The 72,089-nt window shown below is 37.9% G+C and overlaps 2 protein-coding genes across 7 annotated transcripts in view; both read left to right on the top strand.

Annotated features, from left to right (window-relative positions):
* The window catches only part of dlg4a (discs, large homolog 4a (Drosophila)), a 205,046-nt gene extending 192,547 nt beyond the window's left edge, over positions 1 to 12,499 (top strand). For all 5 annotated transcript variants that reach the window (XM_077206714.1, XM_077206713.1, XM_077206712.1 and 2 more), the window contains 7 exons: positions 405 to 435; positions 567 to 614; positions 4,248 to 4,349; positions 5,084 to 5,256; positions 6,145 to 6,257; positions 6,379 to 6,470; positions 8,554 to 12,499. In XM_077206714.1, coding sequence (XP_077062829.1) covers positions 405 to 435; positions 567 to 614; positions 4,248 to 4,349; positions 5,084 to 5,256; positions 6,145 to 6,257; positions 6,379 to 6,470; positions 8,554 to 8,660 — 666 coding nt within the window. In that variant the 3' untranslated portion in view covers positions 8,661 to 12,499. The remainder of the gene's footprint in view (positions 1 to 404; positions 436 to 566; positions 615 to 4,247; positions 4,350 to 5,083; positions 5,257 to 6,144; positions 6,258 to 6,378; positions 6,471 to 8,553) is intronic.
* A 10,198-nt stretch (positions 12,500 to 22,697) lies between these two features.
* Positions 22,698 to 68,481, top strand: ephb4a (eph receptor B4a). 2 transcript variants are annotated; one of them, XM_077206705.1, is made up of 17 exons: positions 22,698 to 23,740; positions 43,988 to 44,058; positions 44,151 to 44,432; positions 45,523 to 45,913; positions 52,291 to 52,446; positions 53,720 to 54,055; positions 55,114 to 55,238; positions 56,335 to 56,503; positions 56,727 to 56,826; positions 60,972 to 61,036; positions 61,135 to 61,248; positions 61,800 to 62,047; positions 62,550 to 62,765; positions 63,618 to 63,767; positions 64,559 to 64,752; positions 66,343 to 66,501; positions 67,248 to 68,481. In XM_077206705.1, the coding sequence occupies exons 1-17, from the start codon at positions 23,659 to 23,661 to the stop codon at positions 67,354 to 67,356; spliced, it is 2,967 nt and encodes a 988-aa protein (XP_077062820.1). In that variant the 5' UTR covers positions 22,698 to 23,658; the 3' UTR covers positions 67,357 to 68,481. The 2 variants fall into 2 exon arrangements, with proteins under 2 accessions (XP_077062820.1, XP_077062821.1); XM_077206706.1 differs by having other exon boundaries at positions 22,703 to 23,740; positions 56,730 to 56,826.
* Positions 68,482 to 72,089: the final 3,608 nt, after the last annotated feature.

Raw genomic sequence — 72,089 nt, 5'->3', positions numbered from 1 at the left:
ATAGAAATGATGAAACGACATATAAAGATGGAATTAAGTCCAAATTGTGTGGGTCAAAAAATCACTCTAATGTTCAGCTAATTGCAGTTAATGTAAATTTAAACTATAATAAATTTTCATCTAAAACATTACATTTAATTCACACTTACTGTAAGTATATATTTTTTAAAGTATATTGTTTCCATAAAAAGTACTCTTTTTAAAAGTATGCTAAAGTGTACTTCTGCTCATCTCATTAATCCGATATTTCCGACAGGACTTGAAGCAGCATCACATATACTTGTGCACTGTTATTACCTCTTCAAGCCAGGACAAATTATGCAATAACTGGATGTTACAACTGATGTGGGAAACAGTCTATTACAATTTGATAAGCATTGTACCTTATATTTTCCCTTTGACAGGACCGAAGTCGAGACAGTATAGGCTCACAGGGTGAGTTACAACCTTCTTTTTCCTCATAGACAGCACAGTATAGCCCAGAATATACATACATATATATATATGTTTTGTTGCTGAATGCATTGCAAACAGAAACTGATGTGTGTCTATTTGTTTTCCCTCAGGAAGGGAAGAGGCAGTACGGAGTTACGAGACAGTTGCACAAGTGGAAGGTTGGATAACTCAACTGAGACATTTATACGTTGGCTCTGATACAAACCCCAGTGAGATACCTTGCTTTCTACGGTCTACGCAGGCAGCATTAAATCTAAATTGAATAAAAACTTCATTCTGTACGTGACTCAATTCAAACGCTGCATATACAGTGGATAGCATAAGTGAATACACCCATGCTAAAGTTGACTAAAAAGAGGAATAAAAAATCATCTTTTGGAAATTTATCTTAATGCCTTAATTTTAAAAAATGTGGAAAATCCAACCTTTAAGAACACCAATTTTCTTTGTGAATGAATAATATATCGTAAATAAATAAATGCTGTTCCTTAAAATACAGGTTGCATAAGTCAGTGCACCCCTATGTTAAATTCCCATAGAGACGGCAGATTTTTATTTTTAAAGGCCAGTTATTTCATGGATCCAGGATAATATGCATCCTGATGAAGTTCCCTTGGCCTTTGGGATTAAAATATCCCACATTATCACATTCCCTTCATCATACCTAGAGATTGGCATGGTGTTATTTCAGTTAGCCTAATAGCTGGTGTGATTTGCATTGAGAGATGATCTTATGGAAAGTTCCCCATGCCAATCTCTAGATATGGTGAAGGGAATGTGATAATGTGGGATATTTTAATCCCAAAGGCCAAGGGAATTTTATCAGGATGCATAGTATCCTGGATCCATGAAATAACCGGCCTTTAAAAATAAAAATCTGCCGTCTCTATGGGAATTTAACATAGGGGTGCACTGACTTATGCAACCTGTATTTTAAGGAAGAAAAATTATTTATTTACGATTCATTATTCCTTAACCAAGAAAATTGGTGTTCTTAAAGGTTGGATCTTTCCTCATTTTTTAAATGAAGGCATTAAAATAAATTTCCAAAAGATGATTTTTTATTCCTCTTTTTAGTCAACTTTAGCATGGGTGTGTTCACTTATAATAGGCACTGTATAGACAACAGCAACCACACAAATAGCGCTCCTCATGTAAAGTGCACTAACCCTCAGAGTTCATTTGAATAGAGTACTGTTGATGTGAAATCAGATATTTCTAGATGTAACTATTGTTATAGATACTTTTCAGCAGTGGTGTCAAGTATTTGAGTAGATGTAATTAGTTACTGTACTGTATCTTTTTGGCTACTCTGTACTTGGATTATCAGCATCTTTTTATCAGTCTCTACTTAACTACATTTTTTATTATGTACTCCAGTACATTTGTAATGAGTAATGCAATTACTCATTACATTTTGCATGGCACCAAACTTTTTCTGCAGCAATTTCTGCTACTAAAGAAGCGATATCGCCATCTACAGGACATTGAAGGTACTATATCTTGTGCGTTTTGCCCTTATTCACCTAAACTTGTCAACAAGGCTTTTTTACACGAATGTGAGTGCATTAGCAGGCAGTTGTGAATCGCAGGTGTTTCATATATGAGATGAGGACATGTGACGAGTTCACGCCATGTAGTAATACACCTCAGTCTGGCTAGACGCCATATTCAAATTATCGCCAATGAAAACGAGGCTGTGAGGGATAGACAGTCTTTTCAATGGCATAAACTGTATAAAGGTCCTAGTTCACAACTTTTTAAACTGTCTTATGGAGTTTCGGTTTACTAAAAGAAAGACGTTTCATCAGCTGAACAATCAGTTTGTTGTTAAACAACAGTAAATCGACTGAACACTGCTTTCTATCCCTCAGCCTCGTTTTCATTCCCATCTCAAATTAAATATGGCACTACCCTGACTAAGGTCTATAACCATAATTACGAGATGACAATACGTGACGTTCTACTCTGAGCTGTTCATGTCCTCGGTCTCTGAATTATGCATTTCTATGGCAACACTAACAACGCTTTGATTAATTTGCAGCGATCACATGCTACTAGTCGGAGCTCTCAAAATAATTCCAAGTTAACTGAGACTTTTGAGTATCTGTAGATATTTAAGAGGCTGTTGTGTCGACTTTGATTAATTGCAATATTGAGTTGTACAGTTTTATTTTGATTCACTGGCATTTCTTGTTGAGGACTAGTGCATATTTGAGCCTACATTCAGTATGAGTACAAAATCATTAAAATTAGATACTCTAATCCATGGTTTCACAGACGAGGTTTAAGTCTAGTCTCAGACTAAAATGCATGTTTGAGTTGTTTTAACTGAAAGCAACTCGCACTGATATATCTTAAAATATGTCAGTGCTATTGTTTTGTCTCAAGATGCACACCATGTTTTGTTGTAAGGCACGTTCATAAAAACTTCTTTAATGTCTTAACTGAATTTAGGCCTAATCCTGGCTTAATCTAAACCCTGTCTGTGAACCCAGGCCTAAGACTTTTACTCAAGTCGTATTGGAATTGGTGACTTGTAACTTTCAATGAAGTCATTTTCATATTAAGGTATCGCCACGTTTACTTAAGTATGGTTTTCTGTTACTCTTTACACTTCTGCTTTTCAATACTGAATAATAATATATATTTTTTGAAACTTGTCAGCCTTATCCACAAAGCAAGCGTGCAAGTATACTTTGTTTTTAGGTTATTTAGGTTATCGTATGCGAACAGTGAGCTTGACATACAGTTCTTTATCATCATCACAGTGTGCCACATTCAGTATGAACCTTATTGATGATGCATACTATCAAGGCCGTCGCTAGAGGGAAGATTGAGTGACGATTCTAGGAGCCCCTGTGATTTCAACCGAGGGAGTCCCTCCTGAAAACCAGACTTATTCCTGACTTGAAACTGATGGGGAATTGATGGGCCTGTGCTGCAGTTCTATGGATGTTTTGCTTTAGAAGTTGAGTAAAATTAAAGGGATAGTTCACCCAAAAATGAAAATTATGTCGTTCCAAACCCGTAAAACTTTGGTTCATCTTCGGAAAACAAATGAAGATATGTTTGATGGAATCTGAGAGCTTTCTGGCGCTCCATTGACAGCTACGCAACTTCCACTTTGATGCTTTAAAAAGCTCAAAGCAATTGAGCGGTTTAGTCCACATTTCCTAAAGAGACTTTATATGATGAACAGATTGAATTTAGGCTTTTATTCACGTATAAACATTCAACTCACACATCAGTTGTGGTAAACAGAAGCTCAAGCTTGTTTGCTTGATGTTCGAGAACCAATGAGGTTCATTATCGTGCGTCAACCAAGTTCGGTTGAGCTTCTGTTAATGTTCACTGATCAATGTTTAGATGTGAATAAAAGCCAAAATTAAATCTGTTCATCATATAAAGCGACCGCTTCTCTTCAGAAAATTTTAGACTAAAACACTCAATTTATATGGATTAGTTTTACGATCTCTTTATGAACTTTTCGAAGCATCAAAGTGGTAGTTGTGTAGCTGTCAATGGAGGGACAGAAATCTCTCAGATTTCATCAAAAAGATCTGAACGAAAGTCTTACAGGTTTGGAACAACATGAGGGCGAGTAATTAATCATTTTCATTTTTGGGTGAACTATCCCTTTAGGCATTTTCTAAGCTCACTAGGGTTGGGAACTGAGCCACTGAGTGTCTAGCTTATGTCATATTGTTCTTTCTCCTCACATCCATTTTTGCTTTGTCTACTAGTGTATGTATTCGTACAGTCTCTGTCTCATCTCTCATCCAATTTAGTTCACTACGCGAGGCCGATCATTATTCTGGGCCCGGTGAAGGACAGAGTGAATGATGACCTGCTGTCTGAGTTCCCAGACAAGTTTGGCTCTTGTGTCCCTCGTAAGTATTCCTCAACTCTGTCGTCACGCTCAGATGCGTATTGCTCTCAAAAGCACCAAGAGCGTTTCTCAACAATGGTCTGATTTGGCTTCATGCGATTTCCGTATTAAGAAATCATTCTTATATGCTGATTTGGTGCTCAACAAACATTTTTTATTATTTATCAAAAACAGTTGTGCCGCTTCATATTTTTGTGGAAACTATAATACAATTTTTTTCAGGATTCTTTGATGAATATAAACTTCGAAAGAACAGCATTTATTTAAAATAGAAATCTTCTGTAACATTATAAATATATTTACTGTCACTTTTGATCAATTTAATGCATCCTTGCTGAATAAAAGTGTGTGTCACTTTTTTAAATCATATCCCAACCTATTAAATGCTAGTGTATCACAGTCTCTACAAACATATTAAACGGTACAGCTGTTTTCAACATTGATAATAATCAGAAATGTTTCAGAAATGTTTCTTGATTATCAAATCAGCATATCGGAATGATATCTGAAGGATCATGTGACACTGAAGACTGGAGTAATGATGCTGAAAATTTAGCTTTGTCATCACAAGAAATAAATAATATTTTGCTGTCACAGTTCTCATTTCATAAAAAAACTATTTTGAAGCTTGCCCAAAATGTCTTCACTTACTATAAGCACAACACAATTGTCCTGCACTGCCAATAAGTGTAACTGATATCATAGTCATGAGATGATGTCATCGCTCTTTCTCAGATACGACACGACCCAAGCGGGAATATGAGGTGGATGGACGGGACTACCATTTTGTGTCGTCGCGGGAACAGATGGAGAAAGACATTCAGAACCATCGTTTCATTGAGGCGGGCCAGTACAACAGTCACCTGTACGGGACCAGCGTTCAGAGCGTGCGAGAGGTGGCAGAACAGGTACGTTTTAAATAAAACAATGAACTCGTGTATCACTTTTGCAAATCTTAAAGGACAATTCCGGCCAAAAATGAACCTAGAGCAAAATAACACATGGGTCCCGAGTCGACCGTTCTCTGGGATGCGTTTTCATGATAATCGAATGTACCCAGTTTTAACGTTAGTTTTAGTTTAACCACAGATCAGCTTATAACGCTAGTGTATGCGGCATCGAATAATAAACCACGAACGCCATGCTACGTGCTGGTCGATAGTCACAGTTCAGCTCACGTAGCACGGCGTTCGTGGTTCGACTGGTCGAGACTGTTTTCCAAAGATGGCTCCTGCTTGTATACGCGAAGTGTACTGTCTTTATAAATTATCTCCTTATTAAACTGTCTGTACACTTACAAAGTTCTCAATGCTTCGGTTTGCAGGTAGAGACCCTCATTATGCTACCGTGTTAGTGTGGGGCTATTTTGAGCCTTGTTAGTGGTATTAACTAGCGATTTTTACTTATTTGATGCCCAATACACTAGCGCAGTGGTTCTCAACTCCAGTCCTCGGGACCCACTGCTCTGCACATTTTATATGTCTCTCTTATCTGACACACTCAGTTCAGATCAAGGAGTCTCTCCTAACGAGCTGGTGATCTGAATCAGGTGTTAAATAAGGAGACATAAAAATGTGCAGAGCAGTGGGTCCCGACGACTGGAGTTGAGAACCACTGAACTAGCGTTATAAGCTAATTTGTGGTTAAACTAAAACTAACGTTAAAACTGGGTACATTCGATTATCATGAAAACGCATCCCAGAGAACGGTCGACTCGGTACCCATGTGTTATTTACCCCTAGGTTCATTTTTGGCTGGAACTGTCCTTTAATATGCGTGTCTATTTTTGTGAGCAGCAAGGAAAGCACTGTATTCTGGATGTGTCCGCAAACGCAGTTCGTAGACTACAGGCTGCACAGCTTCACCCAATCGCCATCTTCGTACGGCCCAAATCACTGGAGAACGTCCTGTACGTAACTGCAAACAACTACACACATACTTCAGCATCAACTTCAAATTGAGCCTGTGTATGTTTAGCTGTAAATGTTGCCGAAACTGACAACTGATGGGGTCTGTGCTGTATTATCCAGAGAGATCAACACACGTTTAACTGAGGAACAAGCCAGGAAAGGTATGGACCGCGCTATTAAACTGGAGCAAGATTTCCTGGAGTGCTTCTCTGGTAAGACAGTTTCATGCAACTAATTACTCATTACTAGGCCACACTAAGGGCCAGATTTACTAACAGCTTGCTCCAGCGCAAACTCTCTTTTGGCGTTAGAAAATACTCAGGATTTACTAAAGACACGCAGTGACAAATTAGTGCTGAATAGGCATGGACAGCGTTATTTTTGTGGCTGAACTTATTGCATATGCATTTGTAGGAGTTTCCCTTTCAGACGCAACATTTATGGGAGGAGAATAATTAAATGAATCACGCAAGGTGATTTACTAAGGTTTGCACGAGTCAATGTACTGGTGTTTGGGCAATTATTTACCAATGTCTTAAACCAGACGCTAATTTAAGCTGCTCTGTGTAGATTGTGTTGGACATTATAGAAATGATCCGGCTGAGTCTGTGTTCTTTCATTGAATTGCACTCTCATGCTAATTTGCCCTGTTTAGTAAATCTGGCCCAGAATCTGCTGGCTTTTCATTGAATTGTGAAGAGAATTGTAAGGGAATGGGAATGCTACAACCTGAAAGCTTGATTGAATTAGCCAAAATATTTAATAAAGGAACGTGTGTAGAATTTTGAAAAGGATGGGTGTTACTTATTTGTACAATGAGCCAGATTTACTAACAGCTTGTTCCAGCGCAAACCCTCTGTTGGCAATAAAAATACTGTCAGGATTTACTAAAGTCACGCTTTGAGAAATTAGCAATAAAAAGGCATGGACAGTTATTTTTGCTCCTGACCTTATTTGTAGGAGTTTCCCTGTCATAAATTTATGGACAGAGTATTAAATGAATCATGCAACATGATTCACTAGAGTATGAGGTAGTCAGTTAACTGGTATTTGTGCCATTATTTACCACCCCCAGAAAGCTGGTATGTCTTAAAACCGAGTTTCCGTTGAATTTGCACATTGTCAAAAGATCAGCCGCAGAACTTCCCACTGCCATCTGCACTTTTATTAGATTGCGGCCGCACACTAATTTGCGCTGTTTAGTAAATCTGACCCAATATATTTTGGGCCTCATTAATGTGCAGAATTAATCTATATTTAAATCATTCTGGTAATGCTTTCTTTTACAGTACGTTAACTTACGTGTACTTACAGTGTACTTGTCTAAGAAAGTACTGGGTAATAATGCTTAATTTTACAGTGTGTTAACTTACGTGTACTTACAGTGTACTTGCCTAAGAACGTACTGGGTAATATAAGGTAAGTACATGGGTTAAGGTTAGGTTTAGGGGTAGGTTCAGGGTTAATACTCAGTTATTACCCAGTTATTGTAATCACTATAATAAGTACATAGTATGTACATGGGGAACAGGAATGTAAAAGGAAGCGTTACCATCATTCTTGTGTAAATTACTGCATTTGCAAATTAGAAATATGACCATTTACATACATGGTTTTTATTAACAATACACACACGCAACAGTTTATATAAGTATAGTTTTACATATGATTTAGATTAAAATATTGCATGAAAATTACCATTTTTATATTAACTATATATATCACTATAAAAGCAAGAGTGGTAATACAAATTATTTATACGTCTTAATGCAGCAAATTATTCTAAAGTTGCAGTTTATGAACGCATGTTTTAGTTCAGGCAGTGAATCACATGACATGACTATGACCAATTACCAGAGGTGTAAAGTCCAGGGGTCAGTCGCATAAACTGCTAAGACTGGTCTTAAAAGTTAGTCATCCCATTTTTTTCTTATAAACTGTTCATAACTGTTTTAAGTCAGTTATATATAAACATAGATTGGTCTAATTTGACACTAAAAAGTAAGACTAATTTCCCTTTGACTAACCGTTAGTTGGTCACACTAGAACTTAAGACACAGACTTAACATATTGGCTATGTTTATGCAACTGGCCCAAGGGGTCAGAAAGTAAAAGCCATATATTTATTCACCCATAAACTCATGATCTCCTGACTGAAAAACTGTGCTAATGAGCAAATCCAGGTGATTGGAACAAAATACTAAGGACTTTTACTTTCTGAACCTGGACTTTACACCTCTGACAATTACATAATAAAAGACACGGAAAGATCAATGTGAACGCTCTGTTTCGCAGCGATCGTGGAGGGCGACAGCTTCGAGGAGGTTTATCACAAGGTGAAAACTGTGATCGAGGAGCAGTCAGGGCCTTACATCTGGATTCCCACCAGAGAGCGTCTGTGAGAGTCCATCCAGAGCCACATCACCTCTCCCAGTCACCATTCAGCCTGGACCGAGCACTCGACTCGCAGAGCTCACGAGAAACAGACAGAGAGAGGGAGAAGTCACAGAGACACCAGGAAAAATGCACAGGAGCTGCCTCTCTTTTCCTCCTTTCCTTAGCCTCCTTCTTCTGCTTTTATCTTCCTTTCTCCGTCTTTCTCTCAGTCCTTCTCTGTTTCTTTCTGGCTTTCTCTCTGAATAACAGGACTGGGGAGCTGTTTTTACTCTGTCACGAACTGGGATGCTACAAAGAAATTTTGTATATTGTCAGATTCCCTCTCGCTCTCTCCGAACAGGAAGACAGGAAGAGGAGAGAGATGAGCGACCGCCTTGGCTTTTACTGGAATGAGACTTTCAAGAGCGATTCCTGATTAAAGGAGCTCGTTTTACAGTACTAAAGGTGAATCGAACTGAATTATCAAAGTATATTTATCAGTATCAATAATGCGCTGAAATCTTCAATATCAAAGATATTACGACTACTCAGAGACTGGCGTTCACCCACAGTTATCAGCATCAAGGGCGTTTAATTCCTTTTACAAAATTTGAAGTGCTTGATGTGTGCTTTCTGAAATCCAGGAAGTTCCGTCCTTCGAATGTTCCCCTTAAACCGTTTGCAGCTAGTTCATCACATTGACTGGATAAGAAGAAAGGGTTGGAAGAAAAAAGAAAAGAGGAAAAGGCGCAGACCGTGACTCTCATTCTGCACATCATCATAGAAAGACACATGCTTGATATTCTGTTTCCTTTGATTTTCTTGCGCTTACATGTAAACATGCACATTTCGACACGTGCCGCCTTCTGTCTGGATCTTCTTGCAATAGCCTGATTGATGTTTTCCTTTGAGCTGAAGGATCATTTCCCTGTCAAACACACAGACTCCAGGCTGCTCTTTAATGTGCAATATCGGGCTCTTCCTTAATCTTCTCATAATGTAACGAATTTCAGCCATGCTTGGATCTCGAAGTCATCGGTAAATTATCAAACGTAATTCTTTAGTCATTTTAACATCCGATCACACTTGTGCTGAAAGGCTACGTTCACACCGCAACACCAATTCCTTCCTCCTGCTCAAATTCGTTTCTTGTGTTTAAGGTTGATCTTTTAAATCTGAGGGATACCTTGACGTTTTTATGTATTATTTAAATGATGGTAATATAATATAATTTTTCGTTTATACGGCCAGTAGTTGTTCAGTCTTTTTCACAGGCATTTAATGACGAATTTCAAGTTAAATTGTTGTAAACTCTCCTGATTGAACACAAGGTTTGCCCGGTGAACATGATAATTACACAATTTTCTGGGCATCCTTCTCCTTTAAAAGCCATTCTTAAGTAGTAGCTTATTTTGATCAAATAGAATTTAAAGGGATAATTCACCCAAAAATGAAAATTCTGTCATCATTTACTCACCCTCAAGTTGTTTCAAACCTGTCTGAGTTTCCTGCTTGTAGACCATTTGAAGCATGTTGGTAACAGTTGATGGACCTCATTGACTTCCATAGAGAAAATACTATGGAAGTCAGTGGGGACCATCAGCAGAAGAAAGAAATTCATACAGGTTTGGAATAACTTGATGAGTAAATGATGACAGAATTTTCATTTTTACATGAACCATTCCTTTAAATCTAAAAAAAAAAAAAAAAAAATTAATCATGTTTTTCCAGTGCCCCTTTTTTGGGGAACACTGACATCCCAGCTCAGGATAGTTGTTAGCTTTGGGACTGTGCATGTACGGTCATCACACAAATCAGCACAATCTCACGGCAATTCAGAACGATTTTATGTTTTGGTGAATTTGTGGTGAATTTGTACAAACCTGTTTTCATACGATCTGCCTACTGCCAACTGACTGTTAGGTTTAGGGGCGGAGCTTCACCACCCCTTAAAAAATATATAAATAAAATAATCATGCATTTTCATACAAACCATCATATGAATTTATACGAAATCGCCACCTCGTAAAATAAATTGTATAAATTTAAATAAATTTACAAAAAAATTGTAAATTCAGCATCGTCAAGATTCGTCAAGAGCATCGTTTTTCTGTGACACCAGAGTAATTAGTCACATTATGTTTTTTACGGCTCAGTCGATTGGCTCAGAGTTTAATTCAATACGATTTTTACGTCAGCTGCCATGTGAACGTAGCCTTAATGGCCATTCATTCAGCCCATCTATAAACTCTCTGTATACACACACACACACACACACACACACACACACACACACACACACACACACACACAAATACTATCAGGAAAATGGATTATTGTACAATGTTTTAATGCTGTGTATCAAATTATAAATAACTCTTGTAATCAAACCAATGAGGCTATACTTTGATGCATCTCAATGGCCAGTCAGTGGACATCATCACACTGGTTAATCGGTGGTCGATTATGTTGTGAAGAGGAGCGGGTCTTAATGGCGCTGGGTTTTATTGGAATACGATCGTGGGTTCATTATGTTTGATGAGATAAATGAATGGCTGTAATGCCAGGGAATAATCAGCTTAGCTAGCCAAGTTTAACACACTAAAGCCTGCCTCCAACTATTACCCTCCTCACTCATTTGTAAACCGTTTTACCCATAATTCTGAGAGGGTTGACAAAGCGCCCACTTCCACCCTGGCCGACACGAGAATGGCAGAATGATAAATTGGCTTTTTTACCCTTTTGTGCCGTGACAGCGATGCGGTAAAAATCGATACGGTGCTTTGAGCTCAGAGGGCATCATATTCAAGGTCTAACGTGAGGACGAAACCGTGGTGCGTACACAACACTTCTTCGGATTTATTGAGATTTCATTAAATCAATGCCATGAACTTTACCACAGTGATTTATGGAAACGCAGACTTCGAGGGGAAAACGGACAGTTTTTGTAGGTGATAATAAGAAGATGAAGTGAAACACATTTGCACTTATTAAAGGCAAGGTTTGATCAGACGTGATGAACAACAGAAAGCAGAGGAACGAACGCAGAGTAATCTGCAGGCGCGTTTACTTTCACTTATTTTCCTTTGACCTTTTTGCGTTTGGATTTCGATATTTAAGTGTGTTTGGAGTGCAGTGACTGTTTCTTTCTTGCCGGTATTTTAATTTATAGATTTTATATGATTGTTTATTTAATTGTTTACCGCTTTGTTTACATGGGGGTTTTGTGTGAAGACTGAGACGCTTTTGCTGTGCTTTCCAAAGTGGAGATGCACACAATCAAATGTGAAAACTGAAAGTAAAAATTCAACTTTACTGTGAAATTTTCAATTATTTTTTAAAAAGATTTGCACGCATTACACATACCACATACGGATTCTTTTCTAAACGTAGCCCATAAATACATTTCCCAAATCATATTATTAGCTACATAAATAATAAAAAATATGAACGTATATTGCTGTCTGAATGAGCTGCACAAAACACACAAACACACACATACACACACACACACACACACACACACACAATGTATTACCAAGAGAAATATATGACTTCACTCTTACTAGAATGAAATATGAGTTGAATTTATTAATTTATTTGAAAGAATCAAATGTATTTTATCGATTTGTATTTGCCATATTCTAATTATCCTGAACAGATTGAACATATTGCTTTTATTTTAAAAAAGAAGAAGAATTATGAAAATACAACAATGCCATCTGATGCAAAAGTATATTTAAATGATTTATCTTAAAAGAGAGATTTACCAATGACAGTATGGGATTATAAAAATGTTTCATTTCAGTGAGATGCTTGTTGTAAATTAGCTACAGAAATAATAAAACTAATTATGTTAACAAGTGTCCTGTAGAAGATTCTTTGTTATGGAGTGGATGGTAATGATGCTGTGGCTGTATTCTGAATTGCATACTACCATACTACACTTCGAGTATGCATACTGTGCACCATTTTTTTTTATAGCCCTTTTATAGCCCTAATCAGCATGTTTAATTGCGAATGTCATTAAAAAAACTTATTTTACTTTACTTATTTTTTAAATGTAAAGTTGGCATGAGACTGAAGTTGCAATAGTCTTTTGTTACCTATTGTTACCTTTTGTTACCTATTGGTTTTGTCCATGGGGAATTGATTGGATGGTTGTGGCTTGTTGTTTATGGATCTCGTGTGAGTGACAGGTTGCCCCGCCCTCGTGCCAGATCACATGTCATCAGAGAAGAGAGATGTGGAGTCAGGGGAAGATGTTCGGATTAAAGACTGAGGGAACATTTATGTAAAAAAAAATAAGAACTGCACATGGTGACTTAAATTATCGAACGATAAATCAAGAAAGTGGCTACAAATGAACAATATTAAAGGTGGGGTATGTGATTGACCGTTTGATTGACAAACTTACTGTCCAATGATTCCAGGTGGTCTTGGAAATGATTGGCTGGAGTTTTTCAAGGCCTGCCCGTTCCACAGATGATTAAATAGCTTAATTTTCATTTTAGTGCTTCTAACTTAGTGGCTGTACGTGGGTTAGGAATAGGATTTCAAAGTTATTTTGAAAAAATGGACAAAAAAGAGAATCACATACCCCACCTTTAAGAGCAATGGTGAGACTAGTTTGTTAGTGTGTTACTCTGAACAGGCCATGTATCGTAACATCACTGAGTCTCACCAGCCAGCAGGGGGAGCTGTCGAGACACTTGTCTACAATTGAGCACAGAATTTTCCAAGCCACTTTTATGGCGGAAAAACTGAATAGAACCTATATTTATTTATTTCCATTTACTCTTAACAAAGGCCTGAACACACACACACACAAAAAAAACTGTATCTGTGCTATATTCACCTCAAACACAACATGCTCAGCAATGTTCAACTTGAATGTGTATATATATTCTCCATCAACTAAGTGAGTTGCACCCTCTTCCTGTGAGGAAGTCAAACAACAAAGATGCTTCCTTACCGCCCTGATATACAGTAACCTGTGTGAGGGATTTATGCTAACCTTCAGACCATGAACGAGAAATTATTGGACAAAATGGCTTTCATCCAACAGTGCGGTCAAACTTGATTAGCCGTGATACACACACACAAACTGTATTTTGTGGTATACGGATATCATCTAATCAAATCAAGCAAGATCTCTAGGTGTGTGTGTGTGTGTGTGCATGCAGCTGTACAGTAGATGGAATTAAATGGTGAGATTCCATCCAGTAAAACTGTGAAGGACGAATTGGACGCGTGTGTGTGTGTGTGTGTGTGTCGAGTCTCACCTGAGGGAAGCATTCAGACTGTCAATTGCTTTATTTATCAGCAATGGCTGTCAGAAAGCATTCAGTCACGCCTCTCAGACTAAATGTGAATGAAACAGAGAGAAAGAGAGATGAGTGGAGTATAAAAGGAGAAAGACTGGGAAAAGGGGTCAAGGAGAAACATAAAGAGTGAGGGATGTGAAATGGTGTTCTCTAAGAAAGCTGTGCAGAGATATGAATGAAAACACTGATTTGGTATTGATCTTAGACCAGCAGTGACCAATTATACATGGAAATCTAATAATGCAAAAGTAGTTCACTCCAAAAAATGAGTATTTATTCACCGTCATGTTCTTCCAAAGCTGCATTAATTTCCTATCTTAAATAGAACACAAAATACTTTGGGCAGAAAATGAGGGTGAGTAAATGATTTTAATAAATCAAATTGTCATTTTTGGGAGAATCATTAATTTGAGATGCAAAGAATAGAAGAAATTACATTTTAAAATGATTCAACATAGCCTATGTATTAAAGCAGATTTGCCAAAAATGAAGCAAATTGTGCAGTTGCTCAAATAAATAAGTAAACAAGAGCTGGTAATAAACTATTACTATTGCTATCCTTATTACAAACAATTTTTATTTATTTAAATAGCCTATTATTTTTTACAATTCATTATAATTCAAACTGTATTTTGTTCAATTATATTATTAAAATTATATAAATCTTAACTTTTTGATAAAAACGTATAATATTGATTTATATTTTAGTGCTGTCGGGACAGATTGCGCGGGAAATTGCACTAGCACGTCATTCGCCCGTGCGTGCCACGTCATGTCCGCACACAGAGAAAAGTAGCGCTGGCTGTGGGAAGCGTGAACCGTGAAGTTGAATGCAAGTTGTTACAACGAATGAGAAAAATTGACTATGGATAATTCAAAATGGCAAAACTCACCGGGGTAAAAACAAAGAAACTGTTGAAGCCTAACGTTACGTGTCCATCCGCTCTGATAAGATCATGTTTGCATGTTTCCAACTGTCACGATTAGCCACGCACTTCCTGGGTTTACTTGGACTACATTTCCCATCATACACCTCCCTGGACTGATTACACCAAACACCATACACCTGTACTGCACTGATTGCACACACACCTGCACTTCATTTACACACACATAAAAGCTACTTCTCTGCGAAGTATTGCATTGCCCTGGCTTTCAATTCCAAGCATTTTCCTCTGTCTGCTGATTACTGACCTAGGACTTTGTACCCCGACCTCTGATCGTTCTCTGCCTGTCTTGATCCGGATTGCTCTTTGGACTTTGTCTTTTGCTGGTTGCCTTTCGTTGAGTCTGTCTGCTGTTGATTTACCAAGCCTGTTGACCATTCTCTATAAAGCTGCAAGTGGATTCCTCTGCGTCTGCGCCATCATTACACCAACGGTGTCTCTAACCACAAAACTCCGCGCAGACTGGAGGAGAGTACAAACAAAACAATGTTCTTCGGCAAGACACATGCAGATTTATTTTTTAACCGCTAGATGGCCAAAAGTTAGTCTTTAACTCTTTCCCACTATTGACGGAATTTTCCAGTTTCCCTCTTTTCCAGTTTCCCTCTTTTCCAGCTATATGGTAGAGGGTGCTATTACACATCTTCTGTCTTCTGAAACAGGCAAAGAAGCAGAAACAAGGGACAAATGCATTGCTTGTGCACATTGTCTTTGAAAAGAAAAGAGCAATTTTCTCAGCTTTTTTTTCAAAATGTTACTTTTTTTATTAAACTTTCCCACATTCAAGTGTTGATTTTAAAAAAGAATGCATGAAGCTTGTTTAAAAGCAGAGGTTCTGTTCTTTTGATATATTTGCAATGTTCATGGGGCGCAACTTTAAAAAAAAACACTGGCCAGGAAAGCGTTAAGAACAACACAAATTATTTAGGGCATATGCATTTGAATTGCTTAAAAATTTCCATACATTTTGAGTACACCGTTTTTACATAAATTAATAAACCTAAAATTATACGTACTTGTCAGTCATATACTAAAAAATTAAACAAATACGCAATAACCAGGTTTATATATTTATCATCAATACCAATTATTAAACCATTATCGAACCATGTTCATACTTCTTAACTGAATGGTTTTAAATGTTTTCATAATTAACAGATTAATGTGGATCATAAGGAATCTGAATATAAGTTATACATTTTGAAAATATGATTTAAATAATTAAACCTATGATAAAACAGGTTATTAAACCTATGATGTGATTTTTTTTTTTTTTTTTAACGGCAAAGTTGGCATTATTGTATGGGAAAAGTGAGTGGTATCACCTAGTAATTCCTAATGGTCATTGAGTTTGAGGGAAACTTCCCACACACACATTCTCACAAACACAGTTTCCAGTGCCTTCTGATTGGGTCATCTGCCCATTGTTTGAAACAGGAAATAGGTCATGCAGTGTGAACAACAGGGGGTAAATGGTGGTAAACCTGTGTGTGTGTGTGTGTGTGTGTGTGTGTGTGTGTGTGTGTGTGTGTGTGTGTGTGTGTGTGTGTGTGTGTGTGTGTGTGTGTGTGTGTGTGTGTGTGTGTGTGTGTGTGTGTGTGTGTGTGTGTGTGTGTGTGTGTGTGTGTGTGTGTGTGTGTGTGTGTGTGTGTGTGTGTGTGTGTGTGTGTGTGTGTGTGTGTGTGTGTGTGTGTGTGTGTGTGTGTGTGTGTGTGTGTGTGTGTGTGTGTGTGTGTGTGTGTGTGTGTGTGTGTGTGTGTGTGTGTGTGTGTGTGTGTGTGTGTGTGTGTGTGAAGGAGCTGCTCCATTTTTTAGGCTTGTAAAAAACAAAAGTTTCTTCTATGGTTCTTTGCTGTTCAAGAACCATGATCTTTTATCGAGAACCATCTTATATTGTTCTTTAGTTGGCTATTTGATTCTTTAAAGATGAAAAAAAAGTTCTTATAGTGGGGAAATATGCATTCTTTCCAATGTTAAAAAATACAATCTCCGTTTGAGGACCAGTTGAACCTAACATTTCTCAGGTTTCAGGTTGTTCTTTCTGCTCTTGAGATGTTATAGTCAGAATGGGGTCAGTCTAGCGCAGCAGTGTGTTCTGGGTAACCCTGCAGGGAGAGAGAAACACACACACACTTTTTTTCCCCGGTATGCCATCAAACAGGTGATACTGATACCTGTCACCAGATCAGGTTGAAACACGGGTTTTGAGAATGTGTGTGTATGTATGCATGCATGTATGTATGTATGTATGTGTGTTTGTGCCACACACACACAGAGAGAGAGAGAAAATTCCCCTCACTACACCTCTCCATCCTGGCTGGTCACCATGGCAACAGAGCATTTCATGTGTCGTCTCCATTCTAACGTCCCTGATTAAACGGGTCTGGTTGGGTGTAATCCGTGTGTATGTTTCACGCCTGGGTATGCAGATGTTTAAAGGCCACTAAGGAAAAGTATGTGTGTCAAGTTTGCTGCAGTAAAACTGAATATTCAAACAGACAGAAACATTTACATAGCATTCCTGAGGACTGTTACTGGTGTAAAGACTCCCTTAGGACATCAACACCTTTAGTGTGTGCAATCCAGCCATTTAAAATAAATAAATAATCACACAGATTAATGCACTTTAATTGTATTTAAAATCTGATTGAAAACACATTCAAATTTGTAATCATAAATATGTTTTCACATTGAATCGCAATTCCTTACCTGCACATTTTAGTTTTTGTTTACAAACTAATAACAGCAAATTTTGTAACATTTGCAATGTTCTCTATGGGTATAGTCTTGTTGTTCCAGTGTTTACCCCTAAATATTAGTGATCTTAAGAGAAAGCTCAGAGACTTTGGATGAGAGATAATTAAGTGACTAATTATTGAAGCAATTCCCCTGCAGTAATCAAGGGAAAGTGGTGATGTCATGGTTTGTTCCTCAATATCCCACATCTGATGTCACTGCAGATTTTCAGACATGATGTGAATCTCTCGTTCCTCCACATGCCAAAACTGCTCTGTTGGATTGAGATCCAGTGACTGGAGGCCGTTTGAGTTTAGTGAACTTATCGTCATGTTCAAGAAACCAGTTTGAGATGATTTGCGACCGCGTGTTATCCTGCTGGAAGTGTCCATCAGAAGATGGTCATAAAGTGCTGGACATGGGCAGTAACACACTTCAGGTCGGCTGTTGTGTTTAAGGCTCAAAAGTGTGCCAAGAAAATATCCCACACACCATTCCACCACCAGCAGAAGTCTGAACCGCTGATACAAGGCCGGATGATCCACGCTTTCATGCTGTTTACACTGAATCCTGACCCGACCATCTGAATGTTGCAGCAGAAATGGAGACTCATCAGAGCAGTCGATGTTTCTCCAATCTTTTATTGTCCAGTTTTAGTGAGTCCGTGTGAATTGTAGCCTCAGTTTTCTGCTCTCAGCTGACAGGAGTGACATCAACACGGCATTTTCTCCCACAGAACTGACGCTCACTGGATATTTGCTCTTTTTGGGATCATTCTCTGTAAACCCTAGAGATGGTTGTGTAAGAAAGTCTCAGTAGATCAGATGAAATACTGAAAAACAGCCCGTCTGGCACCAACAAACATTTCACGTTCAAAGTGACTTAAATCACTTTCTTCCTCATTATGATGCTCAGTTTGAACTTTAGCAGATCGTCTTGATCATCTCTTAATACATTGAGTTGCTGCATGTGATTTGCTCATTAGATGTGTGTGTTATTGAGCAGTTGAACAGATGTACTTAAAGTGGCCGGTGAGTGAAAATCATGACAATGTTCACTTTTGCATTTTTTAATTATCCTTTAAAAATGCAGTTCTGCCATTTAGAACAAAATGTCATCAAAGCATTTGCATATATTAAAATTAATGATATGATGTTTATCATATCAATCAAAAACATTCTGTCAAAACTCAGTAGCCTAAAGTCAGAGTGAGGGTAGTTTCATCAGATCTGATGGGAATTGCTCTGAAAGTAGCAAGCACTGATACGATTGGCTGGCGATTTAGGCTCTTGACTATTGTTTCAAAATTTTATCATTGAAACAGGTTGTGTTGAAGATACCTGCTACGGTTTGCAAAAGCTTGTGCCATTAAACATGGAAGAAATAGTTTTGTTTAAGACACTATATATACGTATCTGTGGCTGTATATTCCATAATGATATCCGATTTCATATTCCCTTTCCTCTAAACATTCCATAAAATCAACAAACTGTGGTTGTCGGTTGAAAAGACTAGTCTTCCTGTCAGCGTGGGCTGTTCTTGATTAGAAAAAACTGCAATGTGGACCAGACTTTATGTGAGATGTGAATGAGATGAACATCCGCTGTTAGTATAAGGCAGAGCCGTCATATGAGATGAAACTGTAGCCTCATCCTATAGAGGAAACAGTAGCTGCAAGCTGAATTAAAGGGTGTGAGCTGTGCTAACAGGAATAACTCGTCATTTCACTTAAACTGTAGTTGAGAGTTGGCGGGGTGCGATTATATCATATATTTATGATATAATCGCACAAGTCCTCATGTAGAATATCACTCCTGGAATCTGTAAAGTAAACTATAACAATGCTGGTTTCTCTCCGTCTTGTCTCTTTGCCTCACACACACACACACACACACTGTAGTTGAACTGGTCCATTCACGCTTTTCTCTCGCACCTCTTTCCTTGAGACTCCCAAGACTTCACACTGGGTTTCTCCTCACACACGTTTGTCACTATCCCACTTTTCACACTTACTGGAGTCCACCAAACACTCCAGAGAGACAGAGAAGCTTCCATTGAGAATTGACTCAAGAGCTGACCACAGACTGATACTACTTTGATGTTTATGATCGGTGCTCTGTTTGCATTGATATTAAAGTCATTGGGAAACAAAGCTGCTTGTTGGTGCAATGCAATGGTTTGAGGCAATGTCAGACATGAGAAGGCAGTTCAGAGGCTTATTCCCAACTATTTTACGTTTTGGCAAAATGGTGGCTGAATTGTACCCCATTCATACGATCTGCCTTTGTACTTATGAGTCATGCACAATAAAATAAAATACAAAAATGAAACAGGATTCATTTTGATTCCATGTTGACTTTAAGGGCAGAGCTCTAGTAAACCTCAAATTTTGGAGATGTCTCAGTCACGATGATTTCAGTTCTCCTCCCCCGTAATATTTGCGTAACCACGCTAGTTTTATGTGGTGGTCACACCAGATAAAGTGAATGGAGGGAAGTGGTTAAAACCAGTTTGGATATGCTGCATGCTGTCATGATGAGGTCAGCCGAAATGGAAAGTCAGAATAAGTTATTTTCATTAAAGATTAAGACAATGGAATAACATACACCAATGAATTAGAAAATTGTATACATATGTTTTGTTTTACATGTTGACTTAGTTTTGTGAAAGTATATGCAACTCTTATGTTTGCATGTGTGTATCTGGGAATGGGTCTGGATTCATATACCTGTATACTGACCCATATAATCACCAAAAGTATAATTATAAACTGTTTTGAAGGAGGACAAGAAAGCTCAGACACACTGAGTTTTTCCAATCATAGTGAGACAAATTAGCTACTATGTCAGCCAAAGACGGCGCTTAAAGAAGAGCCACATTTAAATGAGATTCTGTTATTATACAAACTTCATTCTAGGGATACATATCAGACCATACTATATATATATATATCCAAACATGGTATTCAACCCTGTCATGCTCCAATCAAAAATTCCCTGCACATTGTCCTTTCCCACAATCTTTCAAATGTACCGTAACGGTCATTTCTGTTTTGTATCATCACATAAGAATTTCATTGCCTCAAAAGAAGAAGCTCATACACATCACATGAGGTAGCCTCAAATTTCTGACACTTGATAGTATCGTCCTCATCTGCATTTAAAACTTGTCAAACATAAAATAAAACAAGTCACGGCATGATTCCGCTTCCTTTTCCAGTAGCTCTTCTCTCAACGGCCCTCACACTTTCTCTCTCCAAGCTTTTTAAGTCTCACACGTTTCCTCTATGCCCTTCCTGCAGAAGCTAATGATTTACAGCGAGAAGACAAGCGCTTGAATTAACATGACAAGAACCCGAGTCAATGTGCAATCTTTGAGCCAAATAACACGCCAATCCACATAGGTGCGATGAAGAGGGCTCCAGAGATACATTAGCATCGGAATTAAAAGGGGGGGAAGCTCCTTATGTGTGGTTTCATCTTACTTTGTAAAGAAAAAAGGTTGTGACAGTTTATTTGAAGATGTTCAGTGGTTGCTGTGCTGGGTTTTCAACAGAAGAGCTAATCTAAGTGCTGATAAGAGTTACAGGGTTTGGCATTAACTTTTTTGCTGACCAGTCACTGTGGCTAGTAGTTTTCCAAAGATATGCCATTCAACATTTTCACTGGCCACAATTTTGACTTCAATACCATAGGGAAAAAATTGCCATATGGATATTTTTAACATTATCTCATAACTTGGCAGCAGGTATATTAGGCTTCTGTCACTTTAAGACCTATAACGCACAGATCCATTATACTGTTACACATGCATTTTCTTTCTCAACTGTTTTTACGTGACTGTTTTACTTGCTATAAGATTTTGACATTATTTTGTATGTATTTGACTGTTTAAGCGCAATAAGCAGAGAAAAATAAATCAATTTAGTACTCAGAGGCAGCTTTATGTGCAGCACTTTGGGTGTGAGCACAAAATCTGCGGGAAAGAGTAAAATTATGTGAAAATGCGAAAAAATTCAAATTCAAGCCCTGTAACACCAACAATATTCATCCGGAGCAAATGAAACGAGTGAGTGAGGAGAGGCGGGTTTGTGTGTAACTCGCTGTCGGTGAGATAAGAGAGTGAGAAAGAGCAGCTGTTATCATGTATGATAAAATGATTATTGGAAGAGTTTCAGATATTTCAGTATGTAGCGAAAAATCTGTATTTTTGACAACACTACATTGCACTTAGTTAATTTTTTCAGATGCCTTTTTAAAAGACTAAATCAAAAATGAATATATTATATATAAAATTCAAACCGCCAAAGTGGCCAGTAGGAGTGACTGTGTTACACGCCACTGCTGAAATACACACGCATTTAGCAGGTTGGAGGGGGTTAATGTCAAGCCCTGGTTACTACTACTTTACTAAAAGTTCAGTATAGTGTTCGTACAATGATATCAGATAGTGATAGTCTGATATGATTATTTACAGTACAATGCTATTTACTCCAAAGGTAGCTACTTATAGACTGGACTTTTCCATATTGTTTCCACTAATAATGAACCCAGAGAATGATTTTTGTATTGATATATTCCATAATTTCCATGACTTTTCCAGCTTTAGACAATGGATTTTTTTGTTTGTTTGTTTGTTTAGGCTAAATTTCCCGATATTTATGTTCTATGCAGGGGGACCCTGCTGTAAGTACTTCAAAGAATACAATAGTAGGCAACATGTCAAAAAGCTGTAACTAGATCAGTAAAGGTAGCAATCGATTTCAATATTGGAGTTTTTCTTAAAAACACTATTCATTTTGTCAAAAGGGAAAAGTCCATTTAAAGTCCATTTGTCTAAACAGTTCGCTATTTATCACAGAGCATAACTTCAAGAGGAAAAAAATGTGCAACATTTCACAACCTACAATGACCTAACTAACTGACCAGCGAAGACGGACAAAATATGATCGTAAATGTATAGGGTAATTGTTGTTTTTTTGTCCCAAATATGTTTGTTTTTTTGACCGGCGTGGTGAATTGTCCTATAGTGGAGGGGTGCTTGAGGAGGAGGTGCTCTGAGAGGAGGAGACTGTTCCTCCAGTCGCATTGACCACCTCACATCTGCTGCCTGCGATCGGCTGAGGACTGAACACCTCGTAACAACTTCTTGGATTTGCCGAGATTTTTTTCTCCTCTCGAACGCGCTCGCCGCGGGTTTCGCGATTATTCTGACGAACTACTCCGCGATTTTCATGCATTCGCCATCGGATAAGCAGCACCATGTTCGCTCGTTGAGTTGGCACATGATTGCATTCAACCATTGCTCTTATTTCACAGGATTTTTATGGTTTTAAAGATAGGCTACAAAGGTCGTGGTGGATTGATTGACTGTCGGAGATCAGAATTCGGTGGTTGGATGAGGACATCGATGTGATTTAAACCCAAGCCGAATACGAACATTTATTTCTCACTGCTCGTGAACGAAGTGGCCTAATGGATTTGTTTTAATAGATGGATTTTAAAAAGCCATCCCATTTCAGAGGGGAAAATTAGGACAAGTCGACCGACACCCCTCACAAAGGGGTTCCGCACAGCCGAGCGAAAGGCATGTTGTTACTCCGTATGTTTTTGGCAAAACCGGCACATGTTTGCGTGTAAAGAGGTCGTTTGGGAGATTTTGTGGTATTTGAATACATGGACATTATTTTGCCATTCGATTAGCAAGTTATAAGCGATTTTTAAACTACTTTTTGAAACCTATCGCTTTAAATGTTGATCAGCTGAATTTGTATTTCTATAACAAACTTCATTGATACAGAATTTCGTTTTCTCCATAGGATAGTCTAAAGTTAAAAGTTTTTTCCCCCCTCTCGTGACTTGGTGGCTTTTCTCTGTAGGCTACTGTGAAGAATCCCACCGTGCATGCGATTGTTCATTCCTGATGGGTACAAGACCCAGCTGACGATTCTTGAACCTTCACACTGTTTGCCCATCTTTGTTAACATTCCCCAGTAAAACACTCGTGATTCCACGATGGAGCTCTTTTTCTCCAGGAATGTGTCCGTGCTCTGGATTATCCTGCTGGAGTTCCTGCTCAAATCAGTGGCGGAGGAAGGTAACTCAATCATTTTATTAAACGCAACTACCTGTTGGCTCCTTAAAGATGAAGACCGATTTCTCTATATTTAAAGTGTTATAACATTGGATGTTAACCAATGAATATAGCCCTATAAAACAAGAGAAATTTTATTTTATTCACTATGCATGCATTGTTTTGTCTGGCCATCTTTGGTAGCACACATAGCCTATGTCTATTTGATGTGCGTATGTATTTTTTTAGTGTTTGCACATCTGCAATACGTCTATAAGATGTTTCCTGTCAGATGATATATAGACATTTGGAAGATGTTTATGATTAAAATGTGTAAAACGGCTTTTAAAAATATGTTTATCAGATGTTAGTATACAACAGAATTTTCCAGATAAAGCGCTCTTTAAAAGACATCTAGGAGATGTATGTGTGCTATCTGAGATTAAGACCTGATGTTTTACAAGCTCAAGAGTCAGTTCTGAGGAAGCATTCACGAGTGTATTCGACGGCTAGTTTGCAGTACTGGGTTATGTATAGGCCTACTAAATAGCTACTGAATTTATTACACGGCTGTTTCATTACTTGATTAGAGGCACTGTGAGATTTCGGAGTTATTAAACGCTTTTGTTTGTTGTAGTTGGCGTGTTTGTTTAGCTTTATTGATGCAAGGAACAATTGAATAGACTGGTTTTGTTATTGTTTTATTTCTCCTTAAATTAATCCGTTTTTTTATACAAAGGGACTCATCCAAACAAGTTGGTTTGGGGTGTCACTTAGTAAAAAAAAGTAATAATTATCTCCGAGCGAATCAGAGCGAATTTAAAGAGGAGACAACGTAGAAGTGCACTTATAATGGTCGCTACACCCCTGCATTCACATCTTCCCGTTTAAAGTGCTCTTTAATAATCAATATAATTACTATGCTCCTGTAATCACTATAGACTATGCACTTAATAACATTGATTTCATTCTTAAGCCATTCCTTTGTCTTCTTATGTCCTTTGAAAATTACTAGTGGGTGGATCAAACAGGAGGCACAATAAGTGCAGCTCAAGTAACACGCAAATGTTAAATTACAAAGAGGATGGGCGATATATGGACGTCTTGGGTCGATTGAAATTTGAGTCCTTTAATTGTCAGGGGACATTCCATCCAGTAACCTCAATAAGTAGTTATTCTGGTCAATAGAATGATGAATGGTCGTTCATGGAGGTTTCAGCCTGCAATGTAAAAAAGACAGAGAAAGTTGGGTTGGAGGAGATGTGGTAAAGGTGACTGCACGCATAGGCTACCTGTTGCAAGTCTATCGGTTTGCCGCAGGTTGCTTAATCGATGGCGGATGGACGTTTCGGATTAGTTCCGCATTACATGGCGCTGTGCACACACCTGCTCCCCGCTTGCCGAAATCAATTAACCGTCCTGTGTGACAGACACGCACAGGTGATGCTCCTCGAACAGCAACGCTTTCCAATTAATGAGTTATTGACGCATTTCTGTCGCGGTAATTAGCAGATGAGTGTGTTGGAAAACCCGCCGCTTGCGCTCTCAAGTGAGCAACGCGTTCAATCCGCAACGGAGACGCTGTCTGGATCTGCAGAAGAGATCTCAAATACTTTTTTAATTTAATAAATTTAATGTAGGCTACTGTACACGAAGCAGTATTTTGCATTAGGCTACTTAACTAAATATAGGCTGGCTGTATTTTCAAGTAGGGCCTAACAAAGAGAACTTTTCCCCTTCCTTTTTGTGTCGTAGCGCCTGCGTAAGGCCTTTTTCGCGGTAAACTGAAACTTCTTTAGTTATTCGAATATCTGTCTTGGTGTCTCTGCTTAGAATTATGACTGAAAGAAGCTTGTTTTTACCACAGAATAATGCAATTTAAAAGATAATCGTGACTTTTATCTCACAATTCAGATTTGTTTCTTTCACAAATGTGAGTTTAATTCAATTTTGAGAAAAAGCTAAAAATTGTGAGATAAAAATGCGCAATGACTTTTTTAATATTCAGTGGCAGAAACAATCTAACATTGGAAACAGTTGGCTTCCAAGGAAAAACATGTCTGTTATTAACTTTAAAAAGCAACTCTAATGTACTCTCTTTACTTGTTTTATTGGTGATTGTTCATAGTTCTCACAATTTCTGTTGTTGTTGTTTTATTAACACATTGAGCTTCCCTCGAAAATTCTCTTTTACAGTTGTAGATGGGTTTTTTTTGTGTGTGGAATTAACTGTTCTTGGAAAATGATGAAAAAAGTTAAAAACCTCTAAAAGTAGTTTGAAGATGAGCATGTTTTAAAGCAACTTATGTTGTGGTCGTTTGTAGGCCCTCTCTGTAATTTGATTAGTTTATGTCATAAAGAAAAATTTAATTTTTCTTTTTTTTACGTGTCGTTTTATTCTCATTTGGCTAGTCATTTGCAATTTTGGCCCCGGTTTCACACCAGAATTTTGCTCAAATGAATGTCCAGCTCTCTAACTGTACTCAATAATTGGCTGAGGTTTGGCAGGGGTTGCTTTGGCAGTTGTAAAGACTAATATGGTGAAGTCAGTAACAGAAGCAGCAGGGGGGAGATTGGATTTGATTCTGTAGTAACTCAAACCCCTGCGTGAGATTAAACTAATGCCAGATCTGTGAGGATCACTGCACTGATCTCTAATTCCCTTTGTGAGGAAATATCAGCTAAAAAGAGAGAGAGGTAACAATGGCTTTCATGTGAGGTCAGAGCTCAGGAACTCTTCTGTCTTCCGTCTTCTGTTACCCTGGAGCAAAAAAGAGCTTATCCATTTCACCTTCTGTCACTTATTCACATATTTCTCACTCATCTCATCTGTGTATCTCTCTCTCTGTTATACGCACATGTATTCAGTCTCATGGATTTGCTATGTTTGGAATGGAATACTAGTGTACTACGCAGTGTCTACTGTCTTCTGTTTTTGTTAAACGGCATGTGAAGTGCGGTATACAATGAACTTCTCATGCAGTATCTACACTCTTATCACATGGCCACACTACAAGCAACAGTTGATTTCCTTTTTTAATCCAATTTTGGCAGTCCAATTATGTGATTTAGTTTCAGTTTTACAAGTAAAAGGTCAACTATGTATTAAATGCATACCAGAAACTTGCTTACTGTGCACAGTGATAGTAAGAATAGTTGTCATGTGCCCTTCTCAACATACATGTTAAAGGGATAGTTCACCTAAAATTTTAAATTCATTTTAAATCAAAAAGTCAAAAGTCATTTACTTGCTCTCAAGTTGCTCCAAAGCTGAATGATTTTTTCTTCTTCTGTTGAACACAAAAGAAGATATTTTGAAGAATGTTGTAGCAGTTGACTGTAGCCATTGACTTCCCATTCTTTAAAAAAATCTTATTTGTGTTCAACAGAAGAAAGAAACAGGTTTGGAACAACTTGAGAGTGAGCAAATGATGACAGGATTTTCATTTTTGGGTGAACTATCCCTTTAAGTGGTATTTCTGTGGTTGTTGCAATTGTGAGATTGAGATGCGCATGAAACTCACGGCCAGGAAGATACGGTCAAACTCATTTTAGAAAGAAGATTTTCAAAGTAGTAAATAAAACTAAGATTATGGGAGTGCGTTTTATTTAGTTTCTAATTTAGAATTCAATGTTTAATTCAGCAACGCCTTACTGTCTGTTTCTTTGTGATTGTCTATTAAATTTATCAGCAATTTCTGAGTAGAAATTGTTTCCACACCAATTTATTTAAATGTAGGGATGCAAAAAAATTCTTCTCTTCTTTTTGTGGTTCACCCGTTCTTTTTGGCCGTGGTGAAGTTTCCTCTACTCCTCTCCCGCTGCAGAAATGCACATCCCTCCCCAGGAATCCTATTAAATGGAACTGATTTTTATAAGACAGGGATTTGCATTTAAAGCAGCGCTCTCCTCTCTCTCTCTCTCTTTTTGGTTGTTAATCCTGTGATTAGCCGCTTGAAGATTTAAACTGCAGCTCTGAGTCTCATCTCTAATCATCAATCCTGCACCTTTACTCTCTACAGAGTTTCAACAGTATGTTAGTCTCAAACCCAGAGAGTTGCTGTGTGTGTGTGTGTGTGTGTGTGTGTGTGTGTGTGTGTGTGTGTGTGTGTGTATGGCGGATCTCATGTGGAAGGAATCCTTTTTCAACTTTTTCAAATGTGTGTTTTTGTGTTTGAGTGTGTGGTTGCTGATCCAAACACTGCAGATTAATAGGATGATAACAGAGCTCAAGCAGCTCTTGTTGGGATTGGACTCTCTCTCTCTCTCTCTATTGCTTTCATGTCTCTTCAGCCAGTGCATCAGTGTCAATACCGCCCTGATGGATGAGGGGCTGACAGCATAAGAGTCTCTCTTTTTATCCTTTTTCTCTCTGTCACCATCATTGAATCCCTCCTACACGCGGTTGAGAATCACCATTTAGGACGAGAGGAGACCTTTAACCCTTCACAATCAGTGCAAAAGGAAGAGAACCGATCAGGTGTTGGAGGAACTCTAATAATGTAGTGGGTCATTTCTGTAAGTGGGCAGGCATTTGTGTGGTGACATTTCATTGTATAGAGTTGCATAGAAAGGTTTGGATCATGGTCATGTAATCCAACCAATTACGGCTTGCCTCACTCTTCCAACAGTTGTCCAGGATTGATTCAAACCATCCTATAGAGCCGATTAGAGACACTTTACAGCCCTGATTGGATTCTGGCAACCCTGACACACTGCAAAAAATATGTCCTGAAATATTTTTTCCAGTCTTGTTTAATGTAAAAATGACTAAATATCCTTGAAGCACAATAACTTTAGCCGAGGAGCAAAATTATGTAACAATCAAGTTTGCTTTCAGAGAATTTTGAATTAAGTTTTTCTGACCTCACTGGTTTTATGGACGTCTGTAAAAAGTGACTTTAGAAAAAAAGACTTAACTTAAAAAAGTAAGGAAACCTGTTGCCTTAAAATGATTAAGTAATAAACTTATTGCGTAATTGAAAAAAACGAATTTATGTGAACTTAACAATTCCACATAACCTATTTTTTTCAACTACGCATGGTTTATTTACTTAATAATTTTAAGGCAATTGGATTCCTCACTTTTTTAAGTTAAGTCAACTAATCGGTTTTCACAGTGAATAGATATTTATGAAAAAATAATATTGCAGTTAGGTGTGCCGCTGCCGATTACTTTTCCCTCTAGTCAACATGTCAGGTCTGTTTCAACTTGTGTGAACCGAATCAACTTGTGCCAGACATAAAATGTTACTTCACTCAAAAAGTTTCAGTATTCTCTAATCATTTACTCAGCATGATGTCATTTCAAACCTATAAGAGTTTTGTTTATTTTTGAAATGCAAATGAAGACATTTGAATGAAATCTGAGAGATTTCTGTCCCTCCATTGAAAGTCCATTCCACCAAATCTTTGATATTTCCAAAAGTTCATAGAGAGATTGTAAAATAAATCTGTATATATGGAGCAGTTTAATCCATTGATCGAGCCACATACTGTACACAGAGATCATTAAATATGGTTCATACACCGTATTTTGATGTGCCCTATGTGTGTGTGTCGATCAATATTTATATGTGAATAAAAGCCTAAATAAAAATCTGTTCACATGGATTACTTCTACAATCTCTTTATGAACTTTTTAAAGTGTGAAAGTTTTGGGAGAATAGACTTCAAGTGGATGGACCGAATCTCAGGTTACATTAAAAATATATGAATGTGTTTTGAAGATGAATGAAAGTCTTATGGGTTTGGAACAACAATAGTGAGAAATCGATGACAGAATTTTCACTTTAACACCATTTAGTCGAGTATAACATGTGATTGTCAATCCTGGAACATCTTTCTTATCATCCAGGAACAGCTGGAACATCTACCTAAGGTTTGTGGTATGGCTAGGGTCACGATTAGGGTTGAAACTACGATTATTTGATAGTATTGTTGTTCCTGTACCCTTTGCCAGGGAGTCAGATGAACGGTTTGTCTTCTTCACCCTTTGGAGTGCCGTTATGCCCATCTGAAGTAATCCCACCATTTCCCATTTTCAGTCTGTCAGATAGACTTAATGGAAATGAACTGTTGGTTCTGGTATTAGTTAATTGAGTGGCTCATTGAGTGGTTAATCTGCAGATTTGCTAGACACTTTTAGTATCCGTTAAACACTGGTCATGTCCTTTTGCAAGAGCTCTTTCAACCTGTTTCAATTCGTCATTACAACTCTATTTATCTCTTAGTTACCCATGGGATGAACAAATGACTTGACCAATTTTTCCTCTTAAAATTGTATCACATAAAGGTCCTTCTCAAAAAATTAGCATATTGTGATAAAGATCATTATTTTCCATAATGTAATGATAAAAAATTTAACTTTCATATATTTTAGATTCATTGCACACCAACTGAAAATTCAGGTCTTTTATTGTTTTAATACTGATGATTTTGGCATACAGCTCACGAAAACCCAAATTTCCTATCTAAAAAAAGTAGCATATTTCATCCGACCAATAAAAGAAGTGTTTTCAATACAAAAAAGTCAACCTTCAAATAATTATGTTCAGTTATGCACTCAATGGTCGGGAATCCTTTTGCAGAAATGACTGCTTCAATGCGGCGTGGCATGGAGGCAATCAGCCTGTGGCACTGCTGAGGTGTTATGGAGGCCCAGGATGCTTCGATAGCGGCCTTAAGCTCATCCAGAGTGTTGGGTCTTGCGTCTCTCAACTTTCTCTTCACAATATCCCACAGATTCTCTATGGGGTTCAGGTCAGGAGAGTTGGCAGGCCAATTGAGCACAGTAATACCATGGTCAGTAAACCATTTACCAGTGGTTTTGGCACTGTGAGCAGGTGCCAGGTCGTGCAGAAAAATGAAATCTTCATCTCCATAAAGCTTTTCAGCAGATGGAAGCATGAAGTGCTCCAAAATCTCCTGATAGCTAGCTGCATTGACCCTGCCCTTGATAAAACACAGTGGACCAACACCAGCAGCTGACATGGCACCCCAGACCATCACTGACTGTGGGTACTTGACACTGGACTTCAGGCATTTTGGCATTTCCTTCTCCCCAGTCTTCCTCCAGACTCTGGCACCTTGATTTCCGAATGACATGCAAAATTTGCTTTCATCTGAAAAAAGTACTTTGGACCACTGAGCAACAGTCCAGTGCTGCTTCTCTGTAGCCCAGGTCAGGCGCTTCTGCCGCTGTTTCTGGTTCAAAAGTGGCTTGACCTGGGGAATGCGGCACCTGTAGCCCATTTCCTGCACACGCCTGTGCACGGTGGCTCTGGATGTTTCTACTCCAGACTCAGTCCACTGCTTCCGCAGGTCCCCAAGGTCTGGAATCGGTCCTTCTCCACAATCTTCCTCAGGGTCCGGTCACCTCTTCTTGTTGTGCAGCGTTTTTTGCCACACTTTTTCCTTCCCACAGACTTCCCACTGAGGTGCCTTGATACAGCACTCTGGGAACAGCCTATTTGTTCAGAAATTTCTTTCTGTGTCTTACCCTCTTGCTTGAGGGTGTCAATGATGGCCTTCTGGACAGCAGTCAGGTCGGCAGTCTTACCCATGATTGCGGTTTTGAGTAATGAAACAGGCTGGGAGTTTTTAAAAGCCTCAGGAATCTTTTGCAGGTGTTTAGAGTTAATTAGTTGATTCAGATGATTAGGTTAATAGCTCGTTTAGAGACCCTTTTCATGATATGCTATTTCAGTTGGTGTGCAATGAATCTAAAATATATGAAAGTTTAATTTTTATCATTACATTATGGAAAATAATGAACTTTATCACAATATGCAAATTTTTTGAGGATGACCTGTACATCTACACATCTGCAAACCATTTGCAAGTTTCATAAGGAAATAAACAAAGTAAGGAATATGAACCTTTCCATCTAATCTTTTCAAACACAACACAGGCTTTCTTGTCTGAAGCATGTGTTAGTTCTCCCATTACAGCCCAGTGTGGGATCTCTGTTATCCCCCCAAAAATGCGGCTCGTTCTGTGCTTCTCCTGAGCTTGCCCCTCCGTCGGGGACTGCACATTCAAAGCTATTCATCTTCTCTGCAGTTCGCAGCACGTTCCTCCTGTTTCTGCTCTCCTTCTCTCTCTCTCTCCTGTATACCTGTGTGACCCCCTCCCTTTTCTTTCCCGATCCATCTTTTCTCGTTGTGTTTAGTGATTTATGTATGATACGAATGCTAATTAAGGCAAGACACTACAAGCAAAGCCATTGTTTTTTTTCATGCACTGGTCAAATTTGTGCAAATTTGGGCTATATTGCTTCCATAACTTGTCTTCTTTTAGACTAGTGGAAAGAAAACATCCAAAATAGTAGAAAAATACACATTTAAGTGTTTATTTTATTACACGTTATCTATTTGCATCTGCAGATTCAATTACAATACCCATAAAAAAGCCCATTTGAGTTTTTTTCTCCTGCACTGAGCCAGAAATCTCCACTTCAGCAGCGCTTTACAATTCACACCAAACTTTACAGTTTTATTCCTCTCTCTCGCTCTCTCTCTCTCTCTATATATATATATATATAAATTTTTTTTTCTCATATTTACACTCATCTGATTCCTAAAAACATGGTGATTTTTTTCCCCTGGCTGTTGACAGTATTTTCTGATTTATGAAGTGATGATAATTTATCTAAAATCCTCCTTCTAAAAACCTTTAACTGTAATATGTCGTCAACCTGGCTTTATCCAATGTTCATATTTCTGTTTTGGAAGTTCATGCAAATTAGTGTTTCCCCGACAGTGTTTTAAAAAAAAAGTTGCCAGCCACCCGCAGCATTTTTGAATAATTTTCAAAAGCTTTCATGGCCCCCAGAATATTTTGTTGCATGATAGAATATCTGAACATGCAATACATCAAAAGAAAGATCAAAGTCTCTGCTTAAACAAACAAACAATAAAAACTTTTTATTCTGGCTTGAAGCTTCATGCTTTCTTCAACACATGAACGTGGCTTAATTTAAGTTTGAATAAAAGTTAAATTTAAAAAAGCAACATTTTAAACAAACAAGTTTTTTTCTGTCAAAGACTACAACGTGCAATGCTTTTATTGCTTGTTTCTGCTCCTTCTTCACCTGTGTTTTAAACAAAAGACGCAGTACTCTTTCAGAAGATGCGTAATAGCGCCCCCTACACTATAACTGTGAAAACATGGAAGGCCAGGAAATTCTGTCAATGGCCGGGAAAGAGTTAATTAGAAATCCGTAATTGGCATATTTAAACAACATTTCAGAAAACTTGTATCACAAAGAATTGCCTTAAGTTACCGTGATTAATCGACTAGAGTAAATATGGTGATATCTATTAGTTTTTTTTTAAACCACATGTTTTGTCTTGCCTTAAATCCACAAGCAGCCCTAAACGTAATGTAAAAAAAAAGATTGGTTGATGTGAATATTGCACACGTCCTATTTTGGTAAATCACATTAAACACTATGAATATAGGCCCTTGTGAATTAATTACACTGATTAATGCGTTGACAGATAAACCGCAGGCATAATTTAATCATGAAGACCCTTTGTTTAGACAGATAATGAAAAACAGAGACACATTACTAAATGTTCCTCACTAAGGTCTCCCGGTGCTCTTAAAACAGGTGTGTGTGTGTGTGTGTGTGTGTGTGTGTGTGTGTGTGTGTGTGTGTGTGTGTGTGTGTGTGTGTGTGTGAGCAGATGAAATGTGGGCATTGACAAAAGCATGGAGGCTTGTGTTTCCATACACAATTGTTGAGAGAACACAAAAATTCAACGCAACATGATTCATTCATATTTTTAGGTTCTCTCAACTTCTGTCTTAAAAAACACTACTTTTTGTCAATATAAATGTGTTTGTTAAAATGCCTCATTCATCAAATTAATTAATCAAGGCAGCTACAGATTTCTTGTTCAGGAAATTTTCAATTGTAACAACCATTGTTGGTCTAACAGTGGTTTTTATGTAGTTTAAAGTAATTCATATTTCTTAATATTTGTGACTCATATGGTCCCATAAACAACAAAAATATGTTGTTGCTTTATTGTACTTCAGAAAAGCTACGACGTGGACTTGTATACACATTTATTTAGCTCAATGAGGGCATGTCAGAATTGTTTTTAATTTAAAGTTAATTATAAATTCTACAGAATAACTCACACCCTAAGTAAATCCCATTTCCATTTAATTAAAACAAAAACGTTGTTTTAATAAATTAGGAAGTCCCCAAAGGGGGAGGTTTAGTCATATTTAGATCACTTCTGGGTACAAATTTGTCCCCGAAGAATAGCTAAAATAAACATACACATGACATGACTTGAAGAGGTCAATATGCGAAGTCATAATGCATAATGTGTTTTTATGAGTGTGAGATTTTTGATTTGTTCTGGGTAATCACACAAGTTGCCTTCACTCTCTGATCTTCAGTGAAAGCTGGGCAAGAAATTGAGGGATCAGGAAAGAAAGGAGATGGAGGAAACAAAAGATTGAAAGAGTAGAGTCATGCAGAGAGTGTATTATGTATCAGATATCTGCTGGGGTTAAACTGGGTCAGTGTGTGTGTGTGTGTGTGTGTGTGTGTGTGTGTGCGTGTGCGCGTGCAACAGACAGGAACAATCTGCTTTCTCTATTCACACACCAATCAAACCAGCACGGCTTCTGGCTCCAACTGACACTTACTCAGTGTGTGTGTGTGTTGGAGTGGATATGATTAAGGGTCAGTTTGTGTGTGTGTGTGTGTGTGTGTGTGTTCGTGATGTACCGTGTGAGCAGCCATATGGGTATATAATGATAATAAAAGCTGTGATGTTGCTGATGGCCTGCACATCAATAGAGCTCAAGAGTTCAACAGATTGCAAAGGAAGTCCTTGGCTGTGCTGGGAATGAAATATTAGTTTACAGCATACTGTGCACTCAGTATACACTGCATACTGCCTGGTATATATTTGAACAGTTTTGTGTGTAGAATCTTTAACTTTTACCAGATTACTGATTAATAAATCAAGGTGTTGGTTCCTCACACAGGAAATGTAAGGTCAAGGCCAGTGCATTGCATTTTGGGATACATTAGTACTGTATATGTGCACATTTAGCTGAATGTAGATGGTTATACAGATACTTTAAGCCAACAGATGCTGTGCATAGTACATATATGCTACAATATGAGCAGTATTATGATCTAGTTTTGGATAAGAAAATCATTTAAGGCCCAACACATACTTTATTTAGGTCTGTGAACTGTAACGATTCTAAGCTTGATTTCAAGCATCATAATGAAATTCTTAATGCAATGGAAGTGAACGCAACACACACACAATAGCAGAGCTTCTTCTTCAACAATCAGTTTACTGTTTCAGGTCATATACTATCATACAAACATTTGAAGCAAACTCATATGTAGGGCTCCGGAGATGACGTATTTTTGTAAGACAAAACCCGAGTTTTAGCACTTCCTGGAGTCAATGGGTGTTGGTTAAATGCTTGCAATAAGGCCTGTGGTGAACACAAGCTCAAGATATTTTCACGTTTTATTCTACATCATAAAATGCATCAGTAACCTTTTACTTGTCTTGAAAAAGGCGGTTGCTTACAAATATCTTAATGGGACTAAAGAGGTTGTCGGACATTAAACTTCATCACTAACTTCCGGGTTGGCCTACAAAAATATGTCATCTCTGTTGGGTTGTTTTGGCCCGTAAGTACTGATGTTTGCCACAGTAACGCAACAACACGAGTTAAATTTGAACAACAGGGACATACGCTTTCAATGCACTTGGCAAACATTTGCATACACACATAGAGAATGCTTCAGGCTTTACTATTTTTTGTGCGTCAAGTCAAACAATTTCTCTCTCTCTCTCTCTCTCTCTCTCTCTCTCTCTCTCTCTCTCTCTCTCTCTCTCTCTCTCTCTCTCTCTCTCTCTCTCTCTCTCTCTCTCTCTCTCTCTCTCTCATTTTCTCCCAACAGCAATACAAGTGCAAACACTGTCTAGTGTGTATTTGTTCATAGGCTGAATGCTAGGAAACGAAAACCCACTCAAAGATGCGTCAGCCAATTGAAGTATGTAAACGAGTTGAGACGAGAGAAGTATTGTTCATTTGTTTAGCGTGGACTTAGGAGCAGTCCACTTTCCTTTCACATGTCCCTGTCCAATGACGCTATAGAAAAAACCCAGAAGCAAATTATTATTTCTCATGGTGGTCTATTTCAGAGACAAAGCCTTGTTTTCATAAGATAGCTTGAGAAGTTGATTTTGTCTGTACAAGTTGCAGATGTTTCATCGCTTTCAGTGAGTTAGGCAGGTCGGCTTATATGCTTATAGTGAAAGGTTGTTTGTTTTGGTAAGTTTTTTTTGTAAATGCTCACAGGTTGCTTTTTCATAGCTCAGTAAGCCAAATAAAATATTAAAATTTTGTTCTCTCTATTTCTTATGGGTATAGAAGTGAATAATCGGATGGTCAACTTTTTGTCCAGTACCTGGCTAATTGATAAGTGAAGTCGACTAGTGAGATTTTCTATTAATTATATTGACTATTATACTATTTTTAGCTAATAAAAGGAACTCTTAGCATGTTAAAACCTCTTTAAAAATGTATTATCTTTATTGATCCCTTTAAAAGCTCCTCTGCTACAAACATAATTTCTTAACACACTTAAGTACACTTTTAAAAGTGTACTTTCTTTAAAGTGCATTTTAAATCATTATTTCTTTAATAATATTTTGCCATGCTTTAAAGAAGTACATTTATTTTGATGCGTCGAGTAACATAATTTTAACTGTAATGTGTTAGTCCGTATTACAGTTAAACTTAATATTTTTAAATGTACTAAATTGCAAGAAATAAAAGATAAGACATGACACTTAAAGTATATTTCAGTTTACCATAAATGCTCATCAGTACATTCAGCAGTACACTTTAACAATATTTCAAAGAAAGTAGAAGCAATTATGAAATTACGTAAGATGCCCTACTTTAGTAGATAGTTGCATTTAATATAAATTTAAACTATAATCAATTTGAACTTAATTGCACTTAACGATTGTCTGAAAGCATTACATTCAGCGCGCACTTACATATATTTTCTTCAAGCATTTACATAATAAGCATTCTTATTAAAATTATGCTAAAGTGTACTTCTTTTTACAAAGTTATTGTGAAAAATGGATGGAGCGATTGAAAAATAAGAGGGCTTGATTATGTCAGCCAGAAAGCAAACTCATTTGAGAGGCTGAATAAGTTAATATAGTGTATAGCTCTATAAGTTATCATACTTGATGAAAGATTACAAGGACAAACTGGTTTTCTTGGTGAACTGATGAATTGTTCGCGATAAGACGAGGAATGCTTACTGAGAAAGTATAAATGCGACCCATTTTGATCTCCTGTTGACTTTAACACGACTAATGGTTTAGAGAATGATTTTGGATGTGTAGTTTTCTTCAGAGGTATCAGTAGTCCAGGTGTGCTTCAGTAATTAAACTCAAACATGCTGTCACGCAACAGTACTCTCTCTTCACTATCTGTTCATCTCCATCCATCTCTTCTAATCCCTGTTTTCCCTTTCATCTCTCCTCTGCCACTCTTTCTCCTTGGCCTCTTTTTTTCTCTCCCTTTCCATTTTACATCCCTCCCCCTCCTTTCACTTTCCCTCTCTTTCAGTAATTGGCACTGTCTCTTTTCCTTAATTAAAGTGAAAGACTAATTGTAGCCCGGTGCTGGTCTTCTGTCATTTACCTTTGAGAGAAAGTGAGGATGTGTGTATAATTACAGAGTTTTGGAGTGCAGATAGGAAACACTCAAGGCATGATATCCATCTCAAGGTCACGCACCCACAGTGTGCTTTACAATCAAAAATTCCTGTTAGAAAAAAAAACTTGACACTTCTCTAAGATACCTTGGAGATCAAGTAGAGAACAAATGGAGGCTTTTGCTTGAGTCTTGGCAAAAAAAAATATCCTAGCAATCTCACTAGTAACTTCATCTCAATAATGTTTATGTTCTCGGATCTCACAAAAGACCAAGGTCTGGAGTCTTTGATTTGAACATTTTCAGAAATTTCTCATCAAAATCTCCCAGGACTTTTATTATAATACTTGATGTCAGCCGATTTATACTTCTACTCTATATCAACAATAAAATTGCTACTTAAAATATTTTGAAAGCTCCATTAAGTCTCCTGAGTGCTGAAAAACAACCTCTGAGCAATAGTTTTCCATGGGCTGGCATTTTTCTAGACACACACTCATACAGAAAACAGTCATAAACTAGACATAAAAATGAAGCAGACAAACACTCATTCTCAACTGCAGAAGTGAGAAACAAACGAGTCACACATACACGCGTCTTAACATGCCAACATGCTCAGACACACACACACAGAGTCCTGTTATTCATATAATCAAAGTCAGGAAATATCAGATTATTCAAACACATACACTACTGTTCAAAAGTTTAGGGTTTTGGTTTGTATTTGAAAGGAATCATTTTATTAAATGTATCGAAAGTGACAGTAAAGCTATGTTCACATGTATCACAGTTTCCACAATAAATAAAAAGCACAACTGTCTTCAACATTGATATTAATAAGAAATGTTTCTTGAGCATCAAATCAGCATATTGTAGTGATTTAATGTGTTATTTTAATTGTAATGACACTGAAGACTAGAGTTATGATGCTGAAAATTCAGCTTTGCATTACAGGAATAAATGACATTATTCAATTAGAGAACAGTTACTTTAAATTGTAATATTTCTCAAAAGTACTGTTTTTACTGTGTTTTGATCGAATAAAGGCAGCCTTGGTGAACATGAGACCTTTTTTCTTTTCTTTTTTTTTAATCTTCCCAATCCCGAACTTTCCAATGTTAGTGTACCGAGTTATCTGTTACAGACCAACCGAAACATTATATCGCATTATATTGCTTTCTCAAATCTTTCACTGAAAATTCATCAGTAGATATAAGAGACAATTGTTAAATTGTCTGGATAACTAACATAGCTCAGATAACTTGATGAAAAATGTTCATATGAAAATATTAGATTTTTCACTGCAGACTTTTTGCATGTTGGCAAATTTGAGTGTATTCGAGACATTACAATCTCTGAAACTCCAGCATGAGACTTATGAGATTATTGGGGTCCAATATTTAGCTGAAGTCACCATTAGCTCTCCATTTAAAAATCGAGATATAAAAGTGAGTTTGCTTCAGGTTTATCACTAAAGAGAGTGACAGCCATGTGGTACGGTGTGACTAAATGGGACCACTGCATTAAATGGGTTAAAAAAAACAAGCTCGGACAGAAATTGCCCACCAGGAGCTTAATCCATCAGAACAGCACCCGGTGCTGATGATATCAGGCCAAAGACTCACTGACAGGTGTGTGTGTGTGTGTGTGTGTGTGTGTGCCAGGTGAATGATAATCCTTGTGTCAACTTTGGAGTCTCGCTGTGTCTAACCTATTTTTTGAGACGAGCCATAAGGAGAAACACACACACACACACACACACACACACACACACACACACACACACACACACACACACACACACACACACATACACACACACACACACACACACACACACACACACACACACACACACACACACACACACACACACACACACACACACACACTTTTTCCTGCCCCATTATAAGTAATGATAGAGTAGACAGCAGGAGATAGTCCACTGTAATTACAAAAAGGAACACACACACACACACACACAGCAAAACAGACCATAATCTATCACATCACACGCCGTAGACCTCAGTAACCTGGTACCATACACACAAACTTCATGGATGAATGTCCAGGTCGTATTTCACACCAACAAGAAAAGACAGTGCCTCTATTATGCTATTTTAAAGGCTCCTAATCTTATTTTGGTGTCTCCTACAACAGGTTTACAAGGTCCATGGTCAAAAAACACTTTATTTTTCTCATAGTATTCATTGAAGCATCACGTCTTTTCCCTGAAACGGTTCAATGATCCTGTCTCTCTAAACCCCGCCTTTCCGAGAGCATGCTCTGCTCTGATTGGTCAGATGGCCCAGTCTGTTGTCATTTTTAACTCTGTTCTGTTGTAACTCTATTTATCTGCACTTTGATCTATGAAACTTTGCAGACCTTTTACATACACAAACAGCGATGATAAAAACTATGTGAAAGGTAATATCCAAAAAGCATAATAGGGGTAAGTTAAGAAAATGAAGCCTATTCTTTAGACTGTCATTAATATTTGGCAAATAACAAAACACAGCTTTAACAAAGATGAATCTTTGATCATATTTAATTTTATACAGTGTACACTATAGTGTTATTTTATATTTAGGCCTAATTATTACATTTCTGTACCTGAATACTACATTTAGACTTTACTTTATTTGTAACTTTGTTGTGTTTTGTTGATCTATAATTGTAATTAGTGTATTTGTCCTTATTTTATATGTGACTGTTCACTTTCCTTTAATAAGTTTGAAATGTATTAGTTAGGCTAGTATTTTTTGCTGTGGTATCGAAGTACTTAAAGTGTGCTTTAAGTAATTATTAAAAGCAAATATTTGCCACCCATCCCAATTTTTTTTTCCTGCTGATCTGAAAAATGATCCGATCCGTGACACAAAATCCATAATATGATCCAAACCGTGCGTTTTGAGATCCGTTAAATCACTATCAAACACGTCCACACGCAATTTAGCAACAGTAGAGACTGAGAATAGCAAAAATGCATCACAGACAAATACTTTAATATTATTGCATATAGAATTGGCTGGCAAGATAACGACTATATAGTAAAAATGAATAAGTATTAATTTTCTCTATTACCGAGAGCAGAACCGGTAACGTCGTAGCCTATCGATACTGCAATCTTTCATAATTTAGCCTCGGGGCTCGTTTAATACCGGGTTTCGGTACCCACCCCTAGTGAAATATGACCTGGGCATGTTGTGGACCGGTTCCATGAGATTCATGTGTGTGTGCGTTTTAATTTAGATGAGCCTGTAATTTGTTTTTCCTCTGAACTCGGAGCAAAACTCGCAGTGGGAAATCACCGTCAGATATCCGGTGCCTCATCCCTCGGCCTCCATCTCTTCCTCTTCTCCAAAAGCTCCCGCCCTGTGTCCTCCTCTCATCCCTCTTTCATCCTCCCGGGCGTCACTCGCTTTGGTTATCAGCCGTCCACAGCCTCTCGACACCAGAAGAGAGAAGGATAGAGGGAGGCACGGAGAGATAAAGAGTATGACGGAGACATTGAGAAGAGAAATGAAAACGGACGGATGGCAAGAAAGGAATGTGAAATTTGAAAGCAGGAAAAGCAAAAGTGATGGGGAAAGTAATGAAAGACAGAGGGAGAAATGTCTGGAAGATGGATGGCGTGTGTTGGTGTGACTGAGTGAGAGAAAGCACATGCCAGTTTTCTCCCTGAGGCCATACAGGCTTAAATAACTGTTTTTGATTTTGATTTTTAATACTGATGCGATTCTAAGGGTGAAAACCGACAACGGGAAGCTTCCAGTCCCCAAGACAAGTTCCGACCCAGATACATACAGATACAGGCACATCGGGTGTTTGGAGTGGTGTACTACTATAATACTCATACTAGTTATGCAGTATGTCAACTATGCTAGGGTTCTGTGCACACAAAACACCTCCGTTTGCAGAATATACAATCAACAGTGTTGATTTAGTATCACCGCTTTTGAATTAGATTTTATTTTCATATTTTTTATTTCAGGGTGTGTTCACACTTGGCATGGATTAAAACAACCCTGATGCGATTGCTCTGTTAGTGCGGTTTATCTGAATAAGTGTGAACGCTGCCATCTGAACTCTCCTTTTCCAAACTAACCAAAGACGTGAACAAACCAAAAATAGGACATGATGTCACAAGATGCGGCCCTAAAAATGACAGAACGCTCAAGCATAACTGTTTTTTCTCATCACAGTCGCGATGTTGCTCATCACGGTTCAGTTCAGGCGTCAGAACCGCGGATCTTCGTTTGTAGGGATTCCTCCGGGATTACACATTTTATAATCTCTTCACGAGTTCTCGGCCATCATATGTTGCTACGCACATACAACGAGCGCATTTATCTCAGAACACAGTATTGTTTTGGATGTTCGGTAAGTTCCATCGTGAAATATACGTTATAAAAGCCGCCCAATCAGGTTGTGAACGTATCCCTATGCCTTTAGATCCGGTGTTAAAATGCCAAAGTGAATGCTTTAACAACCTTTAGTTAATAACCCTGTTCAGAGCACACTGCGTTGAAAATGGTGTCCCAAAATGCAACACACTTATATTTTCAGTGCGGCAAAAAAGAGGGCAGCAATTTTTCACATAAACATCTACAAAATATGTTTACATACATCCAGATTTAAATATTTAAATTAATCTATTTTCTAAATGCATCTGATTGAAACTGTGACTGATTCATCCTTGCATACGTTTGATGTTTTTTTGACCTATTCGTTTTTAATCAAAATGTCATAACTTGATCTTCCGGATTTCTTTCTGGTGACGCTGCCGGACGTCTCCTGTCATTGAATCCTCTTAAACCCCGCCCATTTATTACCGTCGACTGCCAGATTGTGTTCAGATCTGCCTCCATCCAGTCAACAACTGATGGACTGAACCACATTTTTTCATTCTCAATAATCCATTTCACTCTGATGTACAGCACAATTCGAAAAATCTGTCACTACGTCCTTTTACAATTTTACTCTCAGAATTAAACATTCAACATAGTTATGTCAAGTAATGATAGTGTAGCATACAAAATTTTGAAATTATTTTTATTGTTGTTTTACACACAATACTCAATACTGCACAGTATGTAATATCCATTCTAAACATTTCTCCCTAAAGCCATCAGGGCTCAAACATAATCTTTTTCTTCTTGTCATTGATGCTTTTCTGAGGTCTAAACCAACAGAAAGCTTCCAGTCCTCAAGACAAGTCTCGACCCAGATACATACAGACAGAGACGCATTGATTCCATCTCTTTATGCTAAACTCCAACACTCATGGGAAAAGCACATGCAAAAAAAAGAGCAATAAAGGTGTTTTCCTTAGAGACACGAATAAGAAAGAAGTTTGAACAAATAACAGTCGGGGAAAGAGGGAGACATTTATTCACTGCTAGTATTTTTAGATCAAAGGAGCTTTGTGATTGGAGCCGGTTTGAACTGTATGGTGGCTTCGGGTGGTCACATGACCAGCACAGCTCCCATAGCAAGAGCCCTGGGGCCAGATACGTGTGCGGATGCCTGGGGTGGGGGGTTGAATGAAAGCCTGATTAAAACCCATCACCACCATCAATAAGTAATGACCAACAGCCAGTTCAAGCAAAAACGCAATCAAGAGCAGAGAGAGTAGAAACGGAAAGGAAGGATGTTCACTGTTAATTAAATGACCATCATTCACCGCTGGGTTGAAACTCTATATAGTGATTTTGTATTGTCACTGTACGTATATCTGTGTGAGGATAAAATTAGGCTGTGCCCTTGTTCCCATGTCCGTCGGTTTCCCTGGAGCTACGCACGTCAGTATGAAAGAAAATCACCCACGGTTTCTAGTTGTTTTTGCTAAAGCTTCTGTTGGCCATTATTTGATAACCAAACCATCAAACCTCAGGGAACTTCCCTTGCCCTCTGTGTGCTCGGAGGATAAACGTTATTGCTCAGATGTTGCTCTGTCATACTGTGCAGAAAAACAGCGTAGATCTGTGTGAGTTTCGATCGGTTGTGATGTTCGCTGCTACTTTTGCTGGTGGACTTTACATGTGCTTTAGTGTGTTTGTCAACACATAAGTGTACTTATTTTAAAACATTATTTAAAATGTACTTTAAAGTAAAATGAAGTGCACTTTTTAAAACGTACTTAAACCTTGTCATGAAAGTGGACTCTTTAAGTACACTTAAGTGGCCTTTAATATTACATTATCTGCAAGTGCAGTTTTTTTAAAATTATACTTTAAGATTTGAAGTACAATTAAGTGCACTTCTTTATTACAACGGGTGCAGAGAGAGAGAGCGAGAGAGAGTATAATTATAAAATGAATATGGATAGCAGCAGCACATCATTTGGGCTCGGAAAACTTTGCTGAAAAATATTTATGTATGTTGGGTAAATCTCTACAGTTTGAAATATTGTTGAAGTCTTTAAAGGTGACGCACAATCTTCTGCAAGCACAAGTCTTCATTTCTCTATTTAACAGATATAGAATACACTTTTGAAGTACACATTTCTTTTTCTTCCCTGTTTGACAGAGGTCCTGATGAATACAAAGACTGAGACATCAGATCTGAAGTGGACGACGTTCTCTCGAAGTAAACCTGAGGTGAGACCTGCAGATTTGACCCTACATGTAGAGCAAATGCTCAGTGCAAGCTGTATATGATTACGACTGATGTCCACTTCTTGTGTGTGCAGTGGGACGAGGTCAGTGGCCTGGATGAGGAGAACAACAGCGTGAGGACGTATCAGATCTGCCAGGCCGACGGTTCGTCCAGTCACTGGCTGCGAAGCAAACTCATCGACCGGCGAGGGGCGTCTCAGGTGTACGTGGAGCTGCTCTTCACCATGATCGAATGTTCATCACGGATCACACATCACCGGTCCTGCAAAGAGACCTTTAACCTTTACTACTACCAGAGTGACACGGATGATGCGACGGCAAGCCACCCCGCATGGATGGAGAACCCTTACACCAAGGTGCTCATACACACTCCACCGCAAGTGTAAAACTGCATGAATAGTTATTAATGTTACTGGAAGGAAAATTTCATAGATTTCATATCAATTTTATGCATATTTTTTTAAAAAGAGCACTTATTACACAACTTAAGTGTGAACTGCATGTAATGTTTTCAGACACTTAATTACATGTTGGTTGCAATTAAATGAAAATGTGTTATAGATTATTTGTTATAGAAATTTATATGTATATTAAATGCAATTAAAAAATGTTTGACCCTATTAATTAGTACATCTTAGTATGTAATTTCATAATTTCTTCTATTGTCTGTTATACAATTAGTTTCATTGTTTCAGTGTACTGAGATATGTACTGAGAATAATTTTTTTATAGTTAACTAAACTAAACTTAACTTGTATGTCATGTCATTTATAATTAGTTATATGAAGTTGCAATTTAGTGCATTTAAAATATATTAAGTCTAAATTAAATATTGAATAAAACATTGCAGTTAAAATTATAATCCAGTACTTTACATGCGCTTTAATGTCAGTCAACACGTTTACTTCTTTAAAGCATGACAAAAGATTTTTTAAACTTAATGATTTAAAATGTACTTTAAAGAAAAACTTTGATTTTAAGTGCACTTTTTTAAGTGTTATGAAACAGTCATGAAAGTGTACTTTAAGTACACTTAAGTGGCCTATTATTTCAATAATAATATATGATCTGCAAGTATCTTTTTAAAAAAATATATATTTTAAGTGCACTACAAGTGCTCATTCAATACATTTAAGTGCACTTAAATATTTAGGTTTGGGAGACTTTGATAAGAAATGTTTGCGTTTATACAGAGATCTCTGACCTCAAATCTCTGAACAGTTTAAAGTATTGTTGAACTCCTTAAAAAATGAGTCCAATGAAAGTCATCTGAATACATAATAGAGCAATGAGTGGGCAATTGTACTCAAGTGCAAATTAATAACAGTTAGAGTTAATGACTCTTAATGAATTAATAACTCAAATCGAGATGTGAAAGAGATCACGTTTGTGATTTTCTCTTCTATGGATCTCACCAGTCTTTGCCGAATCTGTTTTCTCCATCAGGTCGACACGGTGGCCGCAGACTTCTTGCTCCGTGCAGGTGGAGAGAAGAAGCCAAACATTAAAACGCTGCGTTTGGGCCCATTGAACAAACGTGGATTTTACTTGGCGTTCCAGGCCCAAGGAGCGTGCATGGCCCTTTTATCCGTGCGCGTCTTCTTTAAGAAGTGTCCGGCTCTCACGCGCTCACTATCCGTGTTCCCGGAGACGGTTCCTCGCTCGCTGGTGCAGGAGGCAGTGGGCCAGTGTGTGGCAAACGCAGCTCAGCCTGGACCAAATCCCAGACCGCCTAAGATGTTCTGTGGAGAAGATGGACAGTGGGTGGACCAGCCCACCACCACCTGCACTTGCCTGCCGGGCTTTGAGGCCAGCCATGGAGATCTGGAGTGTAGAGGTGAGAGAGAGGGAATACAACAGACTTCTCGGAAGATAATTTGAGCTCAACGTGAAGACGATGAGCTTAGAGCCAAATGTCAGTTCAACTAAACTACGCTGGAAAAATGTAGCTTGTCGTCCATGCATAACTGTGCACAGTACGCAACCGAAAGCAATGCGCCATTCTGAACATACACTTCCATCTATATACTTGCTATAACAAAAGTTTGAAACTGATGGCCTGTTTACAGCTGGTATTAAGATGCGTTTTGGTCGATCAGATCACAAGTGGACGACACTAAATACATCTAAAATGTTTTGAGCTTGTCCACTTTCGAACACTTCCAGAGGTAGTGGAAAACACATTCGACCGGATTGCTTTCGTAGTGTAAACGCTCATGTGATCGAATGTGTTCAAACAGACACAGAAGACCGTCTACTCTCCGTCTACTGAACTAATGTGTAAACATTATGGGAAGAGCTCTAGCCAGACGGGATATTAACAATGCTATCTCACGACCAATTCGTACGAATTTGTACGAGTGATTAAAAGGTGGTTAATTCATACGAATTCGTACGACCTCACTCATTTGTCTAAACCCACGTGATGGGTAGGTTTAGGGGCGGAGTCAGGGGTAGGTCATTCGTACAAATTCATACGAATTGGGCAACTCGTAAAATATGTACGATTTATCAAAAATCGTACTAATTCGTACGAGTGAGGTCGTATGAATTCGTACGAATTAGCCACCTCGTAAAAATTCGTACGAGAATGCATCGGCTGTGAGATCGGGTTGGATATAATGGAGACTCAAGTTCGGTTTGAAAAGGGAAAAACGTACCGATCACAATGTTCTCTCAGCGTTCCTGATTTCTAACACACACTCACAGTGTTCGGCGTGATCTTGCGTCTGTCAGAGCAGAGACTAAAGCTGACGCTCTCCGTATGTTCTTCAATCGTCTCCAGTCATATTCATATGCAAATTGCATGAGCTTATTTTGTACATTAGATCGAATTATCTAAAAAAAAAACATAAATTTACCGCCCATAGACCCATCGACCAAAATGCATCTTAATACCAGCTGTAAACCGGGCCTGAGAGAATGTTGAGTTCAGAATATTTTAAACACACGCAAACACACTGCCTTTATTGCTTTAAGAATAAGTGTTGAAGAAGTTTATATTGACAAGGACTGCAACTTCAGCACTGATAAGAGGCCACGGATAGAGAGAGAGAGAGACAGTACAGGACAGATGGGACTGAATTAGACAAAGACTGTGACACTGAGAAGGAGAGAAAACAGGGAGTGAGAGAGGTGAGATGAAGGTCTTTCCTTTAAACTAGAGAAAAGAGGCAGGAAGTGGAGAGATCAGGAGGATTACTGTGAATTTCATCAGTGTCCTACGGCTGGACACATTTTCATTCGCTATTACATTACAGTTGCTGTGCATCCTGGGTACATTTACATTTCTGCATGTGGCAGACACTTTTGTACAAAAGCGACTTTACAAGTTTCATGGTGAAATTGCAAAAGATTTCTTTCATCGTAGTGCGAAATCACCAGTCTTTGATCGCTCAATATGACATGCTCACAAATGGCAGATTAATTGTCTATCTGATAAATTTTAGTCTCCAGTGTGTCCAACATTTTGGGTCATGGTGTTGCAGTGTGATTGCACATATGACGGCCATCGTTTGAAGAATGAATCAGACCGCAGAAACAGAAACTACATTCAAAAGTTTGGGATCTGTAAGATGTTTTTGAACGAAGTCTCTTCTGCTCACCAAGGCTGCATTTATTTGATCAAAAATACAGTAAAAACTGAAATATTGTGAAATATTATCAAAACAGCTGTTTTCTATTTGAATATATATATATTTTTAAATGTATTCCTGTGAAAAAAGCTCATTTCTCCGGTGTTCAGTGTCATATGATCCTTCAGAAATCATTCTAATATGCTTATTTTCTGCTCAAGAGACATTTATTATAATTATCAATGTTGAAAACAGCATAATATTTCTGTATGCTTTGATGAATAGAAAGAACAGCATTTATTTGAAATAGATTTTTTCATAATAAACGTCTTCCCTGTCACTCACAAAATATTCAAATTAATACATTTACAATGGAAGCCTAATAGGCTTGAAGCACTAGAATAATTATGCATGAATTAGTTCATTGTAATTTTTGGTTGTAGCAAATATTGCATGTGTTAGCATTAAACACTAACAGGAACTATTGTAATACACAACGAAGTTCATATACCTCTCATAAAGCAAACGTTTTTTTATGAAGTGCATGAACAAAACTTCCCATTTCTGCTTTTAAACCCTCGGGAACGATTGCCTTATAGACTTGCACGTTTGTTGCTGCAAAGTGAAAAGCGGTAATCGACAGCATATGTTGCATGCGTGCAGATTAAGTTGACCGGGAAAAGGATTTAACCAGGAAAATTCATTTAAGGACATGACTGATCTACCTTAATTCACGTAATCGCTGTCTCTCAGTGAAGTGGATCAGTCCCCATCCTCCCAGTTTTCAAATATGACTTCAGCTCTTTAATGATGTTTCTTGGGATGGGTGGAGAGAGCGAGTGTTAAAGGCTGTGCTTGTCTGTTAAACACTGCAGCTGTGCTTTCTGTGGGCGTGAACCCCTGGAGTTCACACACACACACACTCAATGACTTACTCAGCATTCATCCACTCAAACACACTACATCTGCTGTTCATCCCTTTCTTTCACACACCCACACACACAAAGGAGTGCAAAGCCATAATAGTGGCGCCTGGAGGCAGGGATGTGTCCAGTACAAAGCCGCTCTAATGACATGGCCAATTAGGTATGGGCAGAGAGAGAAAGAGAGAGAAAGAAAAGGAGAATACTGCAGTTTATTGGGCAGGTGAAAGGCCGAATGGAGAGTGTGTGGTCACGGGGTCACAGGTGAAGGGCAGAAAAGGTGTGTGTGTGTGTGTGTGTGTGTGTGGGGGTGAGGTTAACGGTACTAATGACTCTAATTAGTCACATACAGATTCACACATGTACAATCTCTTCTTGTTTAGCTGTGAAATAACGGTGGTGGTTCCAGTGATGGTATGACATGGCATACACCAGAGTATTGAGAAATAATTTAAAATAACTGTAAGATAAATGTAATTTATTCATGTGATCAAAGCTGAATTTTCAGCATCATTACTCCAGTCTTCAGTGTCACATGATCCTTCAGAAATCAGTATAATATGACGATTTGCTGCTCAAGAAAAAGTTATGATTATTATCGGTGTTGAAAACATTTTTTTTGTGGAAATTGTGGAATTTGTAGAATTCTTTGATGAATAGAAAGTTCAAAAGAACAGCATTTATTTAAAATAGAATCTTTTGTAATATTATAAATGTCTTTAACTGTCACTTTTGATCAATTTAATGCGTCCTTTCTGAATAAAAGTATTGATTTCTAATATATATTACTGACCCCAAACATTTGAACAGTAACAGCGGTGTTACTCCAGAGTATACCATCTTACAATTACCAATGTTTGATTAGCACATAAATTGGTGACCATATTTGACCAGTTTTTAGGTAACACTTTTTTTTTTTTTAAAGGTGGCGTAGTTGCACATGTTATAAGTACTTACAATAACAGTAAATTATGCATAATTACAAGAAATTAACCCTCAACCAAACCCTTTAGTAAGTACATTTATTTAATTAATATTAATCATTACTGATTTGCGTAATTACACTATAAAGATGTCACCTTAAATTGTTTTTTTTTATGACTGACAATGGAAGGAGATCATATAAGACTCGTTTAAAAGCCGGATGCCCTTTTTAATTCGTTTTCTAAAACATGTCTGAGCTACTTTTGTTAAAACAGGATGCTTTGATGTTCAGATGTGGATGGGATTGGAATTTTTGTGGTTGTTTCTAAGATGGGAGTGTCTGTCATTACAGAAGATCATGTGCTCTGAATGCGTGCATCACTAATCCAATTAATGAATTCTATAATTTTATCATTATGTATGAAATTAAGGGAAGGACTGCATTAGGATAATGATCATACCTGACGCTGCTTGTAGTGGCCGTGGTTTCTGAGATCAGATTTACTGTGGTAATGTAATTGTTTTTTTACACACTAGCAGTACCACTAACCCAGAAAGCTGGCAAAAATAATTCCCTATGCATTTTAACAAGATTAACAAGAAAATTAGCCTCAGTTATAGTGTCTGACGAGGGTTTCAAATAAACGAGGAGGAGAGTTACAATAACATACCGCAATCACAGAGATTCCTATCTGGACAAGATTCGTTTTCTCAGAGGACCTTCTGGTATGAAAAAAAAAAAACATAAGTAATTTGCTCAGTAATTTTTTTTTGCGAGAAAAACAGACATTTTCAATTTAGATGGGATTCCAATCACACTGTGTGTCTATGAAACACAAATTATGGCAGGTCAAATGTATTCAAGTTATAAACACTACTGTTTGAAAGTTTGAGGTCAGTTTCGATTTTGTTTCGAGGGAGAGAGAGAAATTAGTCTCTTATTCAGCAAGGACGAGTTTCCACATAAAAATTAAGCTTCACAACAATATTTTCAACACTGATAATAATAATAAATGTATCTCGAGCAGCAAATCATCATATCAGAATCATTTCTGAAGGATCATGTGACGCTGAAGACTGGAGCAATGATGCTGATCACAGGAATAAATGACATTTTACAATATATTCACATAGAAAATAGTAATAATAATTGAAATAATATTTACACAATATTCCTGTTTTTACGGTATTTTTATCAAATGAATGCAATGTTTTTCAACAACATTAAAAAATCGGATTTATTCCCTTTTTTCGTTTGTTCAAAAATAGGTTAAAAACTGCTTTTTTTGATGGTATAGATTCATAATGAATCTCGAGTACACTGATATAGATGTCAGCAGTAAAAGCATCTTTGTGTCTGTAAAAGCAGCGCTGAAGTTAGAAAGATCTTTATCCTTCAGCGAGGAAATTCAGAGACATTCATTATGGAAATGTTTCAAATCACACACACACACACACACACACACCCCAGTGTAAAGCTGCTTTAACTAGGAGGATAATTCAGACCATATGTTCTGGTCCGAGTGAAACTGATGTTAATCAAATCCAGATGTGTTTCCATCAATACAGGGGTTGTGGAGAACTGATTATGAAATGAAACTGGTCTGCAACCCTGTCTTTTCCTGTCTCACGAGACACTCATTCATACATGTGTGTGTCTGTGTGTGTGTACATGTCACGTTGGAGAAAACGACTCGAGTTTCTTGTGCAACCTGAATGTGTGTGGCTTTTATCTGCGGTGTCAGACGGCCAGCTATAAATCAAGTGATTGAGTTGCTAAACATGTAGAGGAACATGATCATTTTCCATATCATACAGCAGACTTTGACACACAGAGATTCAGAAGCGGTTTAAATCCTAAATTAAACAAGCGTCAACTGAAATAGACACCGGCGCTTGTTTGGATTGTTCTCTAAATGATTGTTTAATGTTGACACATAAGGACAAATGAGGTTTGTGCTTAAGACAGCAAGTTCTTCAGAGAGTGTGTGAATGTGTGTTTATTTGCTGGGAAAGTATGTTTGTTTAATGATAATACAGTGCTTATTCTCTCAAAACTTGTTGTTTCTCTGCTTTACTAAAAAGACTTATGATGGTCCAGGCTGGTTTATGCTGGTTTACCTTGTGAAAACCAGTGGGTTAAGCTCACTGACTAAAATCCTAATCACACTACCGTTCAAAAGTTTGGCGCCAGAAGGATTAAAATAATACTAATAATAATAATCAAAAAGGATGCATTAAATTGATCAAAAGTGGATTTTGTATAATGTTACAAAAGCTATTCATCAAAGAAATCCTTAAGGTGAAAAATTTTGTATCATGGTTTTCGAAGCATATGAAGCAGTACAACATTGTTTTCAGCATTGATATTAATAATAATAAATGTGTCTTGTGCAGCAAATCATCATATTATAGTGATTTCTGAAGGATCATGTGACACTGAAGACTGGAGTAATGATGCTGAAAATTCAGCTATGATCACAGGAATAAATTACACTTTACTATATATTCACATAGAAAACAGTTATATTAAATTGTAATAATATTTCACAATATTACTGCGTTTTTGATCAAATAATGACAGTCCTGGTGAGCAGAAGACTTCTTGTGGAAACACTTAGTGTATGCTGGTGAACATAATGAACTGTTCAAACTAAAGCAAAGCAAATGTGCGGCAGAACGAGAAGGATTTTATAATCGATGTTTTGATGTGTATATGCATGTGTAAGTTACATTCCTTTCCTGTAAAGGCTCACAGTCGCTGATAATAAAACGGTTGTGTCTGTGTCCAGCGTGTCCAGCGGGTCATTTTAAGATGGGTTCTGGTCCTGGTCCGTGTTCTGCGTGTCCTGACTCCAGTCACACAGGAGAAACGGGCTCTTCATCGTGTGTGTGTCGGCCTGGTTTCCACCGCGCTCCCACCGACAGTCCAGATACACCCTGCACACGTGAGTAAAGATCTCCTCATTGCTCCTCACGTCTCTTAACACTATAAATCCTATTCTATCAAATCTGATATGCAACGCTAAATGATCAACATGATCAAAACTGCTGAAAAACACTGTCACACACCATCTACCGCCAGCCTTCTGCCTCTGATTGATAGTTTAGACTTTTTTTTTTAGCAAGTAAAAGGCCTTTTAGTACAATTGTACTAATGTCAACCTTCAGGTCGTGGTTCACGTGTCTTTTTGCTGTGAAACTTTACTGATTTCTATAAAGTAACAGAATAACTTTTATATTGTTAGTAATATTTCAAGATGAACACTTACTGGACTGAAGCAACTTAGGTTAACTTGATTATCCATACATATATTTATATATTTTTAGAAAAATCATGCTAAAATGAGAGAAAGCATCATATGATAAATCAGACTTTTGATTAATCATTTTTTAATCATTGCATTGCAAGTTTTGCCCCCACAATGAAAACTACCGAGCTTTGATCATAAAACTAAGCATTTAAATATCATCTTTCTAAGACATATTATTTGGGAGATATAGAGTGACGACTGATATTATTCATTTCTCTTTTCATTCTGTTATGGTCTGCATTACCTGTGTTTCCATCCATTTTTTCTCATGCAAATTTTTGGATATTGCATAAAAAAACGCTGGATGGGAATGCTTATATAAATTTTAAAAAATGTGCATAAAACGTATGTCCTCAATTGAAGTGGATGATTTTTGTATCCAATAAGAAGACATGCACATAAACTATGATGGAAACACATTTACCGAACAAATCCCCTGATGTGCAACAAAAAGACTTTGCCGCAACAGAGGATGTGATTGGATAACTGGGCTAACCAGCGGACCAATCGCATCGCACAACAGCTCAAATGTTGGTTTGATCATTTTGAAATGCTTAAGCCATTGCCATTAGAATGATTTGGTTTAATTACATCACAAAACTGTTTCACTGCATACTCAAACACCAGGCTTACGTCTCCTTTAATGCGTTTCGTCTGTGCGCTCCCTAGACACAGTTACTTCCTTGATTGCCGCTACTTTCATTTTTGTTACATATATCTCGCACCAATTTCCCAGGACGTGGTGATTTTGTTTTCTTGAGCCCATGGAATGAAATCCGTACTGCAACAATATTCCAAAGTAAAATTCGCAACTTTGGATGGCTTTTATGTTGCATTCTGGGTATTGCAGACATTTCTGAACCGTAGCTATGATTCATACGGCCTGTGTTTGTCGTGGTGTGTTCAGGTCCGCCCTCGTCCCCCCGCAGCCCCGTTCCTCAGGTCAATGACACGTCTCTCACGCTGGAGTGGAGTGAGCCGCTGGACAGCGGGGGCCGATCGGACCTCACCTACAGCGTGGAGTGTCGAGTGTGCTCAACCCCCAGGAGCCCGTGTGTGCTGTGCGGGGACGGTGTGAATTATCGGCCCTCTCAGACCGGGATCCAGGGCCGGCGCGTGAGCATTTGGGGACTCCGACCTCACACCACCTACAGCTTCACCGTGATGGCCCTGAACGGGGTCTCGGCTCTGAGTGTGCCTGGGCCCGCGGGCGAGAACATCAACATCACCACCAGCCCCAACGGTGAGACACCGCAGCGCATATTAATGAAGCCTGTTATCAGTCAATGCTTTCATTGGGTGTGCGGGAAAAATCGATTCATATATGAGTCGCGATTCACAATGAATTGATTCACAATGAATCGTGATTCACAATGAATCGCGATTCACAAATCTCAAAAATTTATTTTCTAAAGTGTTACACTTCTTTAACTTTGCAGTACTACTTAAAATTACTTAAAGTTATTGACGTTAATCACAAAAAGCCGCGAATAAGGACTCACAGCCAAAGTACGCGCACAGATGCCGCATCTCACATGCATCCGATCCCGTATTCAGTTCTCTTTTACAGCTACACACACTATTGCAAATGCACATCTTGTGGACTTTGGAGTATTCAATGTAAACAGAGTCTGTTATGTCCTACGCAAACGAAAAAAAATGGGAGAAAATTGGATTTGTAACTATATCCGTGCATTCATTCTTAAAGGGACAGTCGCCTCATAAACTGTTGCCATACGTTTCATTATTGTTCATAAAAAACACTCACTGCTTTTGACTAAAACACTTTTTTATCCTTATCATGAATCAATTTATATTTGATTCATACAGTGAAGACTATACAGTGTTTTATTTTTACATTTGATTATTCAATTTCGGTAGTTTTTCGTACTACATCTTTAATAAACCTATACTACTGTACCTGAAAAACGTAAAGTTTATTTAATTGATATATTTTTCTATTATATTTATCCAACTTTTTTTATTTTGCTTCTTTGCTCCTATTTTTAATATATATTAAAAAAAAACAGCCTGCTTTGCACACTTTCACATTTAATTCAGTAGGATTTTCTTTTCTTCTAGACCTATTAAAATGTCTACCGCAGTCAAATAAGAAAAGTAACACAGAACAGCCGAATACAATCAAAATGCACATATCGAATCGAAATTTGATTTAAAATCAAGAATCCATTTTAAATCGAATCGTGACCTCAAGAATCGAATCGAATTGTGAGGTACCAAAAGATTCTCACCTCTAGTTTTCATTGCTCATGTATATGTGTGTGTTCCTGTACTGTGCAGTTCCTGTACTGGTGTCGGGTTTGAGGAAGAGCACAGCCACAGAATCCAGTCTGACGCTGCTCTGGAACACACCGACACAATCACACTACAGGATCCTGCAGTACCAGCTACGCTACTGTGAGAAGGTAAACTACGCTACACTAAAAATACACCATAAAATGCTATATGACTCTTCATTATTTGTATATTACAAAACACTTCAAAAATAGAACACTATAAAATTCTAATGTTGCGTTGTTCTATTCTAAATCATATACTAAGTTCTATACTGTTCTTTCTAAATGACAGAAGTCCACTTAATTGTATTGAATGTGCACTTATGGTTCACTTCAAATCTTAACAGTATATATTAAAAAAAAATGTACTTGCAGATAATATAAATTAAATAAAAGGCCACTTTAGTGCACTTAGAGTAAACTTTAATGACTGTTTATTAAGTCTGAAGTACACTTAAGTCTTGTTTTGATGTGTCAAATAACATACTAAAGCACATGTAAAGTACTTGATTATAATCTTAACTGTAGTGTGTTGTTTGATATTACATTTAAAAGCATTTTAAAATGTATTTTATCGATTTTATAATTTAATACATGACATACAAGGGTCAATCGAAATTACATTTTAGTTTAACATAAATGCTTGTCAATATATTCATATATACAAGACAATAGAAGTAATTATGAAATTACATATAAATATGCACTCCCTAATTAGGCAAAAAAGCACTCGTTTAATTAAAAACAAATTTAAACTATTTTACGTTTTCATTTATTTGCAATTAACATGCATTTAAGTGTCTGAAAACATTACATTCAGTTCGCACTTGAGTGCATTATAGTTTGCTTTTTAAAAGTATGCTAAAGCTTGCATTGCTTACAATCCAGATACCTCACGTTGTACACCACAGTACACCACGTTTACTTTGGAAAATGTGAATTCTCACGCTGTAATTCAGTATTGTTTTTATACCACCATTTCCTCGGTTATCCTCAGCTTGAAATACAGACAGTCTATTTTTATTTCTCTCTCCATCCTCCACTAACAATTGCTGCATTTTTCTCAGCGCTTGTGTTTTATTGATCGCTCTCTGTGCCACAGCTGTTCACTGTTTACACTACAAACCCGGCCAGACTAATTAACAATTAATATATTCAAACAGCTCAGAACCTGTACGTGAAGAATCAGCTAAATGGGAGATATTGGTGTGTGTTCTTTTGAAAGGAGCGTGGCTTTGAGGAGAACTCCTGTCATTATATGGAGAGCGATGTGAACGAGGTTGTGCTGAGCGACCTGCGCAGAGCCACACAGTACGAGGTTCAGGTCCGCGCTCGCACTTTGGCCGGCTATGGCAGCTTCGGTCAGGCTATCGTCTTTCGAACCCTGCCTGACGGTAAGAAAGGCTCTAACTTAGTATTGTGGTCATTTATAAGTGCCAAACTTTTTGTGCCCTTGAGTTTTTTTTTTGTTGTGAGAGAAGGTTTTTTATTGATTGTTTTTTCTCTCCTTGTGCAGATTGAAGCCTTTTTTTTTCTCTTGAGATCGTATCACACCTTTTGCTGTTTTTAAACCCTCTCTCTCTCACTTTGGCTGTCTGCCTCTCTCTGTTTCCCTAGAAGATGATTCCTCGTCTCCGCTGCTTGTTACTGGGATCCTCATAGCCGTGGGCATGCTGCTCCTCATCATCGTCATCGCTGCTGCTATCTACTGTATACGGTAAAACAAGAGACCAACAAGCAATAGAGAGTGTGAGGTTATTATAATTGGGCCTGCATGCCCGCAGAAAGCTCTAGAGATTTCCACAGAACTCAAACAGCCGTCATTCACACATCCGCTGTCCCTTGCATGCTTGCTTATTAAATAAATGGGCTATTTTTAATAATTCTTCCAATCAGCATGCAATATTACTATACAAATATCAGCACTGTTTACCATATATATAAATGTGCTGTTATGATACTTTCTCGTGTCCTGGCTGTTTAACAAAAGGCAACTGTAATAAGCTCTTTGTAGGTTAATGGTTCTTTGGTTGTTTGTTGGTTCAAACTACAGTTATTTTATGTCATCTGGTTCAATCAATAGTAGGAGTTTAGGACTACTTGTTTTATTGAGTGATGAATAAGGACTGTTTGGGAAACCTGCTTGCACAAACTTTTTGCACTAAAACTATTAAAAATCATTTTCAAACTAAAAAGTTTCAAACTTTTTAAACTAAACTAAAATATAAATATCAGATAAAAAATACTAAATACTGTAAAAATTATAAATATTAAAAATTATTAATTAAATTAGAAATGTTGCCGTGGCTAGGGAACTAACTGACATAAAACAGAGAGAGAGAGAGAGAGAGAGAGAGAGGTGAGGGAGAGGAGAGAGAGAGAGAGAGAGAGAGAGAGAGAGAGAGAGAAGGGGAGAGAGAGAGGGAGAGAGAGATAGAGAAGGGGGAGAGAGAGAGGGAGAGAGAGATAGAGAAGGGGAGAGAGAGAGAGAAGGGGGAGAGAGAGAAGGGGGAGAGAGAGAGGGAGAGAGAGAGAGAGAAGGGGGAGAGGGAGAGGGAGAGAGAGAGAGAGAGAGAGAGAGAGAGAGAGAGAGAGAGAGAGAGAGAGAGAGGGAGAGAGAGTAGAGGGAGAGAGAGAGAGAGAGAGAGAAGGGGGAGAGGAGAGGGAGAGAGAGAGAGAGAGAGAGAGAGAGAGAGAGAGAGAAGGGGAGAGAGAGAGAGAGAGAGAGAGAGAGAGGGAGAGGGAGAGAGAGAGAGAGAGAGAGAGAGAGAGAGAGAGAGAGAGAGAGAGAGAGAAAGAGAGAGAGAGAGAGAGAGAGAGAGAGAGAGAGAGAGAGAGAAGGGGGAGAGAGAGAGGTAGAGGGAGAGAGAGAGAGAGAGAGAGAAGGGGAGAGAGAGAGGGAGAGGGAGAGAGAGAGAGAGAGAGAGAGAGAGAGAGAGGAGAGAGAGAGAGAGAGAGAGAGAGAGAGAGAGAGAGAGAGAGGAGAGAGAGAGAGAGAGGAGAGAGGGGAGAGGAGAGAGAGAGAGGGAGAGGAGAGAGAGAGAGAGAGATATTATTTTGAGAGAGAGAGAGAGAGAGAAGGGAGAGAGAGAGAGAGGGAGGAGAGAGAGAGAGAGAGAGAGAGAGAGAGAGAGAGAGAGAGAGAGAAGGGGGAGAGAGAGAGAGAGAGAGAGAGAGAGAAAGGGGAAGTGGAGACAGGATACAGTTGTCCCACCCCAGTCTCCACAGGCCAAATCAGCAGAACAATAGTCATGACCCTGGGGTAGCACACACACACACACACACACACACTTCTTTAAGCGCAAATGTATTTACACAATGAACATACACTCCAGTGTACATGCAAATGCAGATATTGCTGATAAATGGGTCGTATATAAATGGGCCCAGGTATGAACAGCTAAGATTACATGAATGTGTGTGTTTGGATGTTTAAATATATTGTTCACATTTCTACACATTACATACACAAACTTTCACACCCAGTTAAATGGAGAGTCCCTACAATCAAACACACACACACACACACACACACACACCGGGAGCCTCCGGTCCAGACCTGCCATCAGCACTGGGTGGGACAAACGTGGCTATTTTAATCCTGGGAAATCAGGGAGAAAGATAGATGTGGAAAAATTGGGTTGCCATTTCCAAGCTATGAAGTTCTCAGTCAGGTTTTTTTCCAAGTATTAACTTTTGTTTCGGATGTATCTCCTAACATGCCTTACGAAACAGAACATTGTGGGACAGACGTGAAGTAAGAATAAACTCTTTAAAAAAAACTGAATTCTTTCAATCGTGTGCAGTTGTACTTTTCAAACTAGTTTGTTTTAAGGAGAACTTTTAAGTCCATTCATTCTCCTTTCAGCCTTAAGTTGGAAACCAGTGAGTTTCTCTGAACGCAGTTTTGAGCCGTAAGCGGGCGTTCTCAAGTCCAAAACACAAAGAAGGAATGAGAAGAACATACAGTGAAAAAGAGAAAAGAAAATAACAAGAATAACAAGGAGAACGACCTGAGTAATTTAAGACTGTTTGAGAGTATAATGCACTATGAAACTGTCTGAATAAGAGACCAGAGCTTGAGGTAAGAGACAAAGACACAGGAAGAGGAAGAACGGGGCGGAGAGAGGGATTTAGTGTGCATTCAGTTCATTCTTTGCAAAGAGTAATATGACAACAGAAAAACAAAAAACAAACACATGGAACACAACAAGCACACCGAGCCCAAACCAGGCATGACACAACAAGTTTCCAGGATTTCCCGGAGCTCTCTTAAAACTTCAGATTGCAGCTGACTCACGATTTAACATTTGTATTTCGTTTTTAACATGCGATCCAATCTTATAATTTGGCCAATGGAAGGTACGTCTGGAACAGCCGTAAGTGAGCTTGCGATCCCTTATAAACTGTCATGCTAGGACAGGGGTTCACAGCATTACTTTGCAACTGATGTAAAGATGTAAAATATTTACTTGAAGCACTCCCTGGGATTTTAAGTTAATATTTCAATAATTTAACAACACATTCGCACATTTGCGGTTCTCTGACGACGGTTAAAGGTCACATGACGTGCAAGTAAAATAATGTTTTTATTTGAAAAATAATTGAATAAAAGTTTTATTAGTATTATTTTAACTCTAATTATGAAAATGAAGACAAATATATTACTGTTTTTGTACTGCAAGGTTAAAAAAAAAAACGTGATAATTCCAATACTTTTATTTTACACTCTAAGTACTAAATTCTAAATTCTAAGTATAAAATTCAAACCCTCGATTATTAGATTTGTTTCAATTTCAGCCTTAGATTTATATCACATTTACAGTTTTGTTTAGAATAATTGTGCCCTACAGTATATTAATCTATTTGGTATCACTTTATTTTAGTGTCATTGTTACATATGTGACATGTAGTTACTATAAAAAAAAATATACATAATTACATGCAACTAACCCTAAACCAAAGCCTAACCCTATAGTAAGTACATGTAGTCACTTTATATTACTCAATATGTATAATTACAGTGTAATAATGACACCTTAAAATAAAGTGTTACCATCCATTTTAATGTTACATTCCATTTTATTAATTATTAGCATTCTATCAACCCATGAATCCCCGTTTGGGAAACCGTAAGCCATCGAATGAATACAGTGCATTTATTTTTGCCCTTTTCTAGCAATGTCAGTGAGACCCAAAAGCAGTATATTGGGCTTGGCAGTTCCCAGTTTAACCTGTATGTGTAAAGGCATCAAGCAAATGCCACTTAGTCCTAACCATCTCAGACAGCGACTGCTCATCATTTCCAAGATGGGCACTTAAAAGATTGCATGAGATTCATCAAAGTCATACTCAAAGTGAGCTATTTAACATTACCCAACTTTCCTGAAGGGACAAGCACGTGTTTTGGATGCTAGTGTGCATCTAGCTTGCTAACTAGCTTAACCAGCAAGACTTCTGTGGTCAAGCAGCCAAAAAGAGCTTACTAAGTGTCCAAAAACCTGATCAATCCACTAAACTAGCCCCAAACCAGCAGTTAGCATGCAGCATCAGGCAGTTGGGGACTTGGGTTGTGGAGAAAGACGGACTGAACTGAAAAGCTAAACACTTTAAGTCAAACTTTAACTTACTCAGCTGTAAAAATAGCTTGAAGCGTCATGCTGCCATGGGATTTTCCTCAATCCTTGAAAATGTAATTAGAGTTTTGCTGGGCATTAATGTCTAAAAACCTAAAACGAGTTTTGTTGTTGGTGCATATTACACTGTTCGCCAGTGTTTACCATTGAAAGACCTACATATTTGGGAATGTTATGTAATGTTACTTATTCACATCCACGTCCACTTTCCCTTTTCTGTTCACAGGAAGCAAAATCATTTCAAAGACCCAGAACTGAGTGATAAAAATGGCCAATATCTCATGGGTCAAGGTGAGCACTGCAACATCTAATCTTATTATAATTATGCATTCTGGTTAAGTTGTGGCGTTTTTGATTAATGGAGTAACTGACATATTTTTCTGTCCAAGGAGTGAAAGTTTACATTGATCCATTCACTTACGAGGACCCTAATGAGGCCGTGAGAGAGTTTGCTAAGGAGATTGATGTCTCATTTGTCAAAATCGAAGAGGTTATTGGAGCAGGTAAGTCTTCCTCCCTCACAACATCTATTTCATTAGGACACATCATTTATTTTCAGACAGTGCAGTCATATATTCGGTTTCAGTCACTTGTAAGATATAACGGTAACACTTTACAATAAGGTTCATTAGTTAACATTAATGTATTAACTAACATGAACTAACCATGATCAATCCATTTATTACTGTATTCGTTCATCTTTGTTAACGTTAGTTAATAAAAATACAGCTGTTCATTGTTAGTTCACAGTGCATTAACAAATGTTAACACGATTTTAATAAAGTATTAGTAAATGTTGAAATGAACATTAACAAAGATTAATAAACGCTGTATAAGTGCAGTTCATTATTAGCTCATGTTAACTACCGAACCTTATTGTAAAGTGTTTCCGATATAAAAAAAGGTATATAGATAATTTTTCTGTTCGCACAGAAAGCAAAGTCTTTGATATTTAACATACAGCTAACGTGATTTCACGAAAAACTTTTTTTTTCTTATTACAGTCGCAAATTGGTGGGACTAAAAAATTGTGTGCTTTGTTTTGCCATTTCAGGGGAATTTGGCGAGGTCTGTCGGGGACGGCTGAGGATTCCTGGGAAGAAGGAGAACTATGTTGCCATTAAGACTCTTAAGGGTGGATACACAGACAAGCAAAGGCGGGACTTCCTTTCCGAAGCCTCAATCATGGGCCAGTTCCAGCATCCCAACATTATCCACCTGGAAGGCATAATAACAGCCAGCTGTCCCGTCATGATCCTCACAGAGTTCATGGAGAATGGAGCTCTGGACTCCTTCCTGAGAGTAAGTTTGCGTAGGATCTAGTGGTACGTGTTTGTTGACGTAACATCTCAGTGGCTACGCTTACATGGAACCAAATAATCCATTAGTAATTGGATTGATGACTCAATCGGACGGAAAAGCCTTCATGTAAACACCTTAATCGAACCGATCGAGCTCGATCCGAATTAAATTTTGGTCGGATTGAAAGGGGTGGTTTATTCCTTTTCTAATCCGATAGAGAGAACTTGTAAACATTTGATAGGATTGAAAACCGAAACTGAAAGGACTGCGTGTGTGCAATGACGTAGAAATAGCGTCAAAAAATATATTCCGATATTGAAGCTTGTGACATATAAACGCGCACATTAAACCTGATCACATGATTAGCGTTCATGTAAACACTACGTTCGGATTCATCAATCGGAATAAATTCAGTCCGATTGAAACTAAAGTTGTGCATGTAAACGTAGCCAGTTATTCTCATACACAAGGACTCTCTGACATGATCTTTGTTTCTCTCCAGCTCAATGACGGCCAGTTTACTCCAATACAGTTAGTTGGGATGCTGCGCGGCATCGCATCGGGAATGAAATATCTCTCCGAAATGAGTTACGTACATCGGGATCTTGCCGCACGGAACATTCTTGTCAACAGTAACCTGGTTTGCAAGGTGTCCGACTTCGGTCTATCGAGATTCCTGCAAGAGAACTCTTCTGATCCGACATACACAAGCTCACTGGTAAGAGCAAATGCTTGGGCAACGTTAAAGGGATGGTTCACCCAAAAATGAAAATTCTGTCAGTATTTACTCACCCTCCCCGTAAGACCTTCGTTCATCTTCGGAACACGAATTAAGATATTTTTGATTAAATCTGAGAGCTGGATCACTCCTCCATAGGCTTCTAAGGGATTGACACTTGTTCCCCGAAAAGTTATTAAAGACATTGTTAAAATAGTCCAAGTGACTACAGTGGCTCAATCTTAAGTTTATCAAGCGACGAGAATACTTTTTGTGCAAAAAACAAACAAAAATAACGACTTTATTTCAACTATTCATTTCCTTCTCTGTGGGCCTCGAGTCAGTTAACGTAGTGTGATAGCGTAGAGCTGCGTCACACGTAGGCTCACTATTGTCCGACGCTGGTCATGTTGGTGATGCGTGTGACGTACAACACAGAAGCGATACGCTATTACACTAGTGAACTGACTCGAGGCCCACAGAGAAGGAAATGAATAGCTGAAATAAAGTCGTTATTTTTGTTTGTTTTTTTTGCGCACAAAAAGTATTCTCGACGTTTGATAAACTTTTCGGGGTGGCAAGTTTCAATCGCTTAGGAATGATTCAGCTCTCAGATTTAATCAAAAATATCTTAATTCGTGTTCCGAAGATGAACGAAGGTCTTACGGGGTTGGAACAACATGAGGGAGAGTAAATACTGACAGAATTTTCATTTACGGGTGAACTATCCCTTTAAGCACTTCAAACGGACTCAATATTTTTAGGGGGGGGGGGGGGGGGAATGCAACACGTGCATCATGATCTTAATTTCCATTGTTTATCAGAGCGTAACTGATCTGCTTCTTCTTTCAGGGTGGTAAAATTCCCATCCGTTGGACGGCGCCCGAGGCGATTGCATTCCGGAAATTTACCTCCGCATCAGATGTGTGGAGTTACGGAATTGTCATGTGGGAAGTGATGTCGTTTGGGGAGCGACCATACTGGGACATGAGCAACCAAGATGTAAGTGTTTGTATTTAATATGACTACATTTTGGTTAATATCGTGACAGTTTTACTTTAGATCAAAGCAGATGCAGTGATATAGAAAATGATCCATTAGCAGTGGTTGATAATTATTTTTGTTATGCAAATAGTCAAACTGTTTATGCAAATATTGCTTTAAGTTACACTACTGTTCAAAAGGTTTGTGGTATGTATGATTTATTTAACAGGGCATTAAATTGATCAAAAGTGACAGTAATAATTCACATTTCAATAAATGCTGTTCTTTTTAACTTTTGTTCAACAAAGAACCCTGAAATTTCAGTTTCCACAAAAATAAGAAGCGACTGTTTTCCAAATTGATGATAATCATAAATGTTTCTTGAGCAGCAAATCATCATATTATACTGATTTCTGAAGGATCATGTGACACTGAAGACTGAAGTAATGATGCTGAAAATTCAGCTTTGATCACATTAATAAATTGCATTTTAAAATATATATTTAAATAAATTGTAATAATATTTCACTATTGTACTGTTTTTACTGTATTTGTGATTGAATAAATGCAGCCTGAAAAAAGCAAAGCTTACCAACCCAAAACTTTTAAATGGTAGTGTACATTACAAACAACATTTCCAATATCACCCTAATCTGACCGAAACAAAAAATAATATCTTCAATGTCCTGATATTGACATTATGCATTATACATATATTTTCACTAATGCATTCTTTCGACCCTGCATTTTCAATTCACTTCCTCTCTTTCTTCCTGCCCTTATTAACACAATCTGTCTCACCCAATCAGGTGATCAATGCCATCGAGCAGGACTACCGGCTGCCGCCCCCCCCGGACTGTCCCACGTACCTGCACCAGCTGATGCTGGACTGCTGGCAGAAGGAGCGGACGGCACGGCCACGCTTTTCCAACATCGTCTCAGCACTCGACAAGCTGATCCGCAACCCGGCCTCACTTAAAATCACCGCCCAAGAGGGGGCAGGGTAAGTTTCACATCCATTACTCTTCCATATCACTCACTTCTTACGATATTTCAAAGAGAATTGCAGCCATATACAGCAAACGTTTCTTTTTAAACTTGCAAACAATTTTTATTTTTTACACAAAATTACTATGGAAAGCATGCATCAAATTGCTCACTGATTTCTTGATTTTGGATCAAATGAATTTCAGGACATTTCATATATCGGTTACATTTCAATGGTTTACTTTAGACATTCTACTAATTATAAGTAACTAAGTCTCTTTAGAGTATTAGTAGGTGTTAGTAGAATAAGTTGACATGTAGTTGACATGCACATTCAAAGTCACTTATAATCAGTAGAATGTCTGTTGGGGAAAGCATCAAAATAAAGTGTTATTAAAGCAGAAATTGAGCAGATATTATACATCAGAATCAGAAATAAAACAGATATTAAGTTGACAGACTACTAATACTCTAATGACTGCTGGTTGACGTAGGTGCATTTTGATTGTAGAATGTCTTAAGTGGACTCAAATAAAAGCGTTACCCATATGTCAGTTGTATTTCTATTGGTTTTATGTTGCCATGTCAACCAAAACAATGAACTCTTCCCCGCCATTGACGGAAATTTCCGGCTTTCTGTTTTTTCACTGTTGTACGGTAATCTTCTGAAAGAGTACTGAATATTCTGATCAAAGGACATGCGAAAAGAAGCAGAAACAAATTATTTCATAAGTAATCATATGCATATGTAAAATACGGTTAATCACCAACATTAAACAGAATATAAATCAAAACTGCCTAATGTTACTGAATGAAATGTCGACCCAGGATGAGTTACAGGACTGTGAAGCTTTGATGGACTCGATCTACTCCATCTGTGTTTTTATCATCGTTCTGAATCTGTTCCAGACGTAGTCTTTGATAAAACGTGATTTTTCTCAGCTTTTTGTTCAAAATGTTGCTTTTTTTATTAAACTTACCCACATTCAAGTGTTGATTTTAAAAAAAAGAATGCATGAGCTAGAATAAAACTGTTTTGTTTGTTTGTTTGTTTGAAAGCAGAGGTCTGTGTTTTTATAATACAAAAATATAATGCACGTTCAGATATTTATACGACAAAATATTGAGAAAATTTTGTGAAAATGATCAAAAATACTGACAATTGTTTCCAAAACCGCTGGCGAGGAAAGAGTTAATGTTGGGCGGTAACATGATTATTGAAAAATATTTCAAACATTACTTGGAGAAGTAATGCGATTACAGTAATGCATTTACCCCAACAATGCTTGTCAATCAAGAACATAGCCGTTTCTGTTTTAGCTTTAGTCAGATCTCATTCCGTCCATCATTTCATTAGCTCACAGTATGGGCTCTTGTATGTTAGTCTTGCCCCTCCCCTCTCGGCATGTTGGCCTGTCAGCCTGTCAATCAAGACTCAACTCAAGACATTCTGTTCTCCCCTCCCCCCCCTCGCCTCAAGGGAAAGCTGTTAGTCTTCCTCTCTTTGGCAGCCTTTCTAGATTTGTGTTGCTGCAGGCTGTCTCAAGACATCATCTTAATATGGGCAATTACATGCATTTTAACAATTCCCTCTCTTCGTCCTCAGACCCTCTCACCCTCTGTTGGACCAGCGTTCCCCTCTGACGCCCTCCTCCTGTGGGACGGTGGGCGACTGGCTCAGGGCCATTAAGATGGAGCGTTACGAGGAGAGTTTTCTACAGGCCGGTTACACGTCCATGCAGCTGCTCGCACACATCAACACAGAGTGAGTGAAGATTATATCACCTTCATTCAACAACACACTGAAATACGCATATATTAGAGAACAAATTCCGAACTGCATTACAAGGAAGATTAAAAACTTCTCCTTTGGTGAAGAGTAAATAAAATTTATAGAAATAAATAATAAATGTTACTAAATAGAAAAAGAAACTACATTAAAAAATACTTTTATTATATTATATTTATTATTTATTATATATATATTATATTATTATATTTCAAGTCGGTGCTATGTTGAATGTTGAAATAAGTTTCTTTATGCTCACCAAGGCTGCATTTGATTAAAAATACAGTAAAAGCAGTAATAATGTAAAATGTAATTACTATTTTCTAGCATTATTTCCAGTCTTCAGTGTCACATGATCCTTCAGAAATGATTCTAATATGCTGATTTGATGCTCAAGAAACATTTCTTATTATTATCAATGTTGAAAACATTTTTTTTTTCAGGATTTTTTGATGAATAAAACAGCATTTATTTAAAAAAAAAATTTTTGGAACAATGCATCACTTTTGATGAATGTAATGGATCCTTGCTGAATAAAAGTTCAAATTAATTTCTTTCACAAAAAAAAATTGATTCCAAATTTTTAAACTGTAGTGTAAATCTATATGTATTTATTATTTTTTACGTATGCAAACAAGATAATATAATATTTTCTGTGCTGTTATTTTAAAAGCTAATGTCTAATTGTGTTTTTTGTTTCTCTCTCTCTTTCCGTGTCTCAGGGATCTGCTGCGTTTGGGAATAACTCTGGCTGGTCATCAGAAGAAGATTCTGTCCAGCATCGAGGCTCTTGGGATTCAAAACAAAACGCCAGGGAATGTGCTCTACTGAGTGAACCGTACACACATGCAAACGCTTGTCGAGTTTGCAGGAGAACCTTCATGTAACCTGTCCACTCACAATCAGGAACATTTCTACTTCCTTTTTACCGGGTCACTTAAGGATCAAGATTGATTACTTGCTTCTCAGACTACCTAAAGGGGACCAGTCCAGGAACCTGTGGGAACTGTCACTGTAATACCACTAATATTACAAAGCTCCATTTGTGATATCAAAGGGGTCTCATACGGGATGTTACCTCACCCTTTTCAGCATTTTGGGGAGCCACTTGATGTAATCCAAAAGAAAAGACTTGCTCTGATTCATAATGCAAAGACAGTGACATATTTCCATTTCTGCAGAGTATTTTTCTAAAGGAGACTTTAATACTGAAGAGACTGAAGGAGGATAACGCAGCATAAGACGGGACATGACCTTTATAACGCAAGAATGTGGATTCAAGTGATTATTAATGACGACTTTTGATCCTTCATTTTAAGGATGTGTTGTGTGCGAACGGTCACATACACAGATACACACTACGTGGCTAAAGTGCTAGGAAAATGGTATTTTTTTAAATGATGCACCCTGTGTGTGTATGTGAGCAGCAATAAGAAAAATTAGCACAAAAGTCTTAGCACTTTTTTTCAGAGGAGAAAGACATGAGGCAGAGGTTCCATTGGTGAACAAAATATGCGAAACATACGTGCTTATACAAACACACACACACACACACACATGTGTAGAGATCTGCAACACTTGACTGGCACTAAAAAGAGACCAAATAAAAGACTGTCTGTTGTTTTATGAGTGGCTGAAAGACTCGAAACAACCTTTGAACGCGTGCCATGCTGTTTGTTTATTGCAGGAATGTTGCGCTGGTTTGGCTCACCAACTCGAAGCTGGTGTTCATCATCAACTAACCACAAGATTCAAAAGCCACCCTTTCAAACCACGCGGGGGTTTATGGGTAGGAGGATTTGGTCTTCACATTGGAGATCCACAAGAACAAACCAGGGACTTTTATTCTGTTGCCTCTTTTTCTTTTTGTATAAATATATCTTGATTTATGTAAAAAGATTCATTTTCTTTGTCAGTGTAATCTGTGTTTCTGTTACAATAAAATGTATACATTTAGTCTAGTTTTAAAATGTTCTTTCTTGCTTGCTTCTATTTTAATAACGCAAGGAAACGAATTTCACGAATTGATTGTAAAGAGTTTATTTAGACCCTGTTTACAGCTGCTATTAAGATGCGTTTTGGTTGATCAGATCACAAGTGGACGACACTAAATACAGGTGTAAAACGCTTTGAGCTTGTCCACTTTCGAACACTTCCAGAGGCAGTGGAAAACACATTCGACCGGATTGCTTTCGTAGTGTAAACGCTCATGTGATCGAATGTGTTCAAACAGACACAGAAGACCGTCTACTCTCCGTCTACTGAACTAACGTGTAAACATTATGGGAAGAGCTCTAGCCAGACGGGATTTAAACTTTGTCGGCTGGAGACTCAAGTTCGGTTTGAAAAGGGAAAAACGTACCAATCACAATGTTCTCTCAGCGTTCCTGATTTCTAACACACACTCACAGTGTTCGGCGTGATCTTGCGTCTGTCAGAGCAGAAACTAAGGCTGATGCTCTCCATATGTTCTTCTGTTTTCTCTGGTTGTGTTCATATGTAAATTGCGTGAGCTTATTATGTCCATTAGATGGAAAGAAGATCTAAAAAAAAAAAAAACATACATTTACCGCCCATAGACGCTCCCCTTGAAGAAATCAGGACAGAAGTGGTTGAAAGTGGACAAAAGAGACGGATTAAAACACCAGGTGTAAACGGGAATGTCTCCCTCGTCTACTTGTGATCCGATCGACCAAAATCTTAATACCAGCTGTAAACCGGACCTGAGATACCGTAATGTCCTCCATAGTCCAAAAAGAGCATTTGTTGAAATTTAACATGTGGTGACATTAATGATATTTCCTCAAAATGGTCCATTGTTTATTATGAATAGTGTAGTGATGTATAAAGCACAGCTCACACTGAAGTCACTTTCATACCAATCAGCTTTCGTTGGTCAACATGGAAACTCAATGTGACCAACTTGAACCTGCTGGTGTCAAATCTGCATGGAGAAATTCCCAATCACGTGGATTTATATTTCGCTGTTATATTTCCCAATCGAAATCACTATTTCCTCAGCGAAACTTCGGCTGACAATGGTAAATGTGACTGCACCTGTGAAGTAAGGAGGAAGTATGATAAATACTATTTTAAGCACCAGAAGAACGTTTGATATGAGTAAAGTGTATTAAAGTCTGTCAAAGCGTGTGAAGTTCCTGTGTGACGCTCTCGAACCTTTTGAGGGATCCAAAATGTTGGAAATGGGTGGCTGTTTATTTTTGAGACAGATCCCTGATCATTTCGGTTTGATCTTAACCTTTAGAGAGGACAAGTTTGGATTGTTTTTGTTTCGCTATGTAATGCAGATTTGCAAAGAGGATGTTATTTTAAAGATGCGGCAACACTATTTGGGACTCGGCAGCAAACTCAAGGTGAAGGGCACATTTACATATGTAGTCAAAGCACAGCAGAAACATAATCTTGAATTAAGAAGCCTGTTTAATTCTAAGGTTCAGAGACAGGGTGGAAAATGGTCATGACAGACTAGATATTTTTTTGGCACATAAATCTCACAAACATTAACAAGTCGACCTCAGAGAAAAATGGAAATGAATGCAAAATTCATATGACCCTTTTAATTCTTGCTCTCTTCCCGTTCTCCCGTGTTCCTCTTTGATCCTTTTATCTGTGACTGACTATGCTTCTGTCTGCACACACACACACACACACACACACACACACACACACACGCACGCACGTGCTGGATGCATATTTCCATAATTGTTTATGGGTTATCCGATTTCTTGGACATTCTTGTTTTAAGCATTTCTCCCTGAAGATACAATGACCTTCTTTCCTCGGCAGAGGTGCGGATGAGATTTGGGAATGGGGTTTAGAGTTCCCCTCCCCCTGTCTGTGTCTCTTCACCAATGGACCTCTTGTCCCCAATCCCTTCAGAAGAAAGAACCAGTTCTTTCCCAAGACTCCTTGAAAATGTCCTTGACTTAAACCTTCTGACTTCGCCTCCTCTCTTTCCCCCCCCCATGCTGCCGTTTCCTTGCATGTCTGTTTGTAAGTTTATCTATCCCTTCTTTGCAAACACGTCTCATACGCAGCGGTATTTGCTTCATCTCATGAAAATGTGTTTAGGTACACTTTCAATCCTAGAATCAAAAGATAATAAATTATATTTAGCATAAAGACACAAAGTAATTTAGAACACTTAAGATTGTTTACATTCTTTTAAAGATGATTATCAACATTTCCCCCCTGGAATTCTAATGTAATGCGCCTCAATGTTTTACTTTTTAAATGGTCTTTCTAATTTTCATAGATAATTATCTGTTCTCAAAGATAATTATCCTTAGACTCATATTACAGAAATAGAGCAATGAAAATCGCTGTGTCCTGACTAAAACACTTAACACAATATCTTTTTTTTCCCCCTAAGGAAACTTTTTAATCAATCGGTTATCGTTTTTTTGAACCGACAAACAAGCTGTAAGTGTAAACACAGCCCAGAACAAATCGAATAATATAAACTGAATAACAAATGTAATAACACTAATAATAACAATATTCATAATGAATATTGTTTATTAGAAGAAAAATATCTGCATTATGAGAGTTGCATCACAGTAATAAGTTAGAGGGTTGGGAGTTGTCATGAAAAATGTATTTTCCAATTTTTTATTTTGGAATGAAATATGACTGATGACCACATTTGTTTTACATTACAAAAGCTTCTTTTTTTTCTTTTTTCTTTTTGGCTTCAGAAACCTATGTGGTCCAAGTTGTTCATCTGTAAGAAACTGAAACAAGAAGCCTCATGTCAAATACAAATAGTTTTAATATTGGGTCCGTATTATTAGGGCGGGAGAGTGGTTAAGAGATTATGATTGTCCTTATTGCGGTAAGCTCTTCTGAATGCTTTAGTAAATTACATGTTGCTGTGCTGAGTTTTTGAGGTCTATGATTGTCTGTCTCAGTTGCGTGTCCGTTTGCTCCAGGAGCCTTTATCTTTCGAGGAAGAACACAAAGCACATTCCTCAAGTGTCCCACCCCACCCCCTACTCCAATCTTTGTCTTTAAACAATGCCTGCCAGACTCTCCTCTTACCATGCATCCCTTTGCAGGACAAAAGACAGAAGTCAGCTAACTCCTCTCTTCCTTCGCATATGGACTTATCATCTTCCTCAGTCATTACTGAAGCCAAAAAGCTGCACTTCCCATCTTTAACAAGCTCCCCAATGAAGTGTCTGTGAATTATGTTGCGTTCTCAACTCTCATGCTTAAACAATAAGCAATTAAGTACGTTTTATGTGCCAAACTATATTTTTAAAGGGACAGTAATCCACTGACAATTTCAGTTCAGATAATGTAATCTAGGAAAAAACATGAAAGTAGCATAGCCTTCGAAATTAAAATTCTAATTGGTAACACTTTATTTCGATAGTCACTTTAGACATTCTACTAACTATAAGTAACTTAGCAACTACAAGTTAACTTGTTCTCCTTACCTGAACCTTAACACCTAACCCTAACCTAACAGTCTACTACAGTCTACTAATACTGTAATCAGAGTTAGTTGACATGTAGTAGCAAAGTTACTTATAGTTAGT

Source organism: Siphateles boraxobius, unplaced genomic scaffold, assembly GCF_051911475.1.
Source record: "Siphateles boraxobius isolate OS27281-9 unplaced genomic scaffold, OSU_SipBor_1 56, whole genome shotgun sequence".
Taxonomy (NCBI): Eukaryota; Metazoa; Chordata; class Actinopteri; order Cypriniformes; family Leuciscidae; genus Siphateles; species Siphateles boraxobius.
Note: the sequence above shows the minus strand (reverse complement) of the source record. Positions and strands in the feature narration are given on the sequence as shown.

Bases quoted from the DNA above. Each gene is read 5' to 3' on its own strand.
- ephb4a (XM_077206705.1), top strand. From the start codon at position 23,659: ATGGAGCTCTTTTTCTCCAGGAATGTGTCCGTGCTCTGGATTATCCTG. The intron at 45,914-52,290 runs GTGAGAGAGAGG...GTCTGTGTCCAG, and splicing joins TGGAGATCTGGAGTGTAGAG to CGTGTCCAGCGGGTCATTTT. The intron at 62,766-63,617 runs GTAAGAGCAAAT...TTCTTCTTTCAG, and splicing joins CGACATACACAAGCTCACTG to GGTGGTAAAATTCCCATCCG.